We start from the raw sequence: 72,089 nt of genomic DNA on the forward strand, positions 1-72,089 counted from the left end.
AGAACCATTTACTTTTGTAGGTTTTCTGTATGTGATTTATTCCTCTTGTATACAGGGATTATCCCAAATATTTATGAATATAGTCTTTACTTTCTACAAAAACAGTTGTGAATTTGCACAGTATGATAAGTAGGTATTTGGACATGAATTGAGTAATATTTGAACTTAAGTTAAAAAGGTATTTGGAAGTTGAAGTTGTGTTTGGACATGCATTTCACTTGAAAAAATGTTGAAGTTTTGGGAGGGAATTTCCCCCCAAGTTTGGAGTGAAAAATTGACAAAATGTATAATCAAACAGGTTTTTGAAAATTAAACTTGAAAGAAAAGAAAAAAAAACAGAAGATTATGCCCAAACAGGCCCTAAATCTGGCATTGGTAGCTTAATCATCTCTCTTTGATTACCTTCATGATATACCAGGAAGGTAAGAGAGTGCTGATTTAGTGCGCTTCTAGGAAATACTAAAAGAAACAAACCAAGAAGGTATTTGAGTGCTGGTTTAGTGTACTTGTAGGTGGCAGCAGGTAGAATATTTTTTCCTCTTCAAAACACAAGGAAATGTGGGCAGGGTAGAGCTCGGCAGTGGGTTCGAGAATAGGGTAGGGTCCTGTCCTTAAGATTTAGATAAGAAAGGAGTTCCAAACCTTTATGCTCCGTAGTCCGTACAAGTGATGCATGCAAGTTCCGGCCAGGATGATTGAGAAAGATTCAATCATTTTGAACCATACTAAAAGAAACTAACTAGAATAGCTCAAGAGAGTAGTTGGAAGCAAATTGAGGGCGTTACGGTTGGAAGAGGGGGACTCGAAAATGATTATTTTTACAGGGTAGGCACAGCAAATAGGACGAGGGTCTACCAGAAACAGCCTCTCTACCTCCCAAGGTAGGGGTAAGGTCTGCGTACCCTCTACCCTTCCTAGACCCCACTTTGTGGGATTTCACTAGGTATGCTGTTGTTGTAGGCATAGCAAATAGGAGGAGAAACTCCATTGAATTGATGGAAAGCTGTATTGCATGAGGAGGAGGAGGAAGTGGGGCTATCATAAAATTCTATGCGCAGTTTAAAGAAAACCCCACTTTAGAGGTGTTTCTGCTTACTGAAAAACAAGGACACTTTTGTGTTGGTGACAACTTTTAGTTAGTAGCACACATCATAATTGAGAGAGAGATTTGGCATTTGGTGTGTCTACCTATTCTTCAAACCCTTAAAATTGTGGTGAGGTGGCGGCAACAGCAGACATTTTCCCTCCTTTAATTAAAGTGCAAGAAATAGAATGGAATATATATGGGCAATAGTTGGTCCAGAGGATGTTAAATGGTTGAAAAGCACAATAACGCCATCACTGGTTGTCATAAGAATACCGGTTAAACAATGATGGTTATAAGATTGGTTCAACGTTATGATGTATGAGGGGACATCTGGAAAACCTGAAGGGGCCTGGCGTGCATGGGGCAGGTTGTTGGTAAAATCCTTGTTTAATCTGTCTTTGAATAGGAAGGGGTGGACTTCCTCATAGAGTCTGTCTGGCTATTTTGCGCTAACTTAGCATTTTTTTGGGTAAAGATTGTTGCTTGGATTGCCAACTTAACAGTAGAAAAATGTAAGAAAGAGGAAGATCCTTCATGAAGTGGTGCTTTTGTCCTGAATTACTGGATCCTTCTGATACATTGCAATGTGGCATTAGTACATAGAATTAGTTAGCTTGGTTATTCCTGGATGTGCCAAGGAGCTTACAACCAGTGGGAGTGGTGGAAGAGAGGAAGAGTGACAAAGCATCAGATGATCCATCCACATGAGGAAGGATATGAATAGGAAGGTATTTGAAGGAGTCAAGGATGCCACCACTCTGATGGAAAATATGCAAGTACCTTTTGCTCATCTTGGAGTACATACGACATCCCAATTTTTATGCACAGATTTGATGACAGTCGAGAGCTCTGTTTTTTGTTCTTCTTTCTTTATAGCATCTCTCTCTTGTATATGCACTTTCTGTTTTCTCCACAAGAAAATTGCCAGTTGTTATTTTGCTGTTTTTTTCCATGTTGTTGTTGTTCCTATATCATTATTCAATCATTTTCCCCGTTTATAAAGAAATCAAAATTAGCAAAAATAAAAGCAGCGTACATGTATCCTATCTTATGAAATGGTAAATATGTTTCTGTTCATTTGACATTTGATTGTTTCTTAATGGTGATATAAATGAACATATTTGTATTGTTTTGTTCAGGACACTTTGATGGAATTTCGTGCTGGTAAAATGCTTACGGAGGGAAAAAAGGTTATCCCTGATTCACGGAAAGGACTTGTTCGTATAGGCAGGGTATGAGAAAAGATATCATATTTGATTTGGTTTATCATTTTTCTTGCTCACCTAAGTTTGACCTCGTTAGTTTACATGGTGGTGATTTTACAAAACTGTTGCTTGACAAATGTCTAAGTATCTATTGTGAAATTAAGATGTCTTTTTTGATATCTTAGGGTGAAGAGGGACTACTCCATTTTCAGTGGCTTGACCGTAATCTCAACATTGTCGAAGATGTATCCTTGTTCCAGCCAAATCTTAGTGAAACTTGGCTTTGATATTGTTTCACTTTTATTTTATTGATCGTTGCTCTTATTCTGGATATGGTACCATCCGCAGTGATTAAACCAAAAATTTGAAAGTTGTTTCTTGACAAAAGTTGATCATAGGATCAGATTGTTTTCCCAGACGAGGCAGTTTTTGAGAAGGTATTCCTATTACCCGTTCTTGTTACGTAGATTGCTGAAAAACAATTCAATTGCGACAAAATAATGCTGTGATGATTAAGATGAAGTTTACAACATACATAATCAATAGTGAGTAGTGACCATTGATTGACTCTAAACATGATTGTCAATCTAAATATTCATTATTCACTTACAAGAGATTCCGACTTTCCTCCCATTAAAAAAAAAAAAATCCTTAAAATTGTCATTTAGAGGTTCTCACTTCAATTAATACCTGATGCTAATTCATTTTTTTTTTTTGATACTCTTCAGGTCAATCAATCATCTGGAAGGGTTTACATTCTGAAGTTCTGTACCGATGATAGAAGGCTTTTCTTTTGGATGCAGGTCTTATCTGTTGCCGTAGCTATTACTTTATGCTTTTGAGTTATGTGGACATGCTTTGAGTTTGTGATTATTTTTCCTTTCATTTCTTGCAGGAGGCAGCAGCTGACAATGATGCACAGATATGTAGCTCAGTCAACTTCTACTTGAATCAACCACTGGGTAATCAAGATTTATTCAGTGCCTGTCTTTGTGGGGTTTAATTCTTATTATTTTGTTTTCCTTTTGTCTTCACTTTGAATTTGCTTTATTTCCTTTCTGAAATTTAATAACTTAAAGTTGATTTGTTAAAAGAATAATAACTTCTCCAACCAACCAAGTATAGGATTACATGAGGATAACTCAACAAATATTAGGAGTTTTCAAGTTCTCAAGGCCAATATATGTTTTTACCCTCCGCCTTAAGTTTCCTTCTTTCCCCTCTGCCTATTGTCGATCCTGCAGACCTAAATGTATTAGCTGTAGACTAGCCATCCCTTGTTTTTTCCCTTCTGATATAGTTTAAGGCTGCTGCGTTATGGACTTGCAATGTTACATGCTCTTCTTCACCCTTGTTTATGTGTTTCATGTTATTTTAAATTGTTAGATTGATCTCTCAATTCATAAAATATTATTCATCAAGTCAAGTGTCATGTTTGGTTCTTGACATTTTCGATTTATTGGTTATATGCCGTTCTGTGTCGAGCGCGGATTTTTTCCCTTTAAGAACTTTAAGGGGCTAGTTGGGTAGAAGTTGACTAGTTGTTGTAACAACATAGAGGAGCTGGAAATGGAATTCTAATTTGGGGGATGCACTTGAAAGTTGGTTTTAGTAACTAAATTTAGATGATGTTAATGGGCGTGTTTCATCTATATAACTTCTATTATTCCCCAGAGTGAGAGTTTATTTGACATACCTGTTTTAACTTTGGTAATTTTTGTACCTGTTTAAATAGAGTTTCCTGGTGAAGATGAGCCTGAAGCTTCAGCTCCATTACCAAATTCTGAAGATATGGTAGAAGAAGATATTTCATCGAGGTAATACTAATATCATTGAGAAGTATAGGATCTGTTTTGATGTTGCATCTTGTTACGAAATGGGGGAGATTTACATGCTAACAAAGATTTTTAAGAACTCATGCAAATGGGTTTGCGTCACTTCACTTTTAATTAAGAAACAAGCAACTTAGTTCGAGGTTGAGTCGTAGTTGATTACAACAACTACTAAGTACTAAGCCTCAATTGGAGTCAAGTCAGGTCTGCTATATAATTCCTCACTAGCCCGTGCTGCTCCAAGCCTCCAATTATGAACTTAGTCCTGAGACATAGTTGACTAATTTCTTTTCCTTTCTTGCGTTCAATTTAAGTAGTAGTACAAAACCATCTTCATTTCTATGAAGTTGCTAGAGGCTGGAAGTAATCATTAAAATGTCTGGCTGACCTCTTTCAGGGCGGGAAATTTGGTTAGTGCAAGCATGAATACTGAAGCAAGTAGCGATGTAACATCTTCAGGCCCAGTAAAGTTGTCTGATCTTCAAAGAATATTGAGTAACATAGGGTCCACAGGTTCAGTTGATTACTTCGCTTCAATTTTGCTAAATTTAACAATCTATCATTTAATCTTCATATGGACATAATGTTATTTCTTATGGTTGGTGCAGATGAAGCTGTAGATCCTGATGCAGGTAGGCATTTGATCGACTCATTCTATTTTATTCGAGCTTTTTTAATGCTTGGTCAGCATACCACAGTTCACTGTTTTGTAGTTAAAAGGTGTTTGACGCAGTTAGATTGTTGGTGAGATGTTGATTAAAATTAGAGTAAAGAATATTTAGCAATTTTTTTTTTGGTATACAGGGACTATTTTATTTCTCTTATGAGGGTGTTCTCCTTTCCCTCTTTTTCATTTTCTTTATCGTTGCAATGGGAGAACATCGTCTAAATTTTTAAAGCCAAACAAGTATGAGTAGATAAATACTCTTTCACTTGAATGAACTCCAGATCTCGTCATTCATGTAATACAAAAGTTATAGCATATACACCATTTACTTTAACTTATTATCTTGCTGCTGTGCCAGGATTGGGATTGGGAGATATTTTGAGGCCTGAGCTCATATTACCACTGATTGAGGAAATACCACTGGAAGGACAACTAGCTTCACACTTGCCTGAGGTAAAAAATTGGCTCCTTTTATCCCAAACTACAAAGATTACAGTGCTTGATGTTACTTTAAAATTGTTTGCAGGGACAGTGGACACCATATGAATTAATGGAGTTACTTCAGAGTCCTCCGTTCCGCCAGCAACTAGATTCATTTACTTATGTGAGTGATCAAATTCTCATTTTTCTATTTAGCTTTTTTAAGTATGCTTTCTGGTCATGTTTGTGAATTTGATTCTCTTCTCACCGCAGGTTCTTCGAACTGGACAAATAGATCTGACTCAGTTTGGAATTGATCCAAGTCAATGTAAGCAGGCATTGTGTGATAATTTATCTCGGTAGCTGAAAGGAATGAAACACGCTGATACACTAATTTCCAATGGTTACTTAATTCGTTTATATGCTCGATACTTTGGCTACTCTCTTTCATCTCTTTTAAAACTTAATCAAGTTTGCTTGTGAGATGATGCTTATAATCACCGGCCTGAAATACATGGCTTGCTTCCATTCTTTGGGTCCGTAAAAGAAACTGACCTTTTCTTTAATGGAAGATTTCTCTCCCTGCAACAATTTGAACTAATTATAATCTTTGATGATACAAATATAATGTGATATCAACCAAATTTTTCTACATTGTAAATTTTAAGCCATTCTTTAACTACTACTGTACTATATTTTAAACCTTTGCCTCTTGGCAGCTTGAGCTCCAGCTCATGCGAAGTTTAACTCTGTTTATCTGGTTCTGCTGGTTATACATCTATTTAGCAGTTTAACTGGTCCTTGCTGATTTAGTACCAAAACTTTGTTTCTAATTTATTTCTGATGCACTAAATCATGCTGGAACTACTTAATTATCAGTGCTGTTTTAGTTTTAAAATTGGTTAATTTTCACATATCATTGCTGCAGATAAGTTGACGGTTCCATCTTTTCTTGAGGCCTTGGAAGATTCTGTTTCCCGAGCATCAGGATCCAATGAATCAAGGCAGGATGATAAGGATTTAAGATCTCAATCGTGTAACAGAAGTGATCCCATGGATGAAGGCCAATAAGATAAACAGTGAAAATCATTACAAGATGCTGTTGTGAAGTGGTCACAATGTTGATTCCCTTGTTTATTTTTAGATTAAAAGAATGATTTCCAGATGATGTGAACATGTTACTTACTAGCACTTTAAAGAAGTACCTATTCGGGGTGGCATTTCCTTTGTTTCTTGTCTCAATTTTATGTAAACAAAAATTGTGTACTGTTCATGTGATAGACATTAAGTCATTCAGTTGTATGAGTCCATGTATGATGTTTATTCATGGGATCTCGAAATTGTCTTTCCTCTCTACTATTTCTGGAGAACATATTTATAGCTTGTTTGGCCAAGCATCTCAATAGCTAAAAGTGCTTTTGTTTTTAATATTAAAAATGCTTATTTTATTGAGTTGTGGTGTCTGGTCAAGCTTTTAGGAAAAAATAAGCGCTTTTGAGTCGTAGTAGAAATTATTTTTTAGAAGAAAAAGTACTTTTGGAACCATGGCCAAACACCCATTGCTGGAAAATGTTTTTTCAATTGATTAACTAGACATAAATTGTACTATCGAAAAGTATTTTTTTCGAAAAGCATTCCTATTATTAAAAAGTACTCTAAAATAAACAAATGCTAGAAAGTTTTGCAAATAAATTATTAGCTTCATGCAGTTTGAAATTTGATTATCTCCATGACATTAGCTCCACTTAGATGTTAGATGAAATGGAATTGCGTTTAGATTGTACGAAACTTTTCAATTGCACTATTTCGCAAGCAAAACATGTTTATGCACAGTTGTTTAACAGTCCGTAGCGTTTTGCATCCCAACAAATGTCCTCTTTTGTAATTCGAACCCCGAATGTTTTTTTTTTTTTTGTTTTTTTTGTAAAAGTTCCACAAGGGCAATATTAGAAATACAAATAATAAAGAAAAACTGTCACAAAATTAAGAAAGAGCTAAATGATAAAAAAAATGATCGTCTCCATTATTTCCTTAGGAAAAGGGGATTCCAACATTGGTGCGGGTTAATCCTCAAATATGTTGTTTGATCTGAATTTCTATTATCACAATAAGAACGGATTTTCATAAGTAGAAGCTTTTTGCTCTGTGATAGGCCATAACCAGGGGCGGAGGGAGGAAGGGCCAAGGATGAACTCCTTTGGCGGAAAATTACACTGTTTATACATAGTTAAAATTATTTTTATGTATATATAGTAAATATTGAATCCTCTTTGGCTTCTTTGTGTGTTTAATTTTTCACATTTTAAACCCCCTTACTAAAAATTCTGGCCGCCACTGGCCATAACCATGGCTTTCGCCAAAACTCTCTCCACATGAGAAGACTTGGATTGTTGCCCACACTTCCCAAAGCCTTCACCGTATTTTTCTGCAGAAATGCAAGCCAAATTAAAAAGATCAAGAATTTTTTTATAATGAATTCTACAAATTAAAGCTATGATTTTTTAGTATACAGAGACACTTTAGACTAAGCCATTCAATGACTGCCTATGATTTTTGAAGTGAAACCATATAAATATGCTTTCTTTGCTTTTCAAGATTTAGTTTCCTGCTGTGAACTCTACATCACCTAATTTTAACTTATTTTCCAGCACAAATGCCTTCCAACCATCGAGAATTTCAGCACTAGATATTCTCAGATTGCACTTGCCAGACCAAGATCCATGCCTGGAACACAACAACAACAACAACAACAACAAACCCTGTGAAATTCCACATAGTGGGGTAGGGGAGGGTAGAATGTACGCAAACCTTACTTCTACCTTGAGAGGTAGAGAGGTTGTTTCTAGTAGACCCTCAGCACAAGATCCATGCCTGGAACACGAAGCGCTAAATTGCTGAAATCCCCTTTTCCTGACTCAAAGAAAATAATGGAGACGATCATTTTAAAAAAAAAAATTATTTAGCTCTTTCTTAATTGTGCCATTTCTTTCTTTATTATTTGTATTTTCACTTTTGCCCTTGTGGAAATTTTAAAAAAAATTGTTTTCATTCTTTTGCAAAAAAATAAAGAGGTTAGGGTGCAAATCATAAAAAAAAATTGGACAGGGCGCGAGTCATAAAAAAGACATACATTAGGGCTACAAAATGCAACGAATCTTGTTTAACACCATATAACTGGAATTAATTGTTTAATTGCTTGGCGCCGAATACTATAGGTACCGAACTAGGTGTCAGGCCCCGAACCATGGCCTGGACGTAACACGATACTCGGTTCCTTATTGCACGTGACCGGGCGAACCACATGGCTTGCTGAATCATCATGAAGCATAACATGAAATGATGAGCCTTAACAAAACATGAGAAGTCATAATATTTAATAAAATACTTGTATAAAACGTGAATGTGGAAATATCGTAAACTGAGCCAAAGATGGCTATACAACTCTAAGTATCTGACATAACTGACTGACTAGTCTATGAAACCTCTATTACTTATATGAACTATAAAATATACTTGCTGGGACAAGGTCCCCATCATACCTTAACTTTCTAAACATGAAATGGAAATAAGTAAGGATGACACCCTGAATGAGATAGGGCTCACCAACAAGCTGATATGAGCAAATCCTACTGAGTAGATATGACGTCCTATAAATCCGCACCTGCATCGTGAAATACAGGCCCCCGGGCAATAAAAAGGGGACGTCCGCACATTAAATGTACTAGTATATGAAGCAACTGAATGAAATAAGCATGGTACATGAAATAACATGATACGAGCTGAAACTGAAACTTAAACCTGGTCATGAGCATGAACATGGATACATATACAAAAAACATGAGTAAAAATATCTGTGGGAGAGCATTAGTATAATCGACATGTAACCACCACGTTAGTACGTGGCGTCTGATCTGTGCCCCATCAGCTAAGCCATCTTGTACCTTGTCGGGGTACAAGACATGAACATTACATGAATGGATCCAAATCCCTTAATGGGGAATATATGAAGGAATCGTCTTACTGGGTGGAGCGATCCTTATCCTACGTTGGCGTACGTAGTTTCAGGTATAAAACCTTCTCGGTAATCTGTGCAACTCCCAAATACACGAACATGGATATAATTGGCTTAGTAGCCCATGAATTATATAACTTGCTTGTAAACATGATTCTTGCTTTATATTATAACATGAAGGTGATATGTAATATAACTTGTATGAAAACATGGAGACATGTAGGATTTTCAGGAAATTAAACATAATAGTTCGTATCTTGCATGTAAGAATCCATGGAAATATAAAGTATGGGTTTTCATGGATTACAGACAGATTCTCAATAACCAAAAGAGACTATTAAGAACTCAATAACGAAGTAATCATACAAGCATAGTATATCATGGTACATGTGCTTAGGGTTATCATGAACATGGCTAAAACCCTAGTTTGATAAAATCTCATACTTTTATGGAAGAACATGACGTGGGGAAGAACAAAGATGTTCCCACACGTGGATAGAAGCCCTACATACCTGTTAGTGCTCCAAAACTTGTAATAGAATTGCAAAAGCTTAAACCTTGAGCCTTGAGATGGATTTTCTTGAAAACCCTAGGTTAGGAACAATGATTTCCTTATTACATTACATGAATATATGTTAGAATTGACTTGGAAGAGCTTGGAATGGCTTACTTTGTTGTTTTGGATTGATGGGAGACGAAAACCTTCGTTCTAGGGCTTGGGAGTATGAAAAATAGAATAAAAACGCTGAACTGGGGTATTTATACTTAACTGAGTCGGGATATTATATGGTCCATTTATACGGTCCGTATAAACTGACCGTATTTAACAATGATTAAAATTCTAGAAACTGGAATTTCTCAAGAGTTGTACGAAATGAAAGTGCGGTCCGTATATTATTATATGATCACCAAGTACGGTCCGTATAACTTTATACGGTTCGTATTAAAGCATTTTAAAACTTTGGCCGAACTAAAATTTTGCACCTACCAAACACGATTTGTAAGTACAGCCCGTATAATAATATACGGTCCATATATCTGGACGTAAAAATGGAGCTTTGCTGAATTGAGACGAATTTATTTTCCACATTTCTCATCTGGTCTTCTAAGTCCCAAATCATGAACGTATCCTAGTTTAAAGGTACGAGATGTTACACTAGATAAATTCAAATACTAGTGAATTTGCCCGCGCTTCGCATAATCCAAGTAAACCTCAATTTATGATTTTTTTTAATAAATAGTAAAAATATTTTAAAAGTTATTTTAATCTACAAATCTATATAGATTGGACTTTAAATCTTAAGGCGTTCTATTATTAACACTTCATGTTATACTTTTTTTCTAATCCATCATCTAAGAGTTTTCTATGTTGAAAAGACAATTGAGTTTTGTATAATCCATATAGGTGTAATTATAATAATTTACTTTTTTTGTTTTGTTTTTAACATATAACGAATTAAAAAAAAAACTAATTGGTCTCTTTATGTGCATATGTGCGATAGAATTTTAAATATGATTTTCCTTTGTACTTCTAATATATGTATATAAGTATTCTATGTTTTAATAGAGTTAAATAATGTCATACTTTTTATAAGAGAGACAATCTGTCTTAAACAATAAGCGTGTTAGCACATAAGATAGAGAATAACATTTCCTTTTTTCCTTTGACATAACTTGGGAGGATATTTTTGTAACACCTCGTACTCTCATACTAAACCATATCGGTAACATTCCGTAAGTTCGAGTTAGGTCCTAATGGGTAACATTGATATTATAATGACATGTTAGTTATATGAATCCCTTCGGGATGATTTCAGTCGATAGATAGTCGTTTTAAAGTCAAACCAAAAAGTGAAGTCCTTAAGGCCTTCTAAATCCGTCTAAATCTGAGACAGTCTTCATTCATGGCCAGTTTTCGAGCATTTTATTTAGTAATTTGGGAATACTTCATTCTTGGAAGTTGTATATATTTTAAATACCTTTCCAACGGTATATTATGGAGGTCAAACGGACATCTGTACAAAGAGTTATGGCCATTTTACTGAAGGGTGGCAAAGCTGAATCTTCATTCATGGCCAGTTTTCGAGCATTTACATTAGTAAATTGAGAAAACTTCATTCTTGGAAGTTGTAGATATTTGAAATACCTTTCCAACGGTACATTATGGAGGTCAAACGGACATCCATACAAAGAGTTATGACCATTTTACTGAAGGGCGGCAGAGCTGAATCTTCACTGGAAATTTCACCCAATGTACGCCCAAGGAGTGTTGGACGTATTTTCAAGTACGGGCCGTACATCCTAGGATGTACATTGCCCTTTTTGGTAGAAAACTCGTTTAAAATGGGTATGGTCTTATTTTGTTCCCATTTTTCATTCTCCCAAACCCTAAGGACGAAATTCTTCTCTCCCAAACTCAAGATACTCTAAGGTAAGCCATCCTAAGTCATTCCAAGTTAATTCTAACATGTACCCATGATTACTAATCAAGAATTCATCATTACTAACCTAGGGTTTTCAAGAAAACCCACATAAAGATCAAGATTCTAGGTTTTGGAGTTCTTCTTCAAAGTTCAAGTCTTTAATTCAAGTTTTGGAGCGATTAAGGTATGTAGAGTTTCTATCTACGTGTGGGAACATCATTGTTCTTCCCCACACCTCTTCTTCCATAAAATATGAATCTTTACGAAATTTAGGGTTTTTAACTATGATCGTGATAACCCTAGGCCCATGTCCCATGATTATAATATGTATGAAATTGTTATAAATTCTTCATTGTGTTCTTGATACATCATTATGATTATTGAGAATCTGTCGGTAATCCATGAAAACCCGTACTTTACATTCCATGGGTTCTTACATGCAAGTTTATGAACTATTATGATAGTTTCAAGAAAAGCATTAAGTTCATGCAAGAATAATACGAATGATATCCATGTACATGCAAGTTATGATTTCATGAAAAGCTATGGGCAGCAAGTGCCACTTATTTTCCCTGTTCATGTTTTTGGGAGTTGCATTAATTACCGAGAAGGATTCAAATGACCTGAAACTACATAGCCATCGTAGGATGAGGATCGCTCCACCCATGTTTAGGACGATCTCTCATAATGACTAGATCCTTTCATAATATTATTAAACCTCATGTCCCTGGCTGCTGGTAGGACGCAAGTACCAGACCATGTTGTCAGTTATATTTACTGCTCTCCTTACTTACGATATTTTACACATGTTATATATGTATATGTACTCATGTTCATGATTATGTTTCAATTCAGTCACTATTATGTTATTTCCATGTCCCATGTTATTTCATTCAGTTACTTTACATACCAGTACATTCAATGTGCTGACGTCCCCTTTCTATTGCCCTGGGCCTGCATTTCACGATGCAGGTATTGATTTACAGGACGATGCACCTGCTCACTAGGACTTCAGACTTATCAGCTTATTGGTGAGCCCCATCTCATTCGGGTTTAGTTAACTCTGTATTTTATGATTAGCTATGCATTTAAGGTATGCTGGGGGCCTTGTCCTAGCAAGTATGTTTTCCAGTCAGACTCATGATAGAGGTTTCATAGACTAGACAAGTCAGTTATGTTATGTTAGATTTTCAGAGTCGGTTAGCCATTTTGGCTTATTTATGATATTATCCGCATTCATGATTTAAACAAGTATTTCTATTTAATATTATGAATTACTATGTTTTACAAACGCTCACTATGCATTCATGTCTTATTCCGCTTATGATACGTCTCAAATGATTCAACAAGCCATGTGGTTCACTCGGTCACATGTAATAAGGCATCGAGTGCCGTGTTTCGCCCAGGCTATGATTCGAGGCGTGACAACTTTTTTCTTTCATTACTTTGTTAACTAATGGCGTAAACCAAACCTTTATCTTTTTCTTTTTTAATAATCATTCTCAATTAAAGTAGATGAGTAAGAACTTATGAAATCGGAAAGTTGTAACAAGATTGGAAATGCAGGAGAAACAAAATAAAAGGATTTTAAATGAATATAAAAAGACATTGGGAGTGACATTTAAGAATTACTTTCACAATTCTATGTTAACAGTAGCTCATTCGATATGGTCACAAGATTGTCTTCAATATTTAAGATGTAGAAATGAAAGAAAGATTTCAGCAGCATAAATCATTACCATCTCTTTTTATTTTCTTTCATTTTATTTCAAACCTTTTCATAGAAATCAATCTTGTAGGAATATGTAGTTCTCATTATCAAGAAGTCATGTAAATTTCAATGCCAAATATATTACAAAACCATGTATAATAAAAGAAAGTATGTAATATTGTTTTCCGATTCAGGTCAATTCTTTCCAAATTAATATTGTCATTCCTTTATGATATTAAGCATGCCTTAAAACTTGCATTTTCTAAATTATGGTATGTAAACTTCCATTACACTTTTACGATTATTCAAAAAGATAAAAAACAACACTTCAGATTATACTAAACAATATTTACCGAACTCCATGAGCAATAACACAAATTTATCGTATGAACTGTTTACCCCAAATTTGGATAATCAATTAAATTTATGAGTGAGGTATAGGATATGTGGTTGAACTTTAATCTATTTTGATTGAGAGAAAATGGAATAGGATCAGCTATGAATAATTTAAATAGTAATCGATGATTTATACTAAACGTGTATGCCAATATATTGAGTATCGTTTGATTGAACAAATCTAAAGAGGAACACAATAAATCCGAACCAAAATCAGATATTAAGAGGGAGAGATTGATATATTCTTGCTATTACAAATGTTCTAGAACTCAAGAAGCCAACCCCTCAAAGTAAAATAATCCCTCCTATTTATAGCTTTGCCTTATGGGCCTCTTACATCACAAGCCTTTCTGAATAAAAAAACCCTAAAAAGGATAAGATTGGGTTGTACGGTCTGACACCCGTACGACTGGTAGTACAATGTGGCAGAACGGTATTGACGCGTGACAATTGTGTAACGGATCAACCGGACCAACGACCACGATCAACCGAACCAACAGCCACGATCAACCGGGCCAACGACCACGATCAGCTCGGCTATGGAGAAACCGGACCAAACGATATCCTTTGCTTTCTTCGGATCAAGCACTCCTCCGGTCCCAAAAGAAAGTCTTCATGCTCATGCTTGTTTCTTTCTTACCTCGGTCTCTGGTCTCACCGGTCTAGCATATATTCGATTTTTACCGTATACATGAACTGAACTAATAAAAAAGAAATGATCAGAAAGTTAATCGATGAAAAACACATACACTGTAATATTTCTTTATCCATTTTGCTACTCTAGTACTGGCTTCATCAATACCACCTCACAATTAACAAACCAACACCCACACGATTTTTTTTTTTTTAACTCAATTCTAAAGAACAATTAGACAAAAAATTTAGGACAGTAAGGTAAAAAGCATTCTCACCATACATTAATGAATTATGCTTGTAGTTAAAAGATTAAGAGCTCTAACCTCCTTCCGTTGAGGTTAAGTCTGTATAGTTAGTAGCTATTTGTGAAAATTATAACCAAGCTAATAAGTAATTGGTAAGAAACATTAACTCAATTCTAAAGAACAATGAGACAAAAAATTTAGAAGAGAAAGATAAAGACAATTCTCACCATTCGTGGATGAAGATGGTTGTGGGGAAAAAATATTATGATCTCTAACCATTTTCAGTTGAGGTTTAATTTATATACTCGTAATTAGTACGTAGCAATTGAAGTGGAGTTATTTACAAAATTAATAATAGACTTTTTAGCTTCCTAAACTGAAAAAGAAATGGGGAAAAAATAAGAGTAATGGAGAGAGGAGTAATTAAGAGACAGAGCAATAATTTTTCAGTTTTTTTTTTTTTAATATAGTATATTAAACATAATTAAGAGGATTAAAAGAATGATTTTTGAGCTTTTTAACGTAGCACATAAATGAGAAAAAATTGGAGAAACATTCAAAAAAAAAAAAAAAAAAAAAGAGGAGAAAAAAGATAAATAGGATCGCCAAAGAAAGATGCTACATCACCTTATGTATGCCTAGCTTTATATTATATATAGATAAGCATATCACTTCCATTAAAATCCCTAGATTTACATCAGATATATAAATTGCAATAAGTTTTAAAGAGTCATAACAGTCGTAACAAAACTATTTACAGATGTAAAATCAACGTTCTTACGTCACACACTCAAAAGGGAAAACAAAACAGAACAAATAATGTTATCCAACATAACAATTAACATATAATTTCCCGTTTCTAATAAAGTGCAAAAATCCCAGAAAGCAAAATAAAAATAAAATAAAATATGACCGATGCATGTAAAGATGATAAGAAAATTGGATCGTCTGGCTAATACTCTTTGGAGAGAACAAAATACCACAAGAATTGAATGGTCATACGGAGATGTCCTTTATATGTTATTTTTCTAATTATATATTCAGGGTTAGAAGTAGACTTCTCTTTAAGCTTTTTCTTTAAGTTTGGGAACTCTAAATAAATTAAGCTCTATTTTTACCTTTGACAAATGTTTTTTTTTTTTTTTTTTGCTGATGAAAGGAAATTTTATAACTGGAAATAAAGGACGGAAGTATACGAGTTTTGTGCGCTAATTACATGGAATAGATCTAAACAATGCTACTCCTAGCGAGTCATTGTTTAGCAGCTGAATTAAGAAAGATGGGGGAGATCCCAAAAAAATAGATTCCCCTATGATGTGTTCCTCAGCTTCCTTTCCAAACTTTGACAATTCATGTGCCACTTTGTTCGCCTCCCTCCATGTGTGTTGTATCATTGCAACCCCCATTGCGTCCAGTAGGAACTTGCAATCATATAGACGATTCGTGCGAGCTATAATTTGTGCTCTATTTGCAAAGTGATTGGATAATACCTGTTTGTCTACTTCCACTACAAGTGGGAGTAGATTTTTTGTGTATGCCAATTCCAACCCATGTAGGAGAGTTTGTGTCATGACCCAACTAGAGGGCCATGACGGGTACCCGGAGCTAGCCCACCGAGCACCACCTTTCAGACTTGTCATCAAGCTCAACTTGAACATACACTATTCTCAACACAAGCTTGTCATGAAATGATCTTCAAATATCTCTCAAAACATACATGTGCATAAGCCCACGAGGCTACAAAATGATAAACAGAGCATATATACTAAGAGATCACATAACATCTACTACCCACACATATGTATCTACAAGCCTTTAACTGGAGTACTGAAGTCACGAGGACGGGACAGGACCCCGCCATGCCCCAAATATGTACACAAAAGAATATACCAATAAGCGGCAACTCCGGAGTAGTGTAGTGCTCTTGTATGTATGCTGATAAAGCTCCTAAGCGTCTGTGCCGTCTCCCTGTCTACCTACAGGCATGAATGCAGCGTCCATAAAAGAAAAGACGCAGTACGAACAATGTACTGAGTATGTAAGGCATGTATAACAACATAATAAAGAAATAAGAGAGCATATGATGAAGAGATAACCTGTAACTGATTGCCTCTTAAGGCGGAGTCATGCATGCTAACTTTTACATTTAAAACATCATCATATCATATATACATACATAAACTGCCCGACCATATAGGTACGGTGTGATCATCATTAGCCCACGTCCGGGCCTCCCACGTCCGGGATAACCATCTCATGCCGCCCACTACTGGTGTCTGCCCGACCAACTAGGCACAGTGTAATTATCATCATCGCAGCCCATTATGCCCAGGGCAGTGGTGTCTGCCCGGCTAATTAGGCACAGTGTAATCATACATATACATAACATAAAGCATGCATGGGAGCTCAAGTGAAAGTGGTAACTCTATCGAAGTGACATAAGGTCCGTAGCCTCGGATTAATTATGGATCAAACATCATCGCTAGGTCTCACCTCGAAGGAACTAGTATCACGAGGTGAGATAGCCAACAATGAACAACATCAAGGAAATTATGAAATAAGATCATTAAGCTCATCATAGCATCAATTCATAAGCTTTGGAATCTCTATAAGTAAAATCATCATTATCATAGAACACATCTTATCTCTTTCTCATAAGAAGCTCTTAAGAATCTTTAACTCTCAACTTTTGGGATGTAAGAAGGTCATGGAACCATAGAAAGGAAATCATAATACAGAAGTCATGCCTTTGAAAGAAAGGGACTAGCCTTAACATACCTTTACGTGTTCTTAACGACTAAACGTTCTGCTTCCAAACTCACAACTTTACATTCAAGAGAATTCGTACTAAATTAGATCATTTAAATCATACTTAAGTCTAAACTAAAGCGACTAAGAGCTAACAAAAATTGGGCAGCATTTCCTTTGTTTCAACAACTTTCTCCATATACTAAACAACTCCCAAACGTCAATAGCAACACCCACAATATCATAATCGATAGACTTCTTCAAGTTAAACATTGTTCAATCCTCAATACACTCTTTAAAAGTCATTCATAACCATAACTTCAACATAGTGCCATATTCATTTTCACATAATACTTCCTCAACGTCATTACTATCATCCACAACAAAATTATACTCATGGCATATCAAGAACTATGACTCAAGTCAAGTTACTATTCAAGAATATCATTAAATCCATGTTTGAGCTTCATATCCTTCTTCCTTCCTCCATTCAAGTTATTTAACAACCAAATACTCTTAATAACATGAAATAGATGTAAAACTCACCTTTGATCATATAAGAATGAACTTTGGATGAATATACTTCACTTGAGAGAAACCCTAACTTCAATACCAAAGGGGATCTTGACTTCTACAAACCCTAGTGAGCTTCTTTACACTTAATTCACTTGATTCTTGGTGTTTAATCTTTGATTTCTCTTGGATTTCTATTGATATGGTGTGTGGAATATTCTAGAGCTTTCAAGAGTTGTGGATAATGTGGGAAATGAATTAAAGGATCATGGATCATATATATAAAGAGAAAAATCTGGAAAAAATGACCCGATTGAGTTATATGGACACGTATACGGTCCGTATAATTTTATACGGCCCGTATAGGTAACCGTATAATACCACAAGGTATTTCCTTCTCTGGAAAGGTTATACGGACCCTTATGCAGACTGTATAAAGTTATACGGACCATATAAGTGGTCGTATAACTCACTTTTGCCCGAACTTGTTCTTATCGATTCGTTCGATCTCAAATCCTTATGGAACCTTCTTAACACTTGTTTAATACTTAATTAACCATCCAAGGATCCCTACAGCTTCTCCTCAATACATTACTAAACAATCGTTACCTCGATAATCGCTAAACCTTCACAAACACAACTTATGCTTCACCTCATTCAATGAACTTAATTTCTCCAACTGGTAATACTTCAAAAATCTTGTAGTATACACATTTAAGCTACCAAATACCCTTCTTAAGGTCATATGGAATTCATGTTCACCTTAAGCTTGAGTTAGTCTATTCACAGCACAACAACACGAAATGTCCGAGGTGTAATAGCTTGAATCTCTGCTTGTAATGCAGATTGAGCTTGAATTCTTGTGGCAAAACCTTCCACCCAGGCTCCTGATGAATCTCGAATCAGTCCACCAGTTCTTGCTTGACTTGAATGGTTATTATATGCTCCATCCGTGTTCAACTTATACTAATTTATAGGCGGCTTAACCCAGTAGATTGTAATGTTATTATTGGTTGTCATGGTATGTCCTGTACACTCCTTTTGGGATAAGTGGTAAAATTCAAGGGCTTTTATTATGGATATCCGTTGTCAAGTGAATGCTATTGAAAAGATTATTATTACAATTTAGCCAATTATGCCATATTGTGAAGGGAATTAGAATGGCTGTGGGGATTCTATGGTTTGAGAGGACTCAACTTATTCCCTCGTTGGTGCATAATTGATGTAGCCAGTGATGAAGTTCATGTTCTAAGCATGGAGGGATGTCTAAGGTATGCCATATGTCCTTTGCTTTGGGGCAAGTTATGAAGACATGGTAGATGGTCAATATGGCAGTGTTTACATGAGTCATCGAAAATGATTCGCCTATTGAATTGGAGGAATGTAGAGGGGAGCTTGTCTTGTAATAGAACCGGAAGAAGGTTTTTAGTTTATTCAAGGAGTTTAGTTTCCAGATCCATTGGTGATTGAAATCTGGTGGAATAGTGGTGGTAGCAATGGTTGATTGGTAGAGTTTGTAGGTTTCTCTAGTTGTACCATTGTTACACCTTGAAAAATTTCATGTCGTCGTGTGGTAGATAGACTAACGCAGGGTGAGATGTATGCGATGTCTCTAATAGTAAGGAAGGTTACTTGGCGATTCTAATTAAGATTCCAAAGACATTCAAGGCAAGGGAAGAAAGTTCGTTGAAGAATGTAAAGTATAAGTCGTGTTTTGAAAAGGGTTTGCAATGTACCGAGCTAATGTTGATTTAATAATGTCTTGAGGAAAAGTTATAACGCTCCTTAGATTGTTAATGAAGTGTTAAAAAAGTGCTAAGAAGGTTCCATAAGGATTGAAGATCATACGAATCGACGAGATTAACTTCAGAAAAAATGGGGTTATACGACCACTTATACAATCCGTATAACTTTATACGGTCCGTATAACCTTACAGAAAAGGGAATTTCCCTGATGGCGAAATATGACCACTTATACGGACCGTAAAATATTATATGGACCGTATAATATTAACTCCCGTCGGGCTGAGTATTTTCCAAGTATAAAAATATGTTCCCACTTCTAATTTCTTATTTTTCCAACTTCTCCACTTCTCTCTAAACCTCTAGAATATTCCACACAATTCATTTACATGAATCCAAGGGAAATAAAAGATCAAGTACCAAAAACTAGTAGAATCAAGTGCAAGAATGCTAGCTAGGGTTGGTGGAAGCAAGAAAGCTCTTTGGAATTGAAGTTAGGGTTTCCTCCAAGTGAGGCACCTCCATCCAAAACCCATTCCTACTCAATCAAAGGTGATTTTTATGATCATTTTATGTTATTAAGAATATTGAATGGTTGAAAGACTTAGATTATGGAAGAAAGTAGAATATGGAGCTCAATTGTGAAGTAATGGTATTCTTGAATAGTAGTTTGACATGAATCATAATTCTTGAGATGTTATGAGTATAATCTTATTATAAATGATATTAAGAATATTGGAGAAGAATTATGTGAGGATGAATCTGGTGTTGTATTATGGCCATGGTTACGGATGACCTTGAGAGGAAATTTTGAGAATTGAATAATGACTAACTTAACGAAGTTCATTGATTATGATATTGTGGGTGTGTTGTTGATGTTTGAGAGTTGTTATATTATATGGAGAAAGTTGTATACACAAAGGAGTTGCTGCCCAATTTTCGTTAGCTTTAACTTAAGCTTAAGTATGTTTCTGATTATCTAATCCTAGTACGAATTCTCTTGAATGTAGAATCGTGAAAATTGGAGGGAAGCGTTTAATTGATAAAGTTAGAGAGACGTGAAGGTATGTGAGGCTAGTCCCCTTCTTTCAAAGGCATGACTCTTATATTGTGATTTCTTTTCTATATTTCCATGATCTTCCTACACTCTAAAAGAGAAACGTTAATGATTTTTAAGAACTTCTTATGAAATAGAGATGAGATATGTTCCATGATAATGAGATGATAATGATGAGTTCGATATTCTTATTTTTATGATTTCATGAATGTTGCTTCTTGTTGTTAGTCTCACCTCTTGTTTTTAGTTCCTTCAAGGTGAGAAATGATGATCATGATTATTCCATAACATAATTGGAGGTTCCCAACCTTACGTCACTCTGATAGATTGATAGCTTTTATTTGAGCTCCCATGCATGCATTGGTATATGTATATGTATGATTACACCGTGCCTAGTTGACCGGGCAGCACCGCTAAGGCGGGGGGCATATACACCTTGTCTAGATGGCATGGGCAGACACCGCTAAGGCGGGCGGGTTACTACACCGTGTCTATACAGTACGGGCAGCACCACTGGTGGGAGGCATGTGATGATTAACCCGGACGCGGGCTAACGACGTTGTTGATCCGGACAGTTTATGTATATATATGTGATATGTCTTAAAGCTAAAAGTAAACAAGTATGATTCTGCCTTATGAGGCGAGCAGTACAGTTATCCTTTCTTCTTATGCTTTCTGTATTTTTTCATTATGTTATCATACATGCCTTACATACTCAGTACTTTATTCGTCCTGACGTCCTTTCTTTTATGGACGCTATGTTCATGCCCACAGGTAGACAGGGAGACGGTGCAGACCCGTAGGAGCTTATCAACGGATTCACATAATCACTCCACTACTCCGGAGGTACTATTTATTATTATATTCTTTTGTGTATATAGTTGGGGTATGATGGGGTCCTGTCCCGTCCTTATGTCTTAGTATTCTAGTTGAGGCTCGTAGATACGTACGTGTGGGTAGTGGATGTCCCATGATGACTACATTGTATATTTGTATAGCATTTTTATGGCCTGATGGGCTTATGCATATAAATATAGATATGTTTTGGAAGTGATAATGGTTTCCTTATGGCTAGTTGCGTTGATAATAATAAATGCATTCAAGATGAGTCTGATGGTATGTATGACGGGTGGTGCTCGGTAGGGTAGCTTCGGGTACCCGTTATGGCCCCAGCTGGGTCGTGACAAAAGTGGTATCAGAGCAGTTCCGTCCTAGGGTGTGTCTACGAGCCGTGTCTAGCAGAGTCTCGTTTATGGGTGTGAAGCGCGCACACTTATAAACAAGAGGCTGCAGGGCATCTAGGAAAAATGACTATTCTTCTCCTTATTAGATAGTGCGATAGAGCTATGTAATAAGATTTCTTTTCCTATAATTGTGCGTTATGATTTCAGCGATGCCGGTAAAGAGAAAAGCCACAGCCGCCCAGAAGGGCAAGGCTACGACAGAAAGGCGGATGGAAAGGGAGCCGTCAATGAATGTAGAAGAAGGAAAATCCCATCAAGAGGCTCCATCCAATACCTCTTACACTCCGCCTATTCTAGAAGAACAAGGAGGGGCTTCAGCTCCGACTCCTATGCCTCCAGTTCCTCCATCGGGTGCTTCGGTTCAACAGATGATCGAGGCCATTCAGTTATTGACCCAGTGTGTTGCTGTTCAGGCTCAACGGAAAAGTGCGGGTCCCGGTGATAGAGCCACTAGTGCAAATTTCATGAGTTTAAATCCCCAAGAATTTTTCAGGTCGAAGCCGAATGAAGACCCGCAAGGTTTTATAGATGAAATGTTGAGGACGTTGAGAATCATTCATTCCTACGATACTGAATCTGTGGAGTTGGCATCTTATAGACTCCGGGATGTAGCGGTCCTTTGGTACAATAATTGGATATCTTCAAGAGGAGAGGATGCACCTCCCCTGGTTTGGCAACAGTTCGTGAAAGCTTTTATCTGTCATTATTTGCCACCCGAGGTCTGACGGGCCAGAGCGGACAAATTCTTGAATCTCAAGCAAGGGAATATGAGTGCCCAGGAGTATGGCCTTCACTTTAATTCATTGGCTAGATATGCTTCGACTATGGTGGCTAACATAAGAGATAGAGTACATAGATTTGTGAGTGGCTTAGGGCCACATTTGTTCAAGGATTGTTTGACGGCTTCACTGCGGGAGGGGATGGACATCTCCCGTATTCAGGCTCATGCCTAGAACTTAGAGGAGCAACAGTGATCGCACCGAGATGAGCGTAATGTGGACAGGGGGCAGAGTAAAAGGGCCAGTTCTGTTAGTGCCGGCAGCGACTATAGAGGGGGATCGAGGCAGTCATATTCTAGATATTCAGGCCAGTCGGCGACTAGCGCACCTCCTCGGTTTGCAGGCAGGAGATTTGACCGCCCCATTCATTTAGGACAGGGTCAGAGCTCGAGAGTTTCAGGTTCCCAGTTTAGAGTTGATTACAGTCAGAAGAGACCACTGGTCCCACGATGCAACTAGTGTAGGAGATTACATTTGGGTCCGTGTCGATGGGGATCAAATGGTTGCTATGCCTGTGGTCAGGTTGGGCACATGATGCGTGATTGCCCGTCGATGGGTGGTAGAGTTGGGGCCCAGTCCACAGGATTAGTAGCTGGTTCTTCCTTGTCCGTGCGCCCCGTAGGGCAGACCTCCCAGACTCTGGCAGGCCGCGGAAGGGGTAGAGGATGAGCATCCAGTTCAGGTGGCGCCCAACCCCGTATTTATGCTTCAGCCGAACGTCAGGATCTTGAGTCCTCCTCGGATGTGGTTACAGGTATACTATCCATATTCTCTCATGACGTTTATGCATTGATTGATCCGGGTTCTACGCTATCTTATATTACTCCTTATATTTCTGGACGCATTCGGGCGAGACTCGAGCCAATTAAACCTTTTGAGGTATCTACTCCGGTTGGTGATCCTGTAATAGCTAAACAAGTATACAAAAATTTTGTGGTGATAGTATGCAATCGTCAAACTATTTCTGATTTAATTTAGCTGGAAATGTTAGATTTTGATGTGATTATGGGTATGGATTGGTTGGATTCTTGTTATGCTAATGTGGATTACAGAACAAAAATAGTTCGATTCCAATTCCCGGGAGAACCCGTGTTTGAATGGAAAGGTAATACAACGTCTCCAAGAGGTAGGTTTATTTCCTACCTTAAGGCAAGAAAGATGATAGCTAAAGGCTATATTTATCATTTAGTTCGAGTTCATGATACAAAAGTAAAACCGCCGACTTTGCTATCCGTCCCGGTAGTGAATGAATTTCCAGATGAACTTCCCGGGCTTCCTCCAGAAAGGGAGATTGATTTTGCGATTGATGTGTTGCCGGATACCAAGCCTATATCTATTCCTCCTTACCGAATGGCTCCTGTAGAGTTGAAAGAGCTGAAGGCGCAACTGAAAGATTTGCTTGAGAAGGGATTCATTAGGCTCAGTTCGTCACCGTGGGGAACACCTGTCCTATTTGTGAGAAAGAAATATGGCTCCCTACGGATGTGCGTTGACTATAGGCAGCTGAACAAGGTGACGATAAAGAATAAATATCCACTTCCAAGAATCGATGATTTGTTTGATCAATTACAAGGTGCCAAATGGTTTTCCAAAATTGATCTAAGATCAGGGTATCATCAAGTGAGAGTTAGAGAAGAAGATATTCCCAAAACAGCTTTCAGAACGAGATATGGCCCCTATGAATTTCGGGTGATGTCATTTGGGTTGACTAATGCTCCGACGGTGTTTATGAATCTAATGAATAATGTATTCAGGCCCTTTCTAGACCTATTTATGATCGTGTTCATCGATGATATCTTAGTATATTCTCGGTCAGAAACGGAGCATGCAGACCACTTGCATATTGTCCTTGGAATCCTTCGGACTCGTGAATTGTATGCAAAATTTTCAAAATGCGAGTTTTGGCTAAATTCTATGACTTTTCTAGGCCATATCATCTCAATAGATGGCATTCGAGTAGATATTCAAAAGATTGAGGCTGTGAAGACTTGGCCAAGGCCTACAACGCCTACAGAAGTCCGTAGCTTTCTGGGATTGGCAGGTTACTATATAAGATTTGTGGAAGGGTTTTCCTTTTTTTTTTCAGCCCCATTAACGAAGCTAACTCAGAAATCAGCAAAATTCCAGTAGACCGATGCTTGTGAACGCAGTTTCCAGGAATTGAAGGATAGATTAACTTCAGCCCTAGTCCTGACACTCCCAAAAGGGCCAGATGGTAATATTGTGATGCCTCTGGTGTTAGGTTAGGCTGTGTGTTGATTCAACACGGTAAAGTCATTTCCTATGCTTTAAGGCAGTTGCGGAAACATGAGAAGAATTATCCAACTCATGACCTCGAATTGGCTGCGGTTATCCATGCACTAAAGATGTGGAGACACTATTTGTATGGCGTTTATGTTGATATTTATCCAGATCACAAGAGTCTCCAATATATTTTCAAATAGAAGGAGTTGAATCTTCGGCAGAGATGGTAGTTAGAACTGTTGAAAGATTATGATGTGAGTATTTTATACCACCTCGGAAAGGCGAATGTAGTAGCTGATGCACTTAGCCGCAAATCAATGGGTAGTCTATGTGAGGTTCCTCCGGAGATGAAAGAATTAATCCGTGAGCTTCATCAGCTAGCCAGTCTCGGAGTTCGTCTAATAGATTCAGGCAATGCAGGAATTGATATTCACAACCCAGCTATTTCGTCCTTAGATATGGAGGTGAGAGAGCGCCAATATGAAAATCCTCAATCGAGTCACTATAGAGATACATTTCCAGAGAAAGAGAAGTCACCATTTGAAGTTTCTACAGATGGAGTTCTTAGCTACCGACACAGGCTATGTGTTCTAAATGTTGCAGGACTACATCGTCGGATTCTAGAAGAAGCTCATTATTCTGAGTATTCCATTCACCCAGGAGCGACAAAGATGTATCACGATCTCAAACTAATGTATTGGTGGGATGGAATGAAGAAAAACATAGCAGAATTTGTAGCTCAATGGCCAAATTGCCAACAAGTGAAAATTGAGCATCAAAAGCCAGGAGGATTGTTACAAGCCATGGAAATTCCAGCCTGGAAATGGGAAGTGATCAACATGGATTTCGTTGTTGGTTTTCCTCGCTCTTGGCGGAAGTATGACTCTATATGGGTAATTGTGGACATACTCACAAAATCAGCCCATTTTCTTCCAGTCAGAATCACATATTTGGCAGAAGATTATGCAAGGTTGTATCTTAAAAAGATCGTGCGACTTCATGGTGTCCCGATATCTATTATCATAGATAGAGGAGCACAATTTACAGCCAAATTCTGGAAGTCTTTCCAAGAAGGTTTGGGTACTCAAGTGAGACTTAGCACATCATTTCACCCACAAACTGATGGACAGGCCGAGCGCACTATTCAGACCTTGGAAGATATGTTACGGGTATGTATGCTAGATTTTGGTGGTAGCTGGGATGATCACTTGCCTCTTATTGAGTTCGCATAAAATAACAATGTCACGACCCTTCTAGAGGGCCGCAACGAGCACCCGGTGCTAGCCCACCCGGGCACCCTTGGCTTACACATATACTTACATCTAGGTGAGCCATACGATTAAACATTCCTTTTTTTCACGCTAGTCCCATTGGACGACAACATCTTTAAATCATCATTGACATCTATGCCACATCAAATGTATATAAGCCGACGAGGCTATCAAAAGATATACAAAATATAGGTCGACAAGGCCGAACACGTCTAATCATACACACGTGACTACGAGCCTCTAAGGAGAGTATAACATATCACATGAGCGGGACAGGACCCCGCTATGCCCACAATTATGTACACAAAAGAATAAGTACCTAAAAGCTATGGCTCCGAATGAAATGGAGCTCTGCTATGAAGTCTCTGAGAAAGCAACTATGGATCGAGCCTGTCTCCCTGTGCACCTGCGGGCATGAAGCAGCGTCCACAAACAAAAGGACGTCAGTAGGAAGAATGTACTGAGTATGTAAAGCATGATCAATATCAATATAGAAGCATAAACAACAACATAATAAATAGCATAGGATGGGAGATGGCAATATTGTTGTCATATGCACTTACTTGCCTTTCATAGGAACTTTCCCTTGCTAATACGTATTTGTGTACATATATCATTATCCGTATTCCGTGATAGTACCCGTACTGTATTTGTGCTCGTGTTCGTATACATGTCCTTATTCACATTCATATACATAGTCATATCATATTCGTACTCATATCATATACATAGCATTTTCATAGCATACCCGACCACGTAGGATCGGTGTTTCATACATACTTGGCCAACCAAGGCTCAAGGTTACTCATACCTGGCCCTACCAAGGCCTCAGGGTTATCCGTACCCTCTGCCGAGGTGCGCGCGCGTTATGTAATCATATGCATACTTATTTACATATCATACCCGGCCTCATAAGCTCGGGGTTCTATAATAGTCGTACATATACATAATAGCTCACAAACATCTTTACTTTTAATCATCGTTATAATACTCGTCATCGTTATTATCATTATAGTCATCATCAATAGCATTATCACTACTATCGTCATCCACCTCTTCTACCTTAATAGGCCTACTCGTAATACGAGAAACTTAGTACAATCGTAGCGTATCAAGAATCGTGAGCTTACAAGCTCGGAAGATCAATTCATTTGGAAGACAACATACTCGTATAGAGGATTTAGATGTTTGGCCAAAGAACCATGCCTTATGAAAGAAGGGTTAGCCTTACATACCTTTCCGTCACACTATTCTACACTTGCGCGTTCCCCTCCAACGTTAGCGTTTCTACCTTCATTAAAGTCATACTATCATTAGAATCGATAATTAGCACACATGGCTAAAACTAGGGGAAAATCGGACAAAATTTCCTTCACATCATAATTCAACTCCCAAACGTCAACAATACATTCACAATATCATAACAATGGCCATTAGTCATTCACATTATCCACATTCCTCAATTTACTTTCATTTGCCCATATCTACGGCTATAACACATGATTTCGTCCATTCACATACAATGTCTATTTCATGGTCGTTCAACGTCATATATAACCCATTCATGTCACAATATAACAACAATCATGATTCGATTCCAACTAATTCTCTAAATGGCACTATTCATCATTCATGACCCATTTTACCATATTCTTCTATACTCCAAGTATTTCAACTCTCCAATATCTTAAACAACATATAAACATCATGAATCTTACCTTAGATATTGTAGGATCAAGCTTTAGTTGATAATACTTCACTTTGAGCAAAACCCTAGTTTATCTCCATTTGGATTTCTTGACCTTGGATGATCTTTGATGGTTTTATTACTCTTGATTTACTTGTTTTATGTTGTTGGTCACCAAATATCTTTGAATTATTGTGGAATAAATGTAGAGAGATGTTTTAGAGAGAAGGGGTGTGATGTAGAAGTGAAATGAAATAAGCCTTGGTCCCCTTATTTAATGACTTGAAAATCTGATTTGAAGTGCACAGTGGTCGTAAACTTGGTTTATGGTCAGTATTCCAGTTTACGGACCGTCCTTCATGGTCGTATTTAATCATAACAGAACCAGAAACTCAGGCTGAAGCATGGTGATTTACGATCACGGTTTACGGGCCGTAAACCACTTTACGGTCCGTATTTTGGGTCGTATTTAACCATTTGATCAATTGGCAGAAAGTTGAAGTTTTGGAAGCCAAAATACGACATGGCAGTTTACGGACCGTATACCACTTTACGGTCCGTATACCACTTTACGGTCCGTATTTCACTTTACGACCAACTGGCCAGAATGAAAACTTGAAACTTTTCACGTTTCTAAAACCTATAATTTATTCATTACGGAGCATAACCTCTCTCTTATTACGTTTGCCTTCGGAATCTCACTTAGGGTCGTCAAATGTCGTTTCTTACTCCTGGAAACATCATACACTCGTGCTCATCACTAGGTCATTCACTTGCGTACCAATGGAAGAATTTCTCGAGGTGTAACATTCTTCCCCCCTTAAGAACATTCGTCCTCGAATGTTAAAGCCTTCGGGAATTCTATAAAAATTTCGCCAGAGTTTCCCCTATAATATGGCACTACCATCCTGCCACAATAACCCATAATATCGATGCCTCACAAGGCCACAACATAATAGCATAAAAATTTGGCCACACACGACCCAAAAAGCATATAAGGAAAACATGCAACCTTATGATCTCGACGTCTCATCTTGGACTTCTTCCAAGGGCTGAAATAAGTGCGGGTATTGGATTGCATACTCTCTTCTGCTTCCCATGTCATCTCTTCTCGTTTACTGCTTCTCCATAGAACCTTAACCGAGGCCCACTTCTTTGTTTCTAAGCCTCCGTACTTGCCTATCTAATATGGCAATGGGTACCTCTTCGTAAGATAGCTTTTCTGTCACTTGAACATCATTTACTGGGACGATCCTAGTGGGATCTCCAACACATTTTCGAAGCATCGAGACATGAAATATTGGATGGACTGACTCCAATTCTGGAGGTAGGTCTAACTCATAGGCCACTTTTCCTATCTTTCGTACAATTTCATATGACCCAATATACCGGGGACTAAGCTTCCCCTTTTTGCCAAATCTCATTACACCCTTCATTGGCGATACTTTCAAGAATACCCAATCTTTCACTTTGAACTCCAAGTCTCTTCGACGATTATCCGCATAGGACTTTTGACGACTTTGGGCTGCTAACAACCGATCTTGTATGAGCTTGACTTTCTCTATAGCTTGCTGGACCAGGTCCGGCCCTATCAATTTAGTCTCCCCTATTTCAAACCACCCAATTGGGGATCTACACTTTCGCCCATATAAAGCTTCGTACGGTGCCATTTGAATACTAGAATGATAACTGTTATTGTAAGCAAACTCAATGAGCGGCAAATGGTCATCCAGTTCCCTCCAAAATCTATCATGCATGCCCGTAACATATCCTCAAAGAGTCTGAATGGTGCGTTCAGCTTGCCCATCGGTCTGCGGATGAAAGGCCGTGCTAAGGCGCACCTGGGTCCCTAGACCCTCTTGGAAAGACTTCCAAAAGTTAGCCGTAAACTGAGTCCCTCTATCGGAGCTAATAGATACCGGAACGCCATAGAGTCTCACTATCTCTTTAAGGTAGAGCCTTGCATAATCTTCTGCCACATAGGTCGTTCTGACCGGTAAGAAATGAGCTGACTTTGTGAGTCTATCCACAATCACCCATATGGAATCATACTTACGTCGAGAACGGGGTAAACCTGAAATGAAGTCCATATTTATCACTTCCCACTTCCAAGTTGGGTTTTCTATAGCTTGCAACAATCCACCCGGCTTTTGGTGCTCGATTTTCACTTGTTGACAATTTGGACATTGAGCTACGAATTCCGCTATATCTTTCTTCATTCCATTCCACTAGTATATGGACTTAAGATCATGATACATTTTCGTCACTCCGGGGTGAATAGAATAACGAGAACAATGAGCTTCTCTCAAAATCAGGTGGTGAAACTTGCCACATCAGGGACACATAATCTGCCTCGGCATCGGAGAACTCCGTCTGCTAAAATATCAAATGATGACTCCTCTTTCTGAGGGAGTGTATCTCTGTACTGCATTAGCATGAGATCCTCATATTGTCGCTCCTTCACCTCTGCTACTAGCGACGAGACTGTACAATTCTGAATAGTAGCTCCGCTGCTACCTGAGTCCATTACCCGGACTCCTAGGCTAGCTAACTGTTGGAGCTCACGGGCCATTTCTCTCTTCTCTGGTCGTACATCACATAGACTTCCCATCGATCTACGACTAAGAGCATCAGCCACAACATTTGCCTTTCCGGGGTGATACAAAATATCAATATCATAGTCTTTTAGCAATTCTAACCATCGTCGTTGCCGCAGATTCAACTCTTTCTGCTTGAAGATATACTGAAGGCTCTTATGATCTGTGTAAATATCCACGTGAACACCATATAAATAATGTCTCCATATCTTTAATGCATGAACCACCGCGGCCAATTCTAGATCATGAATAGGATAGTTCTGCTCATGTTTCCACAATTGCCTTGAAGCATACGCAATCACTTTGCCATGTTGCATCAATACACAGCCTAGCCCAACACCTGAAGTATCGCAATAAACGACATATCCTTCCAATCCCTCTGGAAGTGTCAAGACTGGGGCGGACGTCAATCTACCCTTTAACTCTTGGAAACTACGTTCGCAAGCATCTGTCCATTGAAACCTTGCCGATTCCTGGGTCAACTTTGTGAGCGGTGCCGAGATAGAAGAAAAACCTTCAATGAACCTCCTGTAATAACCTGCTAAGCCTAGAAAGCTACGAACCTCCGTAGGAGTTGTAGGCCTTGGCCAAGTCTTCACGGCCTCAATCTTTTGACTATCCACTCGAATACCGTCGGCTGCAACAATATGCCCTAAAAATGCCCCCGAATTCAACCAAAACTCACATTTGGAAAACTTTGCAAACAACTCTCGAGTTCGAAGGACTCCAAGGGCAGTACGCAAATGATCCGCATGTTCTGCCTCAGATCTAGAATACACCAAGATGTCATCGATAAACACGATCACAAATAAATCCAGGAAGGTCCTGAACACATTATTCATCAAATCCATAAATACTGCCGGCGCGTTCGTTAGCCCAAATGACATTACCCGGAATTCAAAATGACCATATCTTGTTCTGAAGGCTGTCTTAGGGATATCTTTCTCCCTAACTCTCACTTGATGATAACCGGACCTCAAATCGATTTTTGAAAACCATTTAGCACCTTGCAATTGATCAAATAAATCATCAATCCTTGGGAGAGGATATTTATTCTTAATCGTCACCTTATTCAATTTCCTATAATCAATGTAAATTCTCAAGGAGCTATCTTTCTTTCGGACAAACAATACGGGTGCTCCCCACGGGGATGAACTAGGCCTAATAAAGCCTTTCTCAAGCAAGTCTTTCAATTGCTCTTTCAATTCTTTCAGTTCTGCGGGTGCCATTCTATATGGGGGAATAGATATAGGCTTAGTGCCTGGCAACACATCAATAGAAAAGTCAATCTCCCGCTCGGGAGGAAGGCCTGGAAGCTCTCCCGGGAACACATTCGGAAATTCATTTACTATGGGAACCGACTGAAGAGTTAGTGATTCAGCTTCTATATCTTGAACTCGCACTAGATGATAAATACAACCTTTTGTGATCATTTTCCTTGCCTTTAGGTAGGAAATAAACCTACCTTTTGGTGACGCCGTATTCCCTTTCCATTCTAAGACTGGTTCTCCCAAATATTGGAAATGAACCATTTTCATTCTACAATCAACATTGGCATAGCAAGAAGCCAACCAATCCATGCCCATAATGACATCAAAATCTACCATTTCTAGCTCATGCAAGTCAATCATGGTACAACAGTCACAAATCACAATCACACAATTTCTATATACTCGGCTAGCTATTACCGATTCACCCACGGGTGTAGACACCTCAAAAGGTTCGATCGACTACGGCTCGACTCTAAATCGACCAGCAATATATGGAGTAACATATGACAATGTGGAGCCCAGATCAATCAAAGCATATACATCATGAGAGAATACCGATAATATACCTGTGACCACGTCAGGAGAAGACTCAAGATCTTGGCGTCCAGCCAAAGCATAAATACGGTGCTGAGGACTGCTAGAACTGGGAGCTCTGACTCTGCCTCTACCATGGCCGACTGGCGCATGTGAACCTGGCCCCGCAGGGCGTACAGATGCTGAATATTCGGCTACCAACCCTGATGGTTGGGTCCTACCTCTACCATGTACTGAGGGGCAATCACGCATGATATGGCCTGGTCTGCCACATGAATAGCAAACATCTGAACCTGATCGGCATTGACCCCAATGCAAATTCCCACACTGGGAACATCGTGGCACGGGTGGCCTCGCCTGACCCGAATCACCCCTAAACTGGGACCCTGAAAAACTCGGACTCGGCCCTGAACGAGCAGATCTATCAAATCTCTGGCCTGAGAACTGTGGTGGTGCACTGGTCATAGAATAGCCTGAATGCCTGAGAAACTGCTGCCGGTTCCCCCCTCTAAACTCGCTCATCGGACTCGAAGATCGAGCCCTCTTGTTATGTCCCCGATCTTGCTTACGCTCACTCCTCTCCTATTGTAAACTTTCTTCTAAGTTCTGAGCGTGGGCCTGAATGCGTGCAATATCCATACCGTCCTGAAGGGACGCAGTCAAACACCTATCCATCAAATGTGGCCCTAGGCCTTTAACAAATCGGTGTACCCGGTCACCCATATCCGCTACCATGGCTGAAGCATGCCTAGCCAAGGAGTTGAAGCGGAGACTGTACTCTAGAGCACTCATGCTACCTTGCCTCAAATTTAAAAATTTATCGGCTCTAGCTCGCCGGACTTCTGGAGGCATATAATGATGGAGAAAAGCATCAACAAACTCTTGCCATACCGGGGGAGGTGCATTGGCCCCTTGTGAAGCCATCCAAACTGTATACCATTGGATCGAGACATCTCTTAATCTATATGATGCTAGCTCCACCGAATCGGTGTCCGAAGCATGTATCAATCGAAGCGTCCTCAACATACCATCAATAAAATCCTGAGGGTCCTCCTCCGGCTTTGAGCCAAAGAATTCCGGAGGGTTTAAAGTAATGAAGTCACGGGCCCTTGCACTAACAGCCCTATCACCTTGCTCTGAACTTTGCCTCTGAGTCTGGGACGCAACCAATTGAGTCAGCAAATTAATGGCCTCTTTCATATCTTGGCCCGAAGCATCTGGTGGAGGAGCTGGAGGTGCTGGAGCTCCTTCACGCTCCTCAGTAATAGGCACTGTCTGGGAGGACTGAGATTGAGCTACACTCTGGGACTCACTTTCCTCTACTACCGGTGGCGGTGCTCTTTCAGCCCGCTTTACTGCCACCGTCTTGCCCTTTTGGGCTGCTGTAGCCTTTCTCTTTTTAGGCATCTCTGAAATGCACAACACACGAATAAGGGACAAGAATTTCTTACATCATAGCTCTATCGCACGGTTCTTATGAGGAAAGAAGGTCATTTATTCCTAAAATATCCGCAGCTTCTTGTTTACAAGTATGGCGCGCAACACACCCACAACCAAGACTCTACTAGACACGGCTCGTAGACACACCCTAGGACTGAACTGCTCTGATACCACTTTTGTCACGACCCGTCTAGAGGGCCGCAAAGAGCACCCGGTGCTAGCCCACCCGGGCACCCTTGGCTTACACATATACTTACATCTAGGTGAGCCATACGATTAAACATACATTTTTTTTTCACGCTAGTCCCATTGGACGACAACATCTTTAAATCATCATTGACATCTATGCCACATCAAATGTATATAAGCCGACGAGGCTATCAAAAGATATACAAAATATAGGCCGATAAGGCCGGACACGTCTAATCATACACACGTGACTACGAGCCTCTAAAGAGAGTATAAAATATCACATGAGCAGGACAGGACCCCGCTATGCCCACAATTATGTACACAAAAGAATAAGTGCCCAAAAGCTATGGCTCCTAATGAAATGGAGCTCTGCTGTGAAGTCTCTGAGAAAGCAACTATGGATCGAGCCTGTCTCCCTGTGCACCTGCGGGCATGTCGCAGCGTCCAAAAATTAAAGGACGTCAGTACGAAGAATGTATTGAGTATGTAAAGCATGATCAATATCAATATAGAAGCATAAACAACAACATAAGAAATAGCATAAGATGGGAGATGGCAATATTGTCGTCATATGCACTTACTTGCCTTTCATAGGAACTTTCCCTTGCTAATACGTATTTGTGTACATATATCATTATCCGTATTCCGTGATAGTACCCGTACCGTATTTGTGCTCGTGTTCGTATACATGCCCTTATTCACATTCATATACATAGTCATATCATATTCGTACTCATATCATATACGTAGCATTTCCATAGAATACCCGACCACGTAGGATCGGTGTTTCATACATACTTGGCCAACCAAGGCTCAAGGTTACTCATACCTGGCCCTACCAAGGCCTCAGGGTTATCCGTACCCTCTGCCGAGGTGCGTGCGCGTTATGTAATCATATGCATACTTATTTACATATCATACCCAGCCTCATAAGCTCGGGGTTCTATAATAGTCGTACATATACATAATAGCTCACAAACATCTTTACTTTTAATCATCGTTATAATACTCATCATCGTTATTATCATTATAGTCATCATCAATAGCATTATCACTACTATCGTCATTCACCTCTTCTACCTTAATAGGCCTACTCGTAATACGAGAAACTTAGTACAATCGTAGCGTATCAAGAATCGTGAGCTTACAAGCTCGGAAGATCAATTCATTTGGAAGACAACATACTCGTATAGAGAATTTAGATGTTTGGCCAAAGAACCATGCCTTATGAAAGAAGGGTTAGCCTTACATACCTTTCCGTCACACTATTCTACACTTGCGCGTTCCCCTCCAACGTTAGCGTTTCTACCTTCATTAAAGTCATACTATCATTAGAATCGATAATTAGCACACATGGCTAAAACTAGGGGAAAATCGGACAACATTTCCTTCACATCATAATTCAACTCCCAAACGTCAACAATACATTCACAATATCATAACAATGGCCATTAGTCATTCACATTATCCACATTCCTCAATTTACTTTCATTTGCCCATATCTATGGCTATAACACATGATTTCGTCCATTCACATACAATGTCTATTTCATGGTCGTTCAACGTCATTTATAACCCATTCATGTCACAATATAACAACAATCATGATTCGATTCCAACTAATTCTCTAAATGGCACTATTCATCATTCATGACCCATTTTACCATATTCTTCTATACTCCAAGTATTTCAACTCTCCAATATCTTAAACAACATATAAACATCATGAATCTTACCTTAGATATTGTAGGAACAAGCTTTAGTTGATAATACTCCACTTTGAGCAAAACCCTAGTTTATCTCCATTTGGATTTCTTGACCTTGGATGATCTTTGATGGTTTTCTTACTCTTGATTTACTTGTTTTATGTTGTTGGTCACCAAATATCTTTGAATTATTGTGGAATAAATGTAGAGGGATGTTTTAGAGAGAAGGGGTGTGATGTAGAAGTGAAATGAAATAAGCCTTGGTCCCCTTATTTAATGACTTGAAAATCTGATTTGAAGTGCACAGTGGTCGTAAACTTGGTTTACGGTCCGTATTCCAGTTTACGGACTGTCCTTCATGGTCGTATTTAATCATAACAGAACCAGAAACTCAGGCTGAAGCATGGTGATTTACAATCACGGTTTACGGGTCGTAAACCACTTTACGGTCCGTATTTTGGGTCGTATTTAACCATTTGATCAATTGGCAGAAAGTTGAAGTTTTGGAATCCAAAATACGACATGGCAGTTTACGGACCGTATACCACTTTACGGTCCGTATTTCACTTTACGACCAACTGGCCAGAATGCAAACTTGAAACTTTTCACGTTTCTAAAACCTATAATTTATTCATTACGGAGCATAACCTCTCTCTTATTGCGATTGCCTTCGGAATCTCACTTAGGGTCGTCAAATGTCGTTTCTTACTCCTAGAAACATCATACACTCGTGCTCATCACTAGGTCATTCACTTGCGTACCAACGGAAGATTTTCCGAGGTGTAACAAACAACTATCATTCCAGTATTCAGATGGCCTCGTATGAAGCTCTATATGGAAGAAAGTGTAGATCCCCAATTGGGTGGTTTGAAGTAGGAGAGATACAACTAATAGGTCCGGAGTTGATTCAACAAGCAGTGGAAAAGAACAAGGTTATCTGAGATCGATTATTGACGGCCCAAAGTCGCTAGAAATCTTATGCGGACAGCCGTCCACGAGACTTAGAATTCCAAGTTGATGATTGGGTATTCTTAAAGGTATCACCGATGAAAGGCGTGATGAGATTTGGTAAGAAGGGAAAATTAAGTCCTCGATACATTGGACCTTATAAGATTGTCCGCAAAATAGGCTAAGTAGCTTATGAACTGGACTTACCTCCAGAACTTGAATCATTCCATCCAGTTTTCCATATATCGATGCTCCGTAAGTGTGTCGGAGATACTACTAGAATCATAACTGTAGATGATGTTCAAGTTACAGAGAAGTTGGTTTATGAAGAGGTATCCACTGCCATACTAGATAGGTAAGTACGAAAACTTAGAAATAACGAGGTAGCCTCAGTTATGGTCTTGTGGCGGAACAATAATTGAGAGGAAATGACTTGGGAAGCGGAAGAAAACATGAAGTCCAAGTACCCACACTTGTTTCCACCCCTGGAAGAGATTCAAGATGAGACATCAGTATTATGAGGTATGTAATGCTTTTTTTTTAGTGCTTTTGGTCGTGTGTGGCCATATTTTCTTGCCATTGTATTGTAGCCCTGTGAGGCGTTGTTATTGTAGGCTGTTGTGACAGGATGGTAGCGCCATATTACAGGGGAAACTCCGATGAATTTTTTGTAGAATTCCAGAGAATTTAACATTCGAGGACGAATGTTTTTAAAAGGGGGGAAGAGTGTTATACCTCGAAAAATTTCATGTCATTGTTAGTTGGGGGAAGAATCCGCCCGAATTGGATTTTTTGAGGAACGTATCGAGAGAGAATTGAATTTTTTCAAACCTGCTCCCATTTCGAGTCAAGAAAAAAACTGCTCGAATGGTACGATCCCTCCGTCACCCCAGAATGAAAGGGTTGTGTGGTAGATAGACTAATGCAGGGTGAGATGTATGTGATGTCTCTACAAGTAAGAAAGGTTACTTGGCGATTCTAATTAAGATTCCAAAGACATTCGAGGCAAGAGAAGAAAGTTCGTTGAAGAATGTAAAGTATAAGTCGTGTTTTGAAAAGGTTTTGCGAAGTACCGATCAAATGTTGATTTAATAATGTCTTGAGGAAAAGTTATAACGCTCCTTAGATTATTAATGAAGTGTTAAACAAGTGCTAAGAAGGTTCCATAAGGATTGGAGATCAAACGAATCGACGAGATTAACTTCAGAAAAAATGGGGTTATACGACCACTTATACGGTCCGTATAACTTTATACAGTCCATATAAGGGGTTTGTATAACCTTACACAAAAGGGAATTTCCCTTATGGTGAAATACAGCCACTTATACGAACCCTATAATATTATACAGACCGTATAAGGGTCCGTATAACTCCCGTCGGGCTGAGTATTTTCCAAGTATAAAAATATGTTCCCACTTCTAGTTTCTTATTTTTCCAACTTCTCCACTTCTCTCTAAATCTCTAGAATATTCCACTCACTTCATTTACATGAATCCCAGGGAAAACAAAGATCAAGTACCAAAAACTAGTAGAATCAAGTGTAAGAATGCTAGAAAAGGAAAAACCAGATGAGTGTAAAATAAAAAAAGAAAAGGAAAAAGCAGATCCATTTCCCAATCTAAACTGGAAACAGGAATCGTCCTCCTCCTATAAATAGGCTTCCAATTCACTGCTCGAACCCAAAAATCAAACAACTCTCACATCCCTTCTGCATTTAACTCCTTAACCATTGATAAAATCATATGTTTTTCTTTTCTTTTCATTTTGCAACTAATTAGAAGAAACACAGACCAAAAAGCTGATTAGTTTTTCTTCAAAATCTTATGAATTGCTTAATCCTCAAATTTGTGTAGCCCAAAGTCGTTGTTGATTTAGCTTTTTGGGTGCTTAATACGTGTAAGATCTTCATGGCATACTTTGTCTGTTTGTAGATAATTGTTAGAATTATTTTATAACTGGATATGTAATGGCTTAATACCTATATAGTCCCTTAAACTTGACATGTGTTACTGGGTTTTAATGTTAGATGAATGGGAAATGAAGGGAAGGAACATGGAGGAAAAATGAAAATTTTGAATTGTCCTTTTGTTGCTTTTTGGATGAAGACTTTCTCCTATATTGGTTGTAGAAAGAAAATTTCTTGTGCTTATATGTAGAATCACATCTTCTACGTCATAAAGAGTTGAGAAGAGGACCTCCCCTGCGCCATCGTCGTTCACTCGGCTTTGCTTTGGATTTGGATTTGATCAAATGATCTGATTGATTAATAATCGTTTTGAGCCAAATTTAATTAATTTTAAATTATTAATTAATTATCTAAATTATGACTCGATTTTTTGGATCCGTTTCTGACCCGTTGACCCATTTCTCCTTCCGGGATTAATTCAAATATTCCCACCCATCTGAAAGGATGCAACTTTGGAGTTGCACCTTTCTGAACCAACGCTTCCATGGCTATATATATCCTGATGATCTTTAGAATATTCCTTACGAATTTTATGATCTTCTCCTCTCTTCGTTTTTTTGCACTTTAAAATTTTCATGTGATTTACAGCCTTCGAGTGAGTTCACTGTGGTCGGATTTTGCAGTACCGCTACAACGGTGAGTAAATCATTCTATCCTGGGAGGGTATATTCCACAACCTCGGGTACATTGAGGGGAATAATTTCCTTAAGGACACACTGTGTTTTAGTGGGCTCGATTTAATTCTTCTACATTTTTCAGATACTGTTCTTCTAAAAAATTTCAGATTCTAGTTTTATTTTATAAAATTACCAATTTTTGGTTTAAGTATATTTTCGGATACAGGTTAACAACAACCTTAAGGAAATTAATTTATATATTTTTTAATAGTCTGTATTGTTTTCTGGAGATTAAAACCTTTCTGCTTTTCTACTCCGTTTGAATTTTTCTATTCTGACTTGAAGAACATAAAAAATTCATTGGATTATTAAAGTTCATAATTGTGAAATAATTTGAAGAACATAAAAACTTCATCGTTAAATTTTGAAACAGTTTGAACATATAAACCTTCACCGTTTACTGTTCTGTTTTTGTTTGACATTGATTAAACTGTTTGTCAACTATTGACAGTGAGAAAATGGAAATAGAAAAGGATGTCAATGTTTCTACTGGAACGGAGACTGTTGCGGCGATGACAGTTGCATCTTCAAGTCGTTCAACTACTGCATATGTAATGAGACCGGTAGAGAAACCAGGAAAATTTTCTGGAATTAACTTCAAAGGTTGGCAGCAAATAATGTTTTTTTGGTTGACCACTCTTGGTATGCAAAAGTTCACAAACGAAGATCCTCCTGTTCCTGAAGAAGGAATGCCAGAAAATCAGCGCTTCATGGTTATTGAGGCTTGGAAGCATTCGGATTTCTTGTGCAAGGGTTACATCCTTAGTGCTTTAGAGGATGACCTATATAATGTCTATAGTTCTGCGAAGACTTCGAAAGAATTGTGGATTGTACTTGAAAAGAAGTATAAAACTGAAGACGCATGCTTGAAAAAATTTGTAGTTGCCAAGTTTCTAGACTATAAAATGATGGACAGTAAAACCGTTGGAACCCAAGTTCAAGAGCTTCAAATTTTTATCCATGACCTTTGTCACGACCCAGCCCCGTGGGCCGCGACTGGTGTCCTATTTGGACACCCAAACGAACTTACGTACCAGATCGACATATCAAAGGTTTATTCAAACTTATCATACGTCATTTTAAACAGATACTGAAAACAAATATCATCTTAAGCGGTCGCTCGTACAGAAACATCATATCAAATCCGGAAGGTTAGCGGAATACACATCGCCCAGATATACAAACATATGGGCCGTTTGGCCATAATATCAAACGGGACCGCTTAAGGCACAAGTCACAGACATAATCGAACAAACACGACCCATGACCCATATATATGACTACAGGCCTCTACAAACCATAACAGAACATATGACGGGACAGGGCCCCGTCGTACCCTAGATAGTCATACATACATATACAGAGACATATACAATGAAAGGTCTTTACCAAAAGTATGGGCTCCGAGTCAAAGGAGCACTCCAAAGTAGCAGAATGTATCCTACATGGGCGAGTCACCAGAAAAAAACGTATGTACCTGCGGGCATGAAACGCAGCCCCCGAAGAAAGGGGGTCAGTACGAAATATGTACTGAGTATGTAAAGCATGAAGTACAGTAATCCAAATCAGAACTGAAATAGGGAGTATGGAAAGCGATTACAGAATCAGTATATCAAACCTGTTTTAAAAACATAAATAATGCAAATAAAATCATGCACAAGGCTCAGGAACGTGGTCGCCACTCCAACACTGGCGCCACAACACATCATACTCCAGAGGGTTTCAAATCTCCGTACAATCCCCGAACATATCATATCATCACATCATATCAAAACATCAGAACATATCATATGCCATATCACATCATAACGCCGTATATAGGCGGTACCCGGCCCTATGGCGAGGTCTCGGGAACCGCAACACATCATACTGCCGAATATACATAGTGCGCACGATCAGAAAACCGGCCCGGGATCCGGTGAGCGATATCATAGTAGTAGGCACGAGCCGAGTAGTGCGGAAACCATATGCATATAAATAAATAAATTTCAAAACTCGATAAACAAATATATTTACGGCATCCGAAGGCTCAGAAATCAGTTTCGGGTCAATCGGAGTTAGTATACGGAAGTTACAAACTTTTGAAGTACAAAACTTTCTAAAGGCATTTCAGAAACTCTTTTCGGAAATTCAAGTGACATTCATATTAGGGGAATTTTCAAATAACATTATGGGTCAAATCAAATAGAGACTTTAGGACCATATCTACGTATCAAAATATTCATAAAAGACTTTAGTCATATCGATTCTCTTTCGAGCAACATTCGGAAACATAACAACTAGAATCTTCGAACATCATAAATACGTATCAAACCATATGGAATAGCTTATGGAAGTCAAAGATATTAGCATCCTAGTGGCCCTAAGAATAGGATTTTCTTTAGAAGCATACATATACATTATTTGTTCATTTCATAAAGGTCATGCCAAAAGAAAGAAAGGTAGGCTTTACATACCGTTTGTCGTCTGTACCAATTCAATAATTTAAACTCGTCTCGATTGGCACTTCAACCTATAACAATGGTAGCATGTTCGTCAAATTGGTGGTTGCTAGTAAACGATAACTCGTTCTTGTATAAAAACAAGTGGGCAGCACTTCCACTACTTGCATACATCCACAACTCACATACGAGGTCAACAACATCAATAACAAGACACAACTCAAGGACATAACAAAATCAGCCCCATATGCACTACATACACCATTGCTATCATTCTTTCTCTTTACATCCATGGAGTACAACAACCACAACAACAAAGTGATTCATACACTAATTCCTTATGTTTATCCAACACCTTTAACAATGTTAGACCAGCCATCAAGAACAACCCATACTCCAGCAAATATACTACATATATTGTACATAATCATAACTATAATCCCTGCATTTCGACTCAACAAGAGCAGTCACGAAAATTACAACAAACAGCCCCCAAAATGTCACTACAAAACAACCACGAAATTTATAACAAGCAGCCCCAAAACAGCCACAAAATTCATCATAAAACAGCCATGAAATTCATCACAAAACAACCACGAAATTCATTACAAAACAGCCCCAAAATAGCCCTTAGTTACCACATAACAATGACCGATAATCTCACGAACATCTAAGAATATACCAAGCAGATCGACACACTTCGCATACGATATTTTATACGCTTCTTTCCTCCAAGTTTGATGATTCACATCAGCAACAACACAGCAACAACATCAACCTCTATATGCAAGAAAACTATCGTAACATTACAACAAGTTCTAAAACAGCCCCATCCATTATAACGTCACAATACAATTCTTAACCATCCTTAGTTCTTCAATTCCTCAAGAACAGCCCCTAACTACAATTTAACCATAACAATGACAACCTCAAATAGCCATATAATCACATGAGATTTTCCACCAAAAACCATATCAAAACAGCCCACAACAACAACATAACGATGCCCGAAATTCTAACGAACACCTACAATACACCAAGCAGCCCATATACACTTCTTATGCCTTATTTCATGCAATCTTTTCAGCAAATTTCAGGGAAATACAACAGCATTCACACGACACCACATCATCTATTCATATGCAAGTAAACCACATTATTATCTCTATAATTCTTACAACAACCCACAACAATTTTTAACTCCAACTCTAACCATTAAATTCCTTCATTCTCATCACATAATCCATGATCAAAACAACCAAAATATTAATTCAAATCAGTCCAGCAAATTTCAATTAAAAACAGCCCCTATGGCATTCAACAACATTCCAACATTCGTACAATTCGTGTTACCAAGTTACAACTATGTTTCAACATCAAGATACATAATTTCGTGGCTTCAACCATGCTTCAACATCAAGATACATAATTTCATGATTTTCTTTCATTTCTACTCACCATAACACGTTCAAACCATCCACAACACATGCAAATTCATCCTAAAACATATAGAAAATGATCAACTCTTACCTTAGCAAATTGGCTCCTTAATTTGCTGGATTTAATGGCTTCAATTAAAGACCACTCTTGCTGCTCTCAAGGAACAAATTCACGTTCCCATAGACCTCCATTTGATTTAAAACACCGTGGAAAATTAATTTGTATCAAGCTTGATGAACTTGAATTTTTTTCCACCATAGCCGTGCACTCCCTCTCTATCTCTAGGGTTTTTACTACTTTGTTGAAGATGGAAAATGAACTCTTATTCAGCAGATTTTTCCTTATATAGGCAGCCCCTAAGAGTGACAAGTGTCCCACTCAAGGCTTGAGCCAATTAAATTTGGCCACATGTTTTGGTGGGGCCCACTTAGTGCACTAGTGACTTGTTTAATGAATAATTAAATTTTAATCCCCACTTAATAATCTAATCATGGTAAATTAATCCCAACTTTCCATTAATATTTTTACACTAAGTAAAATTCATAAACAATTCATTTTCTAATAGAGACCGGAAATTAAAGATTTTCTGTTTCGTGCCCGAAAATGATCCCGTCTTTAACTTGAGTCGATTCTCTTGCGAATAACTCGACATATAAAAATACGGGATATAACAACCTTATTGCTGAAGGTATGGTAATTAACAAGGCGTTTTAGGTGGCTGCAGTGATTGAAAAGTTGCCTCCTTAGTGGAGAGATTTCAAGAACTACCTGAAACATAAACACCAAGAAATGACGCTGGAAAATCTTGTGATACGTTTGAAGAACGAGGAGGACAACAAAGTCGCCGAAAAGAAATCGCGTGGAAACTCAGCGATTATAGGAGCAAACATCATTGAAGAAGCTGCTCCAAATAATAAGAAAAAGAAGAAGCCGTCTAGGCAAAAAAAGGAGCAGAACAAGAAAAAATTCAAAGGCAACTGCTATAATTGTGGGAAAGCTGGACATAAGGCTCCAAATTGTCAGGCCCTAAGAAAAATAAGAAAAAAGATCAGGAAAACGTTGTGGGAAAGAATGATGAAATTGATGATCTATGTGCTATGCTCACGGAATGCAATTTAGTTGGAAATCCAAAGGTGTGGTGGATTGACTCTGGAGCCACTCGACATGTTTGTACTATTAAAGAAGCATTTGCTACGTATGCTCCCACGGGACCCGCAGAAGAGCTTTCCATGGGAAATGCTGCAACAACCAAGGTTGAAGGATATGAGAAGATATTCATGAAGATGACTTTTGGCAAGGTGTTGACCCTCAACAACATCCTTCTTGTTCCTACAATTACGAAGAACTTAGTCTCAACTTCACTATTAGTCAAGAATGGTTTCAAATGTGTTTTTGTTTCTGATAAGGCTGTTGTTAGCAAAAATGATATGTATGTTGGAAAGGGTTACCTCACAGAGTGCCTTTTCAAACTTAATGTAATGATTGTTGACAATATTAATAAAATTTCAGCTTCATCTTATTTATTGGAGTCAAATGATTTATGACACGTTTGTTTAGGACATGTCAACTACAAAACCTTACGGAAATTAATTAATTTAGAAGTATTAACTAAATTCGAGTGTAATAAATTAAAATGTCAAATATGTGTTGAATCTAAGTTTGCTAAACATCCTTATAAGTCTATTGAGAGGAATTCCAATCCTTTAGACTTAATTCATACAAATATTTGTGATATGAAGTCGATACCATCTCGCGATGGGAAAAAATATTTCATAACTTTTATTGACAATTGCACACGATATTACTATGTTTATTTGCTTAATAGTAAGAATGAAGCAATTGAAGCATTTAAGCAACACAAAAATGAAGTTGAAAATCAATTGAATAAAAAGATGAAAGTGATAAGAAGTTTTAGGGGTGGAGAGTATGAATCTCCTTATGCAGAGATATGTTTAGAATATGAAATTATTTTATCAAACTATTGCCCCTGACACACCACAATCCAATGGAATTGCGGAAAGGAAAAAATCGAACATTAAAGGAAATGATGAATGCTATATTAATAAGTTCCGGTTTGCCGCAGAGCTTGTAGGGAGAAGCTATCCTTACAGCTAACCAAATACTCAACAAAGTGCCCCACAACAAAACACAATTTATTCCATATGAAAAATGGAAAGGAAGAAAACCCAACTTGAAATATTTCAAAGTGTGGGAGTGTTTAGCTAAAGTACAAATTCCTAAACCCAAAATGGTCAAAAATAAGACCAAAAAGTGTGGATTGTGTTCTCATTGGATATGCTACCAACAGTGCATGTCGATTTTTAGTTCACAAATCCAAACATCCCAACATCCATGATAATACGGTAATGGAATCAGATAATGCTGAATTCTTTGAAAATATTTATCCGTGCAAAAATAAATGTGAGTCGTCTAGCGAAAGATCTAAACGACCTCGGGAAGAACCAAAGGAAAATACACCAAGTAAAGAGTATCCAAGGCGTAGCAAACGTCAAAGGAGATCTACTTCCTTTGGACCGTATTTTGTGACATTTTTGCTTGAAAATGATCCTCAAATATTTAAAAAAGCCATGTCTTCTTCAGATTCACCATTTTGCAAAGAGGCAGTCAATAGTGATATTGAATCAATCTTAACAAACATACATGAGAATTGGTTGATCTTCCTCCCGGAAATAAACCCTTAGGTTCGAAATGGGTCTTAAAAGGAAAATGAAAGCTGATAGCACTATTGACAAATATAAGGCAAAACTTGTTGTTAAAGGTTATAGACAAAAGAAGGCTTTGATTATTTTGACACATACTCGTTGGTAACACGGATAACATCCATTTGGGTGTTAGTAGCACTAGCATCCGTTTATGGTCTTCAAATCCATCAAATGAATGTTAAGGCAGCTTTCTTAAATGGAGAGTTGGAGGAAGAGATTTACATGGAACAACCTGAGGGTTTTGGGTTTCCTGGTAAAAAAAGGAAAGTGTGCTAACTTGTTAAGTCGCTTTATGGACTAAAATAAACACCCAAACAATGGCATGCAAAATTTGACCAAACAATGTTGGTAAATGAATTTAAGATCAATGAGTGTGACAAATGTGTTTACATTAAAAATACTCCAAATCATGAAGTCATTGTTTGCTCATATGTTGATGACATGTTGATAATAAGTAGAGATATTGCCGATAAATGCTACTAAGCGTATGCTGGCTAACAAATTTGACATGAAAGACTTAGGAGTTGCTGATTTGATCTTAGGAATTATGATCCATAAAACTCCACAAGTTCTAGCATTATCATAGTCTCATTCTATTGAAAGGGTACTTGACAAGTTTAAGTATTTGAATTTCAATATTGCATAGACTCCAATTGATGTAAATTTGCACTTCAAAAGAATGAAGGTGAAAGTGATTCACAATTGGATTATGCATGAGTATTGGGAAGTTTGATGTATATCATGAATTGTACGTGACCAGATATTGCAAGTGCTATTAGTAAGCTGAGTCGGTTCACAAGTAATCCCAAACTCATTGGATGGCAATGAAACGATTTTTGGGGTATTTAAAACACACCCAAAACTATGATTTGCACTATAATGAATATCCCGTAGTAATTGAGGGATATAGTGATGATCACCGGATCATCTGAAGTTAAATCCATAAGTGGATATGTTTTTACCATTGGTGGAGGAGCAGTGTCTTGAAAATCATCCAAACAGTCATGCATCACTCGCTCTATAATGGAATCTAAATTTATAGGTTTAGACAAGGCCGGTGAAGAAGCAGAATGGCTCCGAAATTATTTGAAAGATATTCCATTTTGGCCCAAACCTTTGGCACCTGTATGTATACATTGTGATAGCCAAGCGGTAATAGATAGGGCATAAAGTGTTTATGTATAATGGAAAATCACACAATATCGTTAGGAAACTATTCTCTATTGGTGTTACCACTATTGACTATGTAAAATAGAGATAACGTGTCAGATCCACTTACTAAAGTCCTAACTAGAGAGGCAGTTGAATGATCATCAAAGGGAATGGGGTTAAGGCCTAGGACAATTCATGAGGTGGTAACTCTACTTAGTAGACTGGAGATCCCAAGAGTTAGGTTCAAAGAGATCAAATAAAGTTATGAATGACGGTTCAACATTGTCAAATAACTCAACCCATTCTCGTGACGAAGACAATATTCAGAAACAAGGATAAAGCGTTAAGGCTTCTTAATGAGTTAATAAAGCATTAACGTTTTTTAATGGTTTCTAAGTTTGGCAAGATATGACCAAATAGTGTATCTATAGGATTGCACGTTTAGAAATCACCTATGTGAGTGTGAAGTGTGAGCCGCTTTAAGGAGAATGATAGTGAAGGCCCATTCTCTACGCACTCATGAAACCAGGCGGTGTTCATGGCTGAAACGAACATAATCGTGAGAACCATAAACGGTTAAGGGTTAATTGTGTGACTTATGTTATCTAGGTGTACAACAAAGCTCGACGGTTCAAAAATATCACATCTACCGATTGACTGGGTACATCCGATATAAGTTCACTACGAAAAGTTCTATGGGAAACCTACTTATCTAGATGCAATAATCTTTACCTTCAAATCACGCACTTGTGCGTGCATTCCTTTATCTTATAGCCATTCCCCATTCATGTGGGGGATTGCTAGGTTTTAATGTTAGATGAATGGGAAATGGAGGGAAGAAATATAGAGGAAAAATGAAAATTTTGAATTGTTCCTTTATTACTTTTTGGATGGAGCATTTCCCCCACATTGATTGTAGAAAGGAAAGTTCTTGTGCTTATATGTCGAAGCACATCTTCTGGCTCATAAAGAGTTGAGAAGAGGACCTCCCCTCGCGCCGTCGTCGTCGCTTGGCTTCGGCTTCGGATTCGGTCAAATGATCTGATTGATTGATAATCTTTTTGGACTAAATTTAATTAATTTTGAATGCTTAATTAATTATCCAAATTATGACATGGTTTTTCGGATCCGTTTCTGACCCATTGACCCATATCTCCTTCCCTGATTAATTCAAATATTCCCACCCATCTGAAAGGATGCAACTTTTGAGTTGCACCTTTCTGAACCAACATCTTGAGAATATTCCTTATGAATTTTCTGATCTTCTCTTTTTTTTTTCTTGCACTTTAAAGTTTTTGTGTGATTTACAGCATTCGAGTGAGCTCGCTATCACCGGAGTTTGCAATACCGCTACAACGATGAGTAAGTCATTCAATCCTAGGAGGATATATTCCACAATCTCGGATATATTTGAGGGGAATAATTTCCTTAAGGACATACTGTGCATTCAGTGGGATCGATTTAATTCTTCTACATTTGTCAGATGCTGTTCTTCTAAAAAATTTTAGATTCTGGTTTTATTTTATGAAATTACCAGTTTCCGATTTAAGTATATTTTCGGATATAGATTCACAACATGTTTTGTAAGATAGACATATAAACTTATGAAGTGACCAGATAGACACTTAAACTCGTCCAACGTGTATTTTTTAAGCACATTTGTCCATCATGGCAACTCACGTGTATTGTGTTTTGGACTGAGCGCGTGAAGCCTTTCCGAAGTCTTTGAGTCAGAAAATAAAGTAATTAATTGTTTTTTTCAGAGTAATTGTTTCTTTAGTTGGTAACATTTACACACACGGTAAGATCTCATCTAATATAATGATACACTTTTTTTTTTTATACACTTTTTACACTATTAACTCAAATTGATTAGATTTTCCCTAAAGTTTTTTGCCTAAAAGTAAAATGCATTTTATTATTCAAACTTTCTCTAAATTTTTTGAGAATTTGTTATAGTATTTTGTCTTTTAAAAAGTACTTCCTCCGGTTTAAAAAGAGTGTTCACTTAACTTTTATTTTTTGTTCAAAAAGAGTGTTCACTTATCAAATCAAGAAAGAACTAACATTATTTTTTCAGATTTGCCCTTATTAAGTGACCAAATCCCAGTACATATTTAATTAGGGGTATTTTAGTCAAATTACCTATTTTTGCCTAGGAGTTAGTATTTTCTAAAAGGACGTGTAAATGGCTAAGTGGATACTCTTTTTGAACTAGAGGGACTACTAACATAGAAATAGAAGTCCAAATAATATCTTTGATTTTCGTAGGAAAAAAAAATTTAAAAATGATGCTGAAAAGCGTGAAAAGTTGCTCTTTTATTTCTTATAAATAAAAAATACATGCTTGATTTTTTTTTTTTTTAAATTAGTTGATATTATTATTCATGAATTAAGCAGTGTATGTGCACCACTGAAAAAGAAATCAATATCCTTTTATCTTCAAATGTCAATCTTGACAGATTTCTCTTGAATTTAAATGTTGTAATCTTAAATTAAATTAAAGATGTGTGTAGTCCTTTAAGTCTTGTGGTCTTAAACTTGCAACGTAAAATGTTGGAATTGTAAAACTTATTAAATATAGAAAGAGACACTCTTTTGGAACGGACCAAAAAAGAAAGTAAAACACGTAAATTGGGACGGAGGAAGTATTAAAATGTCTTTTGAATCTTGTGGTTATAAACTTGTCACGTAAGATATTTGAATTGTTAAACTTACTAAATATAGAAGGAGATACTCTTTTAGAAATTAGCACGTTGAAGCATGTTCTCACCTATATTCTGATGACCCCTCTTTTTTTTTTTTTTTCCAGAACTCAGAATCGCAATTTAGTTCGTTGTAAGAGACTTGAAGTTGAAGGGGACACACTTGATAGACTTACCCGTAAGAGAGTTGAAGGGGACACACTTAAACTTGATAGACTTACTGACTTCCCATTAATGTCAAACACAAGATTCAGGAGCACTTGTCTATTGAGGAAACCGCAAAAATGAGTGTTTTGTCTACACCGTGGAGACATGTTTGGGCTTCGATCCCCAAGCTCGTATTTTCTGGTCAATTTTGTAAAAACAAGCCATCAGGCAAATTGATAGACATCATTATTACAATCCTGTGGCAGCACGTTGGAGCCATTAAGACATTTCTCGTGAATATTTAAAAAATACCTAAATCGCAGCACTCAATTATCGATAAATGGATACTTTTGTTTTCAAGAATGATCTCATGGATCTCACCCTTAAGAGTAGGGTCAATGCTCCTTATAGTTTGCCTTCCTACATGTACTGTGTAGAATTAGAAAGTTTGGACCTTTCCAACTGCATTTTCAGGCCACCGTCCAGCTTTAGGGGTTTCCACAAGCTCAGAAGTCTTTCACTACATCAAGTCGCCTTAGAATTAGATGATGTTGCGACTTTTTTTTTGTGGATGCCAAACCTTGAGAGCCTCCGTTTTATGTCGTGCAGTGGTCTTCATCACTTGAAAATATATGCTCCAGAACTTGTGCTATTAATTTACTGTACAAGTGGCATTGACACCCTTCAGTTGGGTAATTTCATGGACTGTCGGAAGCTGATAACAGTTTTACTTGCATCACAAAACAATCAAGATAAAGCTATGAACTTGACCAATCTTCTCAGTAGCTGGCCTAAAGTTCGTCTGTCTTCTTTTGGACAGTTACTACCTTATGGGAAGGTGCAAAATTTTGATATTTTGCATAACTAAGAATGATGCATATATTTGTTATATTTAATTGATGTTACTCTTTTGTGGTTCCAGTCTGTTGCTTCTGGTATTGAAGCAGAGAGCCTCAACAGCTTGAGGGTTCTCACTCTTCATCAATTCAACTTTGATGATGAAGATCAGATATCTTCCCTTCTAAGAATGCATAGCGGCTCTCCCAATTTGAATCCCTTCTATTTTCGGTAAGTCAATGAGTCGTTACTCATTTTCTGTTTAAAGAGCTGGAAATCTTACTGATTTTACTTCTATACTACTTTTAGTTGCGCTCGAAGAAGAAAGGTGATGTTGAAGTCAATGTGAATCATTTTGAAGGACCAACCCGCAGGAGACAAGGACTCAACAAGCTTAAAAGATTCGATATAGATTATGTTAGCGGAAACGTAAAAGAAAGAACACAAGATTTAACGTGGTTCAGATCAAAATGATCCTACGTCCACCAGAGAACAGTTGTCTTTATATTATTAACAAAGGAAGGGGAGATTTCCCAATTACACTTAAGAGAATTGCACTCTCAACTCTCTACTCACTACAATGGATTGTATGATTTTTGGGATGATGAACAAAGAAGAATTGCCTCTCATTTTATAGGCATAAAATGACTTGGGCTCCAAGTGTGCTACATGGCATTTCAATTCTCCTCCACATCTTTGGCTCCAAGCAATGCATCCTTTGGCTCCAAGCAATGCATTTTTTGGCTCTAAGTAAATCATCCTTTGGCTCCAAGTAATAGAAATCATCCAACTAAAATTGTCACATGGATTTTCTATCACAAGACAAAAAACCAACTCTTTCAATCTCCACCTTGGTTTGCGTCACGAGTATGCGTATGAACAACTCCAGCCAAAACTTCTAAGCTTACTGGGCAACCCCGTTGTAAGAAACAAGAAGAACCAAACCATTGTTGAACATACCACCTCCACCCACTACAAAAAAATGGGTAATTCGCGGATGTTTAAAGTAGCAATTCGCGGAGGTTTTAGCCTCCGCTAGTTGCTAAAAGAGGCTAAACCCTCCACGAATTGCGACTTTCAACCTCCGCACATTATCCATTGTTTTGTAGTGACCTAACAACTGTTCTCTCGGAGTTGCATCAGTTGATGGGTACTCTCGCTAAGTCCTTGCAATGTGCAAACTTAGCGAGCGGGACTATCTTGGTCAACATGTCTGCAGCGTTATCGTCTGTGATAACCTTCATGACCTTGATAGTTCCCTCTTCAGCAACATCTCGAATAAAATGAAATCTGACATCAATGTGTTTAGTGCGCTAATGAAATCTCTGATTTTTAATCAGATGAATAGCACTCTGACTATCACATCTAAGGATTGATTCCTGCTGAACCAAACTCAATTCTGCCACCAAACCTTTCAACTAGATAGCTTCTTTCACCGCCTCCGCTGCTGCCATGTATTCTGCTTCTGTCGTAGACAAAGCGATAATCGAATGCAAAGTCGATTTCCAACTAACGGCACTGCCAACAAGAGTAAAGATGTATCCAGTTGTGGACCACCTTCTGTCAAGATCCCCTGCATAGTCAGAATCCACATAACCGAGAATTAAAATACCTCCACCACCTTTTTGAAAGGTCAGACCAACATCAGAAGCTCCCTTGAGATATCTCAATATCCACTTGAGAGTTTCCCAATGCCTCTTTCCTGGGTTGGACATGTATCTGCTTACCACACTTACAGATTGAGCAATATCTAGACGTGTGCATACCATAGCATACATAATGCTACCAACTGCGCTGGTATAAGAAACCTTTGACATATGCTCCACCTCATCTTCAGACCGAGGCATTTGTAAATCTGAAAGTTTAAAATGAGGAGCTAACGGTGTACTTACAGGCTTGCACGTATGCATATTGAATCTCTCGAGAACCCTTTCAATGTATCTCTTCTGAGAAAGATGTACAACACCGTCTTCTCTTGAAATCTCCATACCAAGAATTTTCTTTGCAGCTCCCAAATCCTTCATGTCAAATTCCTTACTTAACAGTTTCTTTAAAGCATTTATCTCTGTAATATTGTTAGCAACAATAAGCATATCATCAACATACAACAGTAAATAAATCATTGAGTTACCAGACATCTTCTTGTGATACACACAACTATCAAATGCACTCCTTGAGAATTCATGTGTAGTCATGAATGCATCAAACCTTTTGTACCACTGTCTAGGGGATTGCTTCAAACCATACAAAGACTCTTTCAGTTGGCATACATGATCTTCTTTTCCCTCAGCTAGGAAACCTTCAGGCTGATCTATATAGATTGTCTCTTCTAGATCACCATGTAAGAAAGCAGTTTTGACATCAAGCTGTTGAAGCTTCAGGTCAAATTGTGTAACCAATGCTAGTAGCACGCGAATTGAGCTATGCTTCACGACCGGAGAGAAAATCTCATTGTAGTCAATTCCTTCCTTCTGACTGAAACCCTTTGCAACCAATCTCACCCTGAACCTAACATCTTCCACTTATGTAATTCCCTCTTTCTTTCTGTAGACCCATTTGCACCCAACTGTCCTCTTCTCCTTTTGCCTTTTCACTAAGACCCATGTGTGATTCTTGTGAAGAGACTCCATCTCTTCCGTCATGGCTAACCGCCATTGTGCAGCATCCTTGCAAGAAGGTGCTTCAACATACGAGGAGGGCTCCAGATCCGTAATCTCTTCTTCTGCAGCTACGAACGCATATACAATCAGGTTTGCTTGATCTATAAGACGTTCCGGTCTTCGTATCTGCCTCTTCTCCCTTCCCTTCGCAATTGTATATGGTTCATTGACAGCAAGTTATTCAAGATCTACATCTTTTGACTCATCTTTAACCTAAGTCTCTTGATCCTTTTCCTTGGTAAGCTCCATCGGCAGCTCCACCCGCTCGTTGTTCTCGTTTATTGAAACTCCACAGAAACTTTACGGGGATCAAGCATAGAGGATTTATCAAAGGTGACATCTCTACTAACTATAAATTTGAGTAAAGACAAACACCAAAGTTTGTACCCTTTTACTCCATCCACATACCGTACGAATATGGCCTTCTTAGCCCTTGGTTCAAGCTTTCCTTCATTAACATGATAATAAGTACACCCAAATACTCGTAAGTATGAATAGTTAGAGGGTTCACCTGACCATACCTCATTCGGAGTCTTAAAGTCAATCGCCGATGCTGGAGATCGATTGACAATATGAGCCGTAGTGTGAACTGCTTCAGCCCAAAATACTTTGGACATTTTGGCTTGTAAGAGCATACAACGAGCCTTTTCAAGAAGAGTTCTGTTCATTCTCTCGGCAACTCCATTATGCTGTGGGGTGTGCCTAATAGTCTTATGTCTTGAGATCCCATGAACCTTGCAGAAATCATTAAACTCTTCGCTGCAAAACTCCAAGCCATTATCTGTGTGAAGATACTTGATTTTTCGCTCCATTTGATTTTCAACCAAAATCTTCCACTCTTTAAATGCTTCAAAAGCATCACTTTTTGCCTTCAAAAAACTCACCCAAACCTTTCATGAGAAATCATCAATAAAAGTAAGAAGATACCTATTTTCGCCCTTCGATGGAAGTTTAGAGGGACCCCATAAATCTGAATGCATGTAGTCTAGCACCCCTCTGGTCTTGTGCTTGCCAGTGCTGAAACTGACCTTCTTCTGCTTCCTTAGAACGCAGTGCTCACAAAAATCAAGTGTGCTGATCTTCTCACCTTTCAAAAGTTTACGGTTGCTCAACATCTCCAGTCCACGTGCGCTCATATGACCCAATCTCATGTACCATAATCTTGCCTTGTCATCATTAGATAACTGCACTGTAGATGCATTTGCAGAGCCAACAATGGTGCTTCCTGCCAATGTGTAAAGGCCATCCTCCAGTTTGCCTTTCAGCATGACTAAAGAACCTTTAGTCACCTTCATAGTTCGTCCTTCGCTCATGTACTTGTAGCCTTGTTCATCCAGAGTACCTAGGGAGATCAAATTCTTCTTTAGATCAGGAACATGACGGACTTGTGTAATAGTCCTCACGGCTCCATCATGGCAGCGAACCCGAACTGAGCCAATGCCAACTATTGCATAAGTTGCATTATTGCCCATTACTACAGTTCCTCCACTTTTCTTATAGCTGCTAAACCAGTCTTTTCGGAACGTCATATGTAGAGTACAAGCTGAGTCTAACACCCATTTGTTTCCATAACTTCTATTATTGTTTGATGTTGTAAGCACATAATCATTATCAGAATCATGTACTTGTTCAACTGTGGATGTACTTGCCTTTTCCTTGGACTTTGACGTTGGGCAATCTCGTTCAATGTGCCCCTTCTTGCCGCAGCCCCAACAATCTGCATTCTTCTTGTTCACACGAGACTTTGATCTGTGCTTTGATTTGCTCCTTCCCTGTTGGCTAGTCCGGCCTCTCACAAAGAGCCCACTTGCCTGATCATCTCTGTCTCCTTCAAAATGTCTCCTCACATAATTAGAGTTAAGTGCTTGCCGTACTTGCTCAAGGTTGATAGGCTCCTTTCTAGACATCATTGAATTCTTAATATCACGATATCCTGAAGTCAATGAAAATAGCAAAGCACATGCAAGCGTCTCCTCATCCTTTTTAATTCCTGCAATCTGTAAGTCCATGACAAGTTTATTGAACGCGTCTAACTGATCTTGTAACGAAGTACCTGACCCCATCTTAAATGTGTGAAGACGCCGTTGTAACAACATCCTTGTTGTCACCGATCGGTCCTGGTAAAGCCCTTGTAGCTTGTCCCATAACTGCTTGGCCGTCTCTTCGTTACTTGTACTCACTTCACAAAGCACGTTAGGTGCAAGGGATAGTTGGATTACACTCAATGCATCTCCTTCAATCTTCTCCTTGTCGGAAGCCGATGTACTATCGGGTACTTTCCGTCAATAGCATGGATTGAACCTTCCCTCCGCAGTAACGCCATCATTTGGATCTTCCAAGTATTGAAGTTGTTGCGTCCACTGATTCTATCGATTTCAAACTTCACGGAACTCATCTTTGCTTGTTCTTCCTCCTAGGATCTTCAAAGATTCCTAACGCTTTGATACCAATTGTTAGCGGAAACGTAAAAGAAAGAACACAAGATTTAACGTGGTTCAGATCAAAATGATCCTACGTCCACCAGAGAACAGTTGTCTTTATATTATTAACAAAGGAAGGGGACATTTCCCAATTACATTTAAGAGAATTGCGCTCTCAACTCTCTACTCACTACAATGGATTGTATGATTTTTGGGATGATGAACAAAGAAGAATTGCCTCTCATTTTATAGGCATAAAATGACTTGGGCTCCAAGTGTGCTACATGGCATTTCAATTCTCCTCCACATCTTTGGCTCCAAGCAATGCATCCTTTAGCTCCAAGCAATGCATTCTTTGGCTCCAAGTAAATCATCCTTTGGCTCCAAGTAATAGAAATCATCCAACTAAAATTGTCACATGGATTTTCTATCACAAGACAAAAAATCAACTCTTTCATATTACTTCCAAGGTTCAAAAACTGAATTGCTCTTTGTAAGGTTTGCACTTCCCTCTGCATCTTTACTCCTGAAGGCCACCCTTTTGGTAGATGAAAGTGTTCATGAAGGCCAGCACTTGGACATCTCAAAGGAGTTGATGGGCTTCCATGGGGCATCTCCCAAATTAGAAATAATATGCGAACGCTAAATTGAACCAAGCACTGAGATGGCCGGACCTGCTATCTATCTCACCCTTTATTCTCTGTAATGGTGACTAGTGCAGAGGGTCCTATATATTTATCTTGAGTGGCATGTTACCTTGGATATTTATACTTTTGGTCCCTCATCCAGATATTTTAGTGTTGGTTCTTGGTATTTGACTAACATCAATTTATTGAATATGTTGTGTTTTCTAATAGCAGTTTTGTTGTGGAAGTATAGGATCTTGTTATGTATTCCTTCTGTTTTGATAAACAAAGAGAATTTGAAGGATTGAAGCACTCGGTGCAATTGACAGACTGTATTTGAGAGATCTGGTGTAATTAACTAAATATTAACTCTAGTACTGTATTTTTTTTTACCCCAGAGGCCAGTAATAAAAATGATCAGGATTTTGTGCTTTTAGTTCCTGCTTTTTATTAATTATTGTAGCCAATCTTTTTCTTCTATATGTAGCTTCCAGAGGGAACGCTACAAACAACTTTGCCTCGTGACTGCTTTTCCTTCTGCTGCAGTATAATTGGCATTGATTTTTTATTTTTATTTTTTTTATTTTTTTGAAAAAGGTCTTTTTCATTTGCTATTTTTCTGTGTGTAACCGTCGACAGTGTAAAATGAAACTCCAAAATGGATATACCAAAATCTGGTTCAGGTTCAGCTGGTAAATCTGCCCACTGTGGCAGCAGGGACAGAATGGTCAGCAATACCGGCGTCACGTTGGAATCAGAAGCTGTGAGAGTAGCTGGTAACTGGTTACTTGATAATGTGACAATTGGTACTAGCCACAACAGGATTTTCCGTTTGTGACTGGAGGCCATTTCATCAAGTGTTCTTGTTGAGTAGTTGACAGAGCCAAAGCTGAGGGCTAGCAGCAAGATGCAGAAGGTAGCTTGGAGTGTTTTTAGAGGTGAGTTGGGAAAATTTAGCCATCTTTTCTCTTGTGAAAAATTTTAGGATGGAAGATGAGAACAAACGTTGAGGAGATATATATAGTTTGATCATGAGGTGTTTTTGGTATGGAGTGAAATATACCCTATACTACTTTTTTGTTGGGAAAGACCACATCCGAAATGGTCATTAGGTTTGGTTGAACCAAATGTACAAGTATTTTTGTAACTATGTTTCCAGTTATAGTACATTAACTTGATACTAAATGAGGGGTCTAGAGCTGTAGCCATGAAGATGTACAAGTATTTCGTTTGATGAGTTAATTAATCGCTGTTCAGTTAAACTGATGAAAGTATTTTATACCAATTGAGAAATTAATTAGCGGTTTTCAAATGTAAACCATATAGATAATGTATTTTAGATGTTTAGTGTTCAATTCACTAAGAACTGTACTGAAGCTAATTTGATCTCTTTTTGACAGCTTCAGCCAGAGTTTCCTCTTCTCAGATTTCCTGGTTAAGAAAATTGCAAGCAGCAGAATGTAAGTTTACTATACTTGTAAAGTTAATAAAATAATGAAATTTAGCATTAAATATCTAGACACCAAATTAACTACAATACCAAGGCTGCTGTCAAATTAGCTTTCTTCTTCAAAAAGAAAATCTTCGACATTCTTGAAATAAATAAAAGCTTAAGTCACCCATTTTTCCAACTTTTAAGATTTCTAATCCTTCTTTTTGTAGTTATTTGTTTCTAGTGTAGGAACACTTTTTCTGCGAGTATCTATTTGCACAATGGTTTATCATGACTTATTCACTTTCGTTGTTTCATTTTCATAATTGCATTGAATTGTTTACCCGTATCTAACCTTTTCTATGCTTTTTCTTGAGCCGAGGGTCTTCCGGAAACAGCCTCGCTACCTAAGGTAGGGGTAAGGTCTGCGTACAATCTACCCTCCCCCAGACCCCACATTGTGGGACTCACTGGGTATGTTGTTGTTGTTGTTGTAGGAACACTTGCAGGTGTACAAAAAGCAAAACCTATCATTGGAGAAGTTTCCACACTTGGAAGGCACGGAAGAAGCCGAGACGTCATTGCAAAAGAGCAAGTGGTCATGCATGATATTGACAAAGGTAAAGAAGATTATTCGGATGCAGTTGTATTTGTCTGTTATATCATTTTCTTTTTGCATTTTTTGCTTCATTTTCTCACTCAATCGCTGAAGAATAAAGAGCTGGTTTTCCTGCAGACTCCAAAAGTTGCAAACTGCCCGGAGAAAGAGAAAACATCCCTTCCTGTATCTCTCTTTCTTCCCCTGACTCTCTCTCGGGTGAAACCACTGAGAGGAATTTTCTCTCTAATGGTAGAGAACTACTTTCCTCCCAGTCTCCTTATGACAGAGATAAGTTTCTGATCTCTGTAGCCTTCGTTCTCCATCTTCTTTGAATACTTTTTAAAGACTCCTACATTTTATAGTTATTGTATATACTACTCCTACAAGGACAAATGAAACTAAATTAGTCTAACAATTTCCTATTTAATAAATTGCGCAAATGCTCTAAAAATCCTCAATTTGATTCCATGATACTATGAGTCACTTATTTTGTGCAGCCTGAGTAAAGAAAGGTCTTATGGCTGTAGCAAGTAGAATCAGGAGCTCTTTTAATTGTGTATCCCATTGGGCTCATCTTTTTCTATTTCTTTAGCTATGTTACAATCCTTAGTTGTCAAATAGGGTTTTACAACTTTAGCACCATTGACTAACACATCCAAAATATGTCATTGGGATACTACTACGTACGTTATTTATATGTTCCAATTATGTGGACTGTTGTGTTTCATAGAACTGGAAGTACATATTTAACGTTTCACTACCTGGTGAAAAGTGATGTGCTTGGGGTAGGTTAATTTCCAATCAGCTATATAACTCCGATAATCAATACACATGTGCAACGAGCCATCTTTCTTTCGCACGAATAAGAAGTCAACATTTTTCTTTTCTATCAAGAAAACTGTGAATCTCGACAGTAAGATATACGTAGAATGAACTACTGGAAGCAATCTTACTCAATTAAGTTGCTTTCTCTGCTTTTTAGACGCATAAGACAAACAAATATCGACACTGATTTCTATAGAAAACTAGATATGCATATGATGTCCATTGTAAAATCTTCTTTAAAAACAATGGTACTTTGGCAGTAGGCTTAATAGTATCTATTCATTTAAAAGCACACACTCTTTAGAATATACTCTAAAATCACAGAAAATTAAATTAGCAAAAGTAGAGGTTATTTTTGTCTGTTAAATGCACTTCTTTAATCGAAGTTGGACAATTGCATTAACAACAATTAAATCGGTTGTCTAATTTAAAGTTTATGGTATGCATTGTCTTTATGAGATAAGCTGCGGAAGTGTAGTGAAATGGATGCATCCCATGAATTGGCACAAGAAAGTTTGACTAGTCCATTTGAAGCTATTTTCAATTGTATAAAAAGGGCAGCCCGGTGCACTAAGCTCCCGCTAGGTGCGGGGTCCGGGGAAGGGCCGGACCACAAGGGTCTATTGTACGCAGCCTTACCTTGCATTTCTACAAGCGGTTGTTTCTATGGCTTGAATCCGTGACCTCCAGGTCACATGGCAACAACTTTACCGCTTACCCCAAGGCTCCCCTTCCCTATTTTCAACTGTACTCATTATTCTTTTCTTCTTCACTAATGGTAACAGCTTCCTCCTTGAACCTGTTCCAATCCTTTATCACAGTATAGGAACAGATAGATGTAGTGTTTCCTAATAGCAGTTTTGTTTTGAAAGTATGGGATCTTGTTATGTATTTTCAGTTTTGATAAAACAAAGAGAAATTTCCGTTCTTTACACTGTGATTGAAGCACGCAGTGCAATTGTTGAAGGGCTGCATTTTTGGTGTATGGTATCTCAAGCTGATGCATACAGAGAGATCTGGTTCTTACGACTCCCTCCGTCCCAATGTATGTGGCACTGTTTGACTTGACACGAAGTTTAAGAAAAAAGAAAGATTTTTGGAATTTATGGTCTGAAATAAATCTTAGATATTAGTGTGGCTACAAATCATTTCATTAAGGGTAAAAGGAGAATTTTAAAGTTATGTTATTTCAAATTATAGAAATGTGATATTTTTTTTTGGGACAGACTAAAGGAAAGGGTGCCACATAATTGGGACAGCGGGAGTAAATACTTACACCAGTCAGGAGTTTGTGTTATTAATTCCTGTTTATTGTCAACTATTATAGTGAATCTTTTTCTTCTATATGTATCATCCAGAGTGTATGCGACAGACTATGTTGCCTTATGACTGCTTTTCCTTCTGTTGTGCATTGTAAAATGTTTTCCAGCCATAGATTTTTGATAAGGTATGTTCCCTTTGCTGTTTGTCTATGTGTTTCATAACCATCAACAGTAAAAAAGAGCAGCTCGGTGCACAAAGCATTCCGGGTTAGCAGGATCGGGAGAAAGGCCGCAACCCAAGGAGTGTGTTGTAGACAGCCTAACCTATGCAAACATTAGTGGCTGCTTCCACGGTTCGAACCCGTGATAGGTCACACGAAGACAACTTCACCGTTGCTCCAAGACTCCCCTTCTTCATAACCATAAAAAATGTGATGTCAAAATGAAACTCCAAGTTGGATACACCATTTTTGGACAGAGTTTAATAGTTGTGACATGGATCAAACTATCACTGGCGGATTGACCATTCAATTACATGCTTCAAGGTACATAATTTTATATATTCAGAAATAAATCAAGGTGAATTATTAGCATCTTAGGTAGAAGAGGCACTCATTAAAGGGGTGACGTAGACAGTGAAGTGAGCATTGTTTCTATTCCATCAGTTGTATGTTGATCCATCATGAGGAAGAGTCTCAACAGTAGCATATCCTTTACATTTTCATACTTGTCAGCCCGTCCAATGATGGTGAGAAATTGGTGTGAGCGTCAAATATGTGCTGTCAAGGCTAACGAGTAGATGTATGCCACCTGAAGAGCTCACCAAGTAAAATCCTTGTGTCTTGCAAAGAACAGCTGATCCCTCTCAGTTATTTCATTGTCAACAACAATAATTGAACTGAAATGCCAAGCTGCCCCGCTGTAAATGGTTTGTTGTTTCTACCATTGACTACGTTGTAATTGCCACTAATTTGAAGGATACTGTTGGCTTGTTGCTAATTTAGGCCTAAAAGGAATGAAGGATTATTGTCATTGACGATGCTGTTCAATGGAACTCTTACCATTGATCGGAAAGACTTGATTATTATGCATGGAGAAAGGCAAACTGTTGGCATCAGAATTGGTTATAATTGCAGTGAGTACTCTTCCTGAAGAAGGAGAATGTAGGGTGACAGAGCACAGATTTGTCCTGAGGTAGCAGTTGTTGGTGTTTCAGTGACAGGGGTAGCTACTGTCACTGTATTGGTGAAGGGGACTGTTTTATTGTTAAGTCATCATGAGGCAACAACAGGGACTGGTAAATCTGCTGGAGGAGCCACACTTTGAAGTATTTCAAATTGGCCTTTCTTGTTTTTCATTTTTCGTATGGAATATATTATGTTTTGCTATGGGGCCCTCGATTGAGTATTCGGCTAGCCATTACCCATTAGGGTAGCTTCCTCTCACAAGTTCAGGGTAAACCAGAACTTATTAACAAGACATTCATCATCTCCTTTAGTGTGTTATTTTTTTACCTTTCCGCAATTCCGTTGGATTGTGGCAAGGGGCAATTGTTTGATGAATAATGTTATATTTCAAACATAGTTGTTCAAAAGGAGATTCATATTCGTTGCTCCTATCACTTCATTTTGATCGTTTTGCTAAAGCATTTCAACTTTACTTTTGTATTGCCTGAATGCTTCAATTGCTTCATCTTTATTATTGAGTAGATAAACATAGCAATATCGCGTACTATCATCAATAAAATTTATGAAATACTTCTTTTAACCGCAAGATGGTATTGACTTCATGTCACAAATATCAATATGAATTAAGTTTAAAGGACTTGAATTCCTTTAAACTGACTTATAAGGATGTTTAACATACTTAGATTCAATGCAGATTTTGTTGAAGCTAGCTAATGAATGAAACTAGCTAAGTGGGTGTGAATGAGAAATGGAGGGAAAAAGAAAATGGAAGGAAAATGAGATTTAAAGCGAAGTCCTTTTTGAAAAGGAGTTTTGTCCCACATAGGTGGTGGAAAGGAAAATAAGTGTGCTTAAATAGAGAAGCACTTCTTCTAGCTCTTAAAGAGTTGAGAAGTGGGACTTCTGATTTGGTCAAATGATTCAATTGATAAATTTTTTAGACCAAATTTATTTTATTCTTTTTTCCATTTCTAATATTTTTCTGCGCTAAAATTAATTTAGAAATTCGCGAAATATTTTTATTTTTCCAACAGATATTTCGGTTTTCTGAAAAGGCATGGCTTTTTCCGAACAGACACTAAACCTGTTTTGAATAAGTATTTCGCTCAAAACAGTGGCTATAAATACAGAGGCAATGCCTCATTTTATGAATTATCAAAAAATCTCTGCATACATTCAGCATTCTGCATACTTTTACAAAATAAAACTGAGTCAGTGCCTTGTATGATTCGTTGCCATATTTGAGTTCGCGTGAAGTCATTAACGTTTGTGATACTGCTATTCCTTTGATTGGTTTATCCATTTTATCCTGGAGGGAAGTTTCACGACCCGACTAGGGCCATGACGGGTACCCAGAGCTAACTGCCGAGCACCACTCGTTAACTAATCATCACGCTCAACCTAAACATATATAATCTCCAAAGCAACACATTTCTATATACATAAGCCCTCATGGCTGCAAAATGATATCCAAAAGTACAACGTAGTCATCATGGGACATCTACTACCCACACGTACGTATCTACGAGCCTCTACTAGAGTACTAGATATAAGGACGGGACAGGACCCCGTCGTGCCCAAATATATGTATACAAAAGAATATGATCATAAGTAGCACCTCCAGAATAGTGGAGTGCTCCCGTGAATCCGCTGATAAGCTCCTACGGATCTGCACCGTCTCCCTGTTTACCTATGGGCATGAACACAGCGTCCACAAAGAAAGGACGTCAGTACGAACATTGTACTGAGTATGTAAGGCATGAATAATAATACTAACATAATAGAGAAATAATAGGACATGAAGTAAAGATACAACTTGCTTAACCTTTAAAAGAAAACACATGTTATACATATCACATACACCATCATCGTTAACCCGCATCCGGGTAACCATCATACGCCGCCCACTAGTGGTGTCATGTCCGGCCTTCTAAGCGCGGTGTAATAATATGCAGCCCGCCTTAGCGGTGTCATGCCCGGCCATCTAGGCGCGGTGTAACCATAAGCCGCCCGCCTTAGCGGTGTCATGCCCGGCCATCTAGGCGCGGTGTAATCTCATCATCATATACATCTCATAAAGTATACATTAGAACTCAATTACAAACTATAACTCTATCGGGGTGACGTAAGGTCGAGGACCCTCGATTCCATTATGGAGTAATTGTAATCATCATACCTCACCTTGAAGGAACTAGCATCATAAGGTAGGTCTAGCAATAACGAATAACATCAAAGAATCATACAAGGATCGTTAGCTTCATGGAAATATCATATCGTAAGCTTTAGGATCTCTAGGCTTAAACTCATCATTATCATATTTATAGCATATATCTTATCTTTATCTCATGTGAAGCTCTTTATAAATATAGACTCATAGTTTTCGGAATGTAAGAAGGTCATTGAGGATAAAGTAAATCCTGTCATAGGATTCATGCCTTAGAAAAGAAGGGACTAGCCTTACATACCTTGATGTCGCTATAACTTATCAATTTAAGCGCTTTCCCCCAATGTTCACGATTCTACATTCAAGAGAATTCGTACTAGAATTAGATAATCGGAAACATGCTTACGTTTAAACTAAAGCTAATGAAAATTGGGCAGCACTTCCTTTGTTTCTATAACTTTCTCCATTTAATATTACAACTTCCAAACGTCAACAACACACCTACAATATCATAATCAATGAACTTTGTTAAGTTGGCCATTATTTAATTCTTACAATTTCCTCTCAAAGTCATCCATAACTATAGTGGTCACCCAACATCATATTCATTCACATATCATGCTTCTCTAACATTCCCAATAGTATTTACAACAAGATTATACTCATAATATCTCAAGAGTTATGATTCATATCAACTATTATTCAAGAACACTCTCACTTCCACATTTAAGCTCTATATTCTACCTTCTTCCATAATCCAAGTCTTTCAACCCCTCAATATTTCAAATAACACGAAATGATCATAAAACTTACCTTTGATCATGTAGGAATTGGTCTTAGATGGAAATGCTTCACTTGAAGAAAAAACTTAGCTTCAATCCAAAGAGATTTCTTGACTTCAAGCAACCCTAGAGACTACTTTACACTTGATTCCCTTGGATTAATGATATTGATCTTTGATTTCCTTTGGATTCTTGAAAATGAAATATGTAGAACCTTCTAGAGGTCTTGAGAGAAATAAAGAAGTGGAAGGAATGAGAAAATAAGAGTAGGAACATGTATTTATACTTGGAAATTATTCAGCCCGTCGGGTATTATACGGACACTTATACGGTCTGTATAATATTGTACGGTCCGTATAAGTGACCGTGGTTCACCATCATGGAAAATGTTATAGCTCGTATTTTGTACATTCGGATATTTCAAGATAGCCGTGGTAAGTTAAGGGCAAGACTATTTTCTAAAATTATTTTAACACACAAGTTGTTTATTAGTATGGAAATATTGAGAAAGGCTAAGGGTAAAAAGGGAAATTCACAAGGTGGTTCATGGTAATATTGTGGAAGGCTAGGGGAAAAACGGGAATTTCACAAACAATTCAAGAAAGTTCTTGAATGGACCACCTTGGTCGTGGCTTAAGTGTGTGGCCCCCACTCCAAGTCTTGGCCAATTGACTCAAGCCAAGGGTGGGGACATGTGGCCACCCATGTATGGGCTATATATATATATATATATATATATATGTGTGTGTGTGTGTGTGTGTGTGTGTGTGTGTGTGTGTGTGTGTGTGTAAGAGCTTACAAAGCAAGGGAATTATTCATGAAACTTCAAGAAGAAAAACTTGGAGAAAAAGATAGGGGCCATTTGGCCATGGTTCCAAAAATTTGGTCCATGGAAATTGATCAAGAAAAATTATTTTCTTCTAGTATTCCAACTAATTTGAAGGCCCTAATTAACGTGGGGTGGTTGTTGAAGCAAGCAAACCATTCTTTGTGCAAATTCCAACCCTAGCCGAGCAAAAGGATGGATGGAAGAAGGTAAGGTTTAATCTTCTTTTCATATGTTATGGATGGTTTGTATATGTTGTAGAGTGAAGAAACGAATGAAATTCATGAAAGTATGTGTGTGTAAGTGATGACCGAATAGGGGTGGTGTTGTGTAGATATGATGAATTGATTTTATTTAGTATTTTGATTGTTGTAGTTGTGGATGTCATGATGAAAATTGTCACGACCCAACCCCGTGGACCGTGACTAGTGCCCTAACTGGACACCCATACTCATTCACTTACCAAATCGACATATCAAAGACTTATTCATATTTAACATGCGTTATTTTGCACAAATACTGAGAACAGACGTCGTCTTAAGCGGTCACCCGTAACAGAAATATCATACAAAAGCCGGCAGGCTGGCGGAATACACATCGCCCGAATATACATACAAATACAAACATATGGGCCGTTTCGGCCATAATAGCAAACGGGACCGCTTAAGGCACAAGTCACAGACATAACCGAACAAACACGACCCATGACCCAGATATATGTCTACAGGCCTCTACAACCCACAACAGAAACATATGATGGGACAGGGCCCTGCCGTACCCCAAATAGTCATATATACAGAAACATGTACAACAAAAGATATGTACCAAATATATGGGCTCCGGATCAAAGGAGTACTCCAAAATAGCAGAATAGGGATCCTACACTGGCGGGTCGCCAGAACGAACGTCTACACCTGCGGGCATGAAACGCAGCCCCCGAAGAAAGGGGGTCAGTACGAAATATGTACTGAGTATGTAAAGCATGAAATACAGTAATCCAAATCATAACTGAAGTGAGAAGTACGGAAAATGGATACAGAATTAGTATATCAAAACCTGTGCTGAAAACATAAATAATGCAAATAAAAATCATGCATAGGGCTCAGGAACGTGGTCGCCACTCCGACGCTGGCGCCACAACACATCATACTCCAGAAGGTTTCAAATCTCCGTACAATCCCCGAACATATCATATCATCGAAACATATCACATCATCAGAACACATCATATGCCATATCACATCATAACGCCGTATATAAGCGGTACCCGGCCCTATGGCGAGGTCTCGGGAACCGTAACACATCATACTGCCGAATATAACATAGTGTGCACGATCACAAAACCGGCCCGGGATCCGGCGAACGATATCATAGTAGTCAGCACAAGCGGAGTAGTGAGGAAACCATATGCATATAAGTACATAAATAAATTTCAAACCTCGATGGACAAATATATTTACCGACATCTGAAGGCTCAAAAATAAGATTCGGGTCAATCGGAATTAGTATAAGAAAGTTACGAGCTTTTGAAGTACAGAACCTTCTGAAAAACATTTCATAAGCCATACATGGAAATTCAAGTATCATTCATATTAGAAAACTTTCGAACTACATTATGGATCAAATCAAATGGAGACTTTAAGACCATATTTACATATCAAAGTATTCATCAAAGACTTTAGTCATCTCGATTTTCTTTCGAACAACATTCGGAAACATAACAACTAGAATATTCGAACATCATAAATACGTATCAAGTCATATGGAATAGCTTATGAAAGTCAAAGATGTTAGCCATCCTAGTGGCTCTAAGAATAGGATTTTCTTTAGAAGCATACATATACGTTATTTGTTCTTTTCATAAAGGTCATGCCAAAAGAAGGAAAGGTAGGCTTTACATACCGTTTGTCGTCTGTACCAATTCAATAATTTAAACTCGTCTCGATTGGCACTTCAACCTATAACAATGGTAGCATGTCCGTCAAATTGGTGGTTGCTAGTAAACGATAACTCGTTCTTGTATAAAAACAAGTGGGCAACACTTCCACTACTTGCATACATCCTCAACTCACATACGAGGTCAACAACATCAATAACAAGACACAACTCAAGGACATAACAAAATCAGCCCCATATGCACTACATACACCATTGCTATCATTCTTTCTCTTTACATCCATGGAGTACAACAACCACAACAACAAAGTGATTAATACACTAATTCCTTATGTTTATCCAGCCCCTTTAACAATGTTAGACCAGCCATCAAGAACAGCCCATACTCCAGCAAATATACTACATATATTGTACATAATCATAACTATAATCCCTGCATTTCGACTCAATAAGAGCAGCCACGAAAATTACAACAAACAGCCCCCAAAATGTCACTACAAAACAGCCACGAAATTTATAACAAGGAGCCCCAAAACAGCCACAAATTTCATCACAACAGCCATGAAATTCATCACAAAACAGCCATGAAATTCATTACAAAACATCCCCAAAACAGCCCTTAGTTACCACATAACAATGACCGATAATCTCACGAACATCTAAGAATATACCAAGCAGATCGACACACTTCGCATACGATATTTTATACGCTTCTTTCCTCCAAGTTTGATTATTCGCATCAGCAACAACACAGCAACAACATCAACCTCTATATGCAAGAAAACTATCGTAACATTACAACAAGTTCTAAAACAGCCCCATCCATTATAACGTCACAATACAATTCTTAACTATCCTTAGTTCTCCAATTCCTCAAGAACAGCCCCTAACTACAATTTAACCATAACAATGACAACCTCAAATAGTCATATAATCACATGAGATTTTCCACCAAAAACCTTATCAAAACAGCCCACAACAACAACAACATCAACTATTATATGCAAGGAAACTGCTCTAATTTCACAACAAGTTCTAACATGATTTAAACTTCCCTTTCACCTTTTACACATAATCCATAACATTAATAACAACAACCATCCATATACAAGAAATTACTTCAATTTCGTTTCAATAGCAAACCCAAAATAGTCCATCAACACTACAACATCGAAATACAATTTTCGACCTTTATTCCACAAAATTACAAACACATGGAATCAAGTGTAATTTTTACCATTGACAACAGCCTATATACATGTCAATAACCACATTTCCAGCCCTTCAACATAAACAAATTATCTACAAATATCATACCATAATAATGACAACACTAATCAAACTCAACCCAATTAAAACAACTCCAAATCTGCCCACTTTTAATGCCAACTTTAATCAAACAATTTTTCTTACTTTCAACTTCACATAATACAACTTAATAGATCCATTACAACATCATTAACTCCAATCTTATAACAAAAGAAAACGAAATCTTACCTTAACAAGTTGGCTTCTTAATTTGGCTAGAAGTTGTGAAATGAACTAATACTTGTTCTTGTTGCTCCAAATGACTAATCCACGTTATTATAGCCTTCCTAACTGGTTGGAATACTTTGAAAATATGATTTTTTTGATCAAGAAATTCGAGCTCCAACTTTTGCTAGCCATGGACGAATGCCATGGCTTGTGTCTTCTCTCTCTCTCTCTCTCTCTCTCTCTCTAGCTTGTTGTGGAAGATGAAATGAGGGTTTGGGTGGACTTGTGAGTCATTATTTTCCCATTTAGATGCAGCTCATGGGCTGGACACGTGGCCCACCCAAGGCTTGAGCCAATTAAATTTGGCCACATGTCTTGGTGGGCCCACTTTGTGCACTAATGACTTGTTTAGTGAACAAATTTAAATTTTAACCCCCACTTAATAATCTAATCATGGTAAATTAATCCCAACTTTCCATTAATATTTTTACACTAAGTAAAATTCATAAACAATTTATTTTCTAATAGAGACCGGAAATTAAAGATTTTCTGTTTCGTGCCCGAAAATGATCCCGTCTTTAACTTGAGTCGATTCTCTTGCGAATAACTCGACGTATAAAAATACGGGATATAACAAAAATGAAGGTTTGATGACTTGAAATGAATTTGTAATTGTTGTGGGATTGTTGAAGAAATTAATGTGACATTAGTATGGTTTCTCATAATTATGAGGACGAAGTTGTTAATGTGTAGATTGTTGGTGTAGTTTATGAATTTGGAAGGAAAGGAAATGTGTTATTATTGTTCTTGTTGAATTTGGAAGATTTCGGGTGAAGTGGTATATTGGTTGGGTTGTTTTGAATATTATGTGAATTGTTTGAAGTGTTCTTGAATCATGTTAGAATGATTTCGGATTAACACTTGAATGTGAGATCATTGGTGTTAGCTTGACTATATGTGATTGAATTGAATATAAATGAAATGCCGTTGAATTGTGTGACAAGGGTTGTCAATGTTAGAATATATTTTGGATTGATTGTTGAAGTTGTTAGTATGAGTGTTGGTATTGTTGTTGATAATTTGGCCGAGTTGAATTCTCGGATTGTTGATTGATAATTTGGCTGAGTTGGATTCTCGAGGATGGATGTATTTACAGGGGAAATGCTGCCGAAATTTCGGTAGATTATAAGTGAATTTATTTGAGGAACTGAGGCAAGTGTATGACGACGAATCTAATGATTGTGTGAATTCTTTTGAATGTAGACTAGCAAGCTTGGATAAATAAGCGTAGCTAATAGGACGTGGAACAGGTATGTAAGGCTTACCCTTTCTTTCTTTTGGCATAATCCTTATGAAACTAACAGACGACATATATATATGATTCCAAAGAAACTCCTATTCTTAGAGCCACTAGGATGGCCAATGTTCTTGATTTCCATGAGCTATTTCATATGGTCTTGATACATTTCTATGATTCCGAAGCTCTAATTGATATGTTTCCGAGTTTGCCTATGATTCTTATTCACTTCTTGATATGAGTACGCTCGGTATGGTTGAGCTTATTGTATGGTTGAACAATGAGTAAAGCATAAAGAGTTCATGTCCCTAAAAGGGTTCTGTAAGTATTAATGTCTCTAACTTTTGTATACAGTCTCGGATCGCTTTGGAAACGTTCGTAGAGGTTCTGTGGTAAAAGTGTCCATAACTTTCTCATACTAAACCGGATTGACTCGAAACGTGTTTATGATCCTTAAGTGTCGATTTGTGTACTTATCCATCGAGTCTTAAAAACTGATTTATGTGCATATAGTTTCTCACTACTCTGCTCGTGGATGCCTCAATATGTCTTTCACTGAGCCCGGGCCAGGAAATGTTCTCGTGCGTACTTCACTGCATTGTTCACCGAGTCCCTCTCACTTGCGGGCCGGGACACGTTATATGTATATGTATATGATGATATGATGATACGGGGATGGCGGCCAGGATGACATATGATGACTTCATTCACCGAGACCCGCAATAGAGGGCCGGGACACGTTATATGCGTATAAGATATATGATGTTGACATGCATGATTTTATCCACCGAGTCCCTCACTTGAGGGCCGGGACACGTTACGCATATATGATATATGATGTGGACATGTATGACTTTATCCACCGAGTCCCTCACTGGAGGGCCGGGACACGTTATATGTATACATGATATATGATGTGGATATGCATGACTTTCATTCAAAAAGGCAAGTGTATTGATGTTTTAAAAGTCATGTTTGTTCTGGTAAATCTCTGTCTCAGCTATGATCCTCTTTACTACATTTCATGCCTTACATGCTCAGTACATATTCCGTACTGACCCCCTTTCTTCGGGGGCTGCGTTTCATGCCACGCAGGTACACCCAGATGAGTAAAACACATTGCTAGAAGATGCTTCAGCTGGGTTGGCGAACTCCACTTCCTTTCGGAGTGTTGCCGAGTCAGAGTACATATGTTATGTTTTCTGATTAATGTTAGATACTTTGCAGACAGAGTCGTGGGTATAGAATGTCAGTCTTGTAAGCGGCTTCACCAGCCGATGTGTCTTTATATATTATGTTACAGATTCCATATGATTACAAATTTTGTTTGATTTGAGAACGATAAAAAGAATGTTTCTAAAAGCCTTACTATGTATTTCATGCTTATTTGATTTAAAAGTCCAAAGAGATTATGTATGTAATAAGAGTCAGCGGGTTCGCTCGGCTCCGAGTATGGGGTTGGGTGCCCATCACACCCTAGCGAGATTAGGGTGTGACAGAGTGGTATCAGAGCAGGTCATCCTAGGGGTTGTCTGCAAAGTCGTGTCCAGTAGAGTCCTGTTTATGGGTGTGAAGCCGGCCACATTTATAAACAGGAGGCTGCAGGGCATCTAGGGATTGTTGACCTTCTTTTTGTCTTAGATCGTGCAATAAAGCCAAGTCATAGGAAATGAGATTCCTGATATAAGCCTTACATACGACAGAAGAAGGTGAGTGATGATATGGAAAGTCATAGAGGTAAGTCTTCATATATTTGTTCTGTTACCTGGAATTGGGAGCTCTGGGTGGCTGGAATATGTCGTATGACTGTATGCCCTATGAGGCATTGTTGGTATTTGCTGCGTGCAGATTCCGAATAGCAAGAATTGTAAAGAAGATTCTACCAGAAATCCTTCAAAATCAAGTCATTTAGTAAGGAACGCCTAACAGGAGGAAGCGT

The 72,089-nt window shown here is 38.1% G+C and overlaps 3 protein-coding genes across 4 annotated transcripts in view; all 3 read left to right on the top strand.

The window, feature by feature from the left end:
* LOC132603339 (26S proteasome regulatory subunit RPN13) overlaps nt 1–6,570 on the top strand; it is a 10,214-nt gene extending 3,644 nt beyond the window's left edge. For both annotated transcript variants that reach the window (XM_060316358.1, XM_060316359.1), the window contains exons 3-14: nt 2,227–2,319; nt 2,478–2,537; nt 2,691–2,729; nt 3,021–3,095; nt 3,188–3,254; nt 4,028–4,109; nt 4,522–4,637; nt 4,733–4,756; nt 5,150–5,244; nt 5,318–5,395; nt 5,485–5,539; nt 6,140–6,570. In XM_060316358.1, the coding sequence (XP_060172341.1) occupies nt 2,227–2,319; nt 2,478–2,537; nt 2,691–2,729; nt 3,021–3,095; nt 3,188–3,254; nt 4,028–4,109; nt 4,522–4,637; nt 4,733–4,756; nt 5,150–5,244; nt 5,318–5,395; nt 5,485–5,539; nt 6,140–6,282 (927 nt within the window). In that variant the 3' untranslated portion in view covers nt 6,283–6,570. The remainder of the gene's footprint in view (nt 1–2,226; nt 2,320–2,477; nt 2,538–2,690; nt 2,730–3,020; nt 3,096–3,187; nt 3,255–4,027; nt 4,110–4,521; nt 4,638–4,732; nt 4,757–5,149; nt 5,245–5,317; nt 5,396–5,484; nt 5,540–6,139) is intronic.
* A 30,286-nt stretch (nt 6,571–36,856) lies between these two features.
* On the top strand, nt 36,857–44,676 carry LOC132601435 (uncharacterized). Its single transcript, XM_060314515.1, has 4 exons — nt 36,857–36,963; nt 39,703–40,186; nt 43,880–44,105; nt 44,156–44,676. The coding sequence occupies exons 1-4, from the start codon at nt 36,857–36,859 to the stop codon at nt 44,674–44,676; spliced, it is 1,338 nt and encodes a 445-aa protein (XP_060170498.1).
* A 5,523-nt stretch (nt 44,677–50,199) lies between these two features.
* LOC132601437 (F-box/FBD/LRR-repeat protein At1g13570-like) lies at nt 50,200–51,045 on the top strand. The gene is made up of 3 exons (XM_060314516.1): nt 50,200–50,697; nt 50,782–50,927; nt 51,006–51,045. The coding sequence occupies exons 1-3, from the start codon at nt 50,200–50,202 to the stop codon at nt 51,043–51,045; spliced, it is 684 nt and encodes a 227-aa protein (XP_060170499.1).
* The last annotated feature ends 21,044 nt before the right edge of the window (nt 51,046–72,089 follow it).

This window comes from Lycium barbarum, chromosome 7 (assembly GCF_019175385.1).
Source record: "Lycium barbarum isolate Lr01 chromosome 7, ASM1917538v2, whole genome shotgun sequence".
NCBI lineage: Eukaryota > Viridiplantae > Streptophyta > Magnoliopsida > Solanales > Solanaceae > Lycium > Lycium barbarum.

What these genes read in the sequence shown, in the direction of transcription:
- LOC132601437 (XM_060314516.1), top strand. Translation starts at nt 50,200, where the DNA reads ATGGATACTTTTGTTTTCAAGAATGATCTCATGGATCTCACCCTTAAG. An exon ending in AGTTACTACCTTATGGGAAG is followed by an intron (nt 50,698 to 50,781) that starts GTGCAAAATTTT and finishes TTGTGGTTCCAG; the next exon opens with TCTGTTGCTTCTGGTATTGA. An exon ending in TTGAATCCCTTCTATTTTCG is followed by an intron (nt 50,928 to 51,005) that starts GTAAGTCAATGA and finishes TACTACTTTTAG; the next exon opens with TTGCGCTCGAAGAAGAAAGG.
- LOC132601435 (XM_060314515.1), top strand. Translation starts at nt 36,857, where the DNA reads ATGCTCCGTAAGTGTGTCGGAGATACTACTAGAATCATAACTGTAGAT. An exon ending in GTAAAACCGTTGGAACCCAA is followed by an intron (nt 40,187 to 43,879) that starts GTTCAAGAGCTT and finishes TTGCCTCCTTAG; the next exon opens with TGGAGAGATTTCAAGAACTA. An exon ending in GAACAAGAAAAAATTCAAAG is followed by an intron (nt 44,106 to 44,155) that starts GCAACTGCTATA and finishes CCAAATTGTCAG; the next exon opens with GCCCTAAGAAAAATAAGAAA.